The following is a 71,508-nucleotide window of genomic DNA, read 5'->3' as shown; positions in this document are numbered from 1 at the left end:
ATTATGAGCAAACAATCTTTCTTCGAAATATCTTCGAAAGGCTTCTATGCTCCAAGTCTTGGAATCAACTCAACTACTGCACATGTAACATGGTTAATGCACAATAAAGAGTATGTGACTGCTTTACCACGTAGCAACCATGGAAACATTACATACTGGTTCCCTACCAGTACATAACACTTTTATCATATAACTGTTCCCTGTATAAAGACAAGTTAGTTCAATAAGAAAACTCATGTAAGTAATAACTTGTCTGGGGAAACAGTGTTCTATGTTAGCTGGTTCCCCCAACTGTATCGAACACTTTCAAGGACCTGTTTCCCTTAGCTGTTTGTCATCATTCAAAACTATCAATCAAAACCTAAGGGACTCAACATTCGCCCATAAATAAAAATTAACGAAATGTTTACCATGATCCCTAATACCTTCCGGGAGTCCAATTGGGTGGGTGGAACCATTTAATTTGCCTTTAAACGGTCAATTTACCGGTTTACAAATTGCACCGGTTTCATTAACTCAAGCCTACCACGAAAATTTATGAAAATATATAATGATCATATATGGTTCCAAACGACATTATATGAACCCGAGATGAATCCCCTAAAATCTCAAAGCTTTTCTACACCGGGCCCCGAAACCTCAAAATTTTCTCAAAAAGCGTGGATATTAGCCTTCAATTTTGGAATTTTTTTACTTTTTTCACTCGAAAATAAAAATTGCCGGAATGTTTACCATGGTTGCTTATAGCCTCTGGTAGTCCAATTTGGTTGGTGGAACCATGCAATTTGCATTTAAACGGCCAAATTACCGGTTTACAACTTGCACTTATTTCATTAACTCAAGCCTACCACGAACATTTATGACAACATATAATGGTCATTTATGGTTTCAAACGTCATTATATGACCTCGAGATGTATCCAATAAAATCTCATTTCATTTCGATACCTGGCCCTGAAACTTTCAAAATTTCTCAAAAAACGTGGATAATTTCAATTTAGGAATTTTTTGACTTTTTTTGCCCGAAAAAAAAGCTGCTAAAATGTTTACAATGGTCCCTAATACCCTCACAGGATTCAATTGGGTGGGTGGAACCATCCAATTTGCCTTTAAACGACCAATTTACCGGTTTACAACTTGCACCGATTTCATTAACTCAAGCCTACAACGAACATTTATGACAACAAATAATGATCACATATGGTTCCAAACAACATTATATGACCTCGAGATGTATTCCCTAGAATTTTGAGACTTTTAGGGACCAGGCCTTTAAACCTCCAAAATTTCTCTAAAAGCGTAAATATTAGCCTTCAATTTTTAGATTTTTTGACTTTTTTCGCTCATAAATAAAAAATGCCGAAATTTTAACTATAGTCCTTAATACCCTCCGCGAGTCCAATTACGTAGGTGGAACCATCCAATTTGCATTTAAACAACCTATTTACCGGTTTACAACTAGCACTGATTTCATTAATTCAAGCTTACCAAGAACGTTTATGACAACATATAATGATCATATAAGGTTCCAAATAGCATTATATGAACCCGAGATGTATTCCCTAAAATCTCAAGTATTTTCAACACCGATTCCTGAAACTTCCAAAATTTCTCAAAAAACGTGGATATTAACTTTTAATTTTGGAATTTTTAGACTTTTTTTGGCCCGTAAAAAAAATTGTCGAAATATTTACCATGGTCCCTAATACCCTCCAGGAGTTCGATTGGATTGGTGGAACCATTCAATTTGCCTTTAAACGGCCAATTTACCGGTTTACAAATTGCACCGATTTTATTAACTCAAGCCTACTAAGAAAATTTATGACAACATATAATGATCATATATGGTTCCAAACGACATTGTATGACCCCGAGACTAATCCCCTAATATGTCAAAGCTTTTATACACCGGGCCCCGAAACCTCAAAAATTTCTCAAAAAGCGTGGATATTAGCCTTCAATTTTTGAATTTTTTGACTTTTTTTCGGTCGAAAATAAAAATTGCCGAAATGTTTACCATGGTTTCTTATAGCCTCTGGTAGTCCAATTTGGTTGGTGGAACCATGCAATTTGCATTTAAACGGCCAATTTACCGGTTTACAAATTGCACTTATTTCATTAACTCAAGCCTACCACGAACATTTATGACAACATATAATGATCACTTATGGTTTAAAAAAGTATTATATGACCTCGAGATGTTTCCACTAAAATCTCAAGGCTTATCTACACCGGGCCCCGAAACCTCAAAACATTCTCAAAAAGCGTGGATATTAGCCTTCAATTTTGGATTTTTTTGATTTTTTTTTCTCTCGAAAATAAAAATTGCCGAAATGTTTACCATGATTCCTAATAGCCTATGGTAGTCCAATTTGGTTAGTGGAACAATGCAATTTGCATTTAAACGGCCAATTTACCGATTTACAACTTGCACTTATTTCATTAACTCAAGCCTACCACGAACATTTATGAAGACATATAATGGTCATTTATGGTTTCAAACTTCATTATATGACCTCGAGATATATCCAATAAAATCTCATTTCATATCGACACCTGGCCCCGAAACTTTCAAAATTTCTCAAAAAGCGTGGATAATAATAGCATTCAATTTAGGAATTTTTTGACTTTTTTTGCCCAAAAATAAAAGCTACCGAAATGTTTACTATGGTCCCTAATAACCTCAGAGGATCCAATTGGGGGGGTGGAACCATCCAATTTGCTATTAAACGACCAATTTACCGGTTTACAACTTGCACCGATTTCATTAAGTCAAGCCTACAACGAACATTTATGACAACATATAAAGATCACTTATGGTTTAAAACTTTATTATATGACCTCGAGATGTATCCACTAAAATCTCAAGACTAGTCTACACCGGTCCCCGAAACCTTAAAAGTTTCTCAAAAAGCGTGGATAATAGCCTTCAATTTTGGATTTTTTGACTTTTTTTCCCTCGAAAATAAAAATTGCCGAAATGTTTACCATAGTTCCTAATAGCCTATGGTGGTCCAATTTGGTTGGTGGAACCATGCAATTTGCATTTAAACGGCCAATTTACCGGTTTACAACTTGCACTTATTTCATTAACTCAAGCCTACCACAAACATTTATGACAACATATAATGATCACTTATGGTTTAAAACAGTATTATATGACCTCGAGATGTTTCCACTAAAATCTCAAGGCTTATCTACACCGGGCCCTGAAACCTCAAAACATTCTCAAAAAGCGTGGATATTAGCCTTTAATTTTGGATTTTTTTGACTTTTTTTTCTCTCGAAAATAAAAATTGCCGAAATGTTTACCATGATTCCTAATAGCCTATGGTAGTCCAATTTGGTTAGTGGAACCATGCAATTTGCATTTAAACGGCCAATTTACCGGTTTACAACTTGCACTTATTTCATTAACTCAAACCTACCACGAACATTTATGAAGACATATAATGGTCATTTATGGTTTCAAACTTCATTATATGACCTCGAGATATATCCAATAAAATCTCATTTCATATCGACACCTGGCTCCGAAACTTTCAAAATTTCTCAAAAAGCGTGGATAATAGCATTCAATTTAGGAATTTTTTGACTTTTTTTGCCCGAAAATAAAAGCTACCGAAATGTTTACTATGGTCCCTAATACCCTCAGAGGATCCAATTGGGGGGTGGAACCATCCAATTTGCTATTAAACGACCAATTTACCGGTTTACAACTTGCACCGATTTCATTAACTCAAGCCAACAACGAACATTTATGACAACAAATAATGATCACATACGGTTCCAAACAACATTATATGACCCCGAGATGTATTCCCTAGAATTTTGAGACTTTTAGAAACCGGGACTTTAAACCACCAAAATTTCTCTAAAAGCGTGGATATTAGCCTTCAATTTTTAGATTTTTTGACTTTTTTCGCTTGTAAATAAAAATTGCCAAAATTTTTACTATGGTCCCTAATACCCTTCGGGAGTCCAATTACGTAGGTGGAACCATCCAATTTTCATTTAAACAACCTATTTACTAGTTTACAACTTGCACCGATTTCATTAACTCAAGCTTACCAAGAACATTTATGACAACATATAATGATCATATAAGGTTCCAAACGACATTATATGATCCCGAGATGTATTCCCTAAAATCTCAAGTCTTTTCGACACCGATTCCTGAAACTTTCAAAACTTCTCAAAAAACGTGGAAATAAAAATTGACGAAATGTTTACCATGGTCCCTAATACCCTCTGGGAGTCCATTGCCGAAATGTTTACCATGGAACCAATCAATTTTCCTTTAAACGACCAATTTACCGGTTTACAAATTGCACCGATTTCATTAACTCAAGCCTACCACGAAAATTTATGATAACATATAATGATCATATATGGTTCCAAACGGCATTATATGACCCCAAGATGTATCACCTAAAATCTCAAGGATTTTTGATGTCAGACCTTGAAAGCTCCAAAATTTCTCAAAAAGCGTGGATATTAATCTTAAATACTTTAATGTTTTTTTTTTTTTTGCCTTTAAATAAAAATTTCCGAAATGTTTAGCATGGTCCCTAATACCCTCAGGGAATCCAATTGGGTTGGTGGAACCATCCAATTTGCCTTTAAATGGTGAATATATCGGTTTACAAATTTCACGGATTTCATTAACTCAAGCCTACTACGAACATTTATGACAACATATAATGATCATGTATGGTTCCAAACGGCATTATATGACCCCGAGATGTATTTTTTTAAATTTACTCCATCCGTTTCATAATGTTAGACTCATATACTATTTTGGACGTTTCAAAATGTTCTACCCATATTGAATCTATTCCTTTTTTATTTTATTTTATTTTCCAATTCGATCTTATAAGTTCTAATCCCATTAGTGAATTGATGACATGGCAGTAATTAAACATTTTGATTGATCATCAATCCCATTAATGGATTGAGGACATGGTATTTGATTGATATTCCTCACGTTAAACAAGCATTGTAATTGATACTTTCCAAAGAAAAAAAAAAATCAGAACATTTAATAAGACAAAACTAATTAAGCAGTTTTTGTACTAAAATGTAAGATTCCAAATATTATTCATTTTCTTATTTTTTTGTGATTGATTTTATATGGGACTAACAAAGTGAAACGGGGGGGTAATACTTTTCTACACCAGCCCCGTAACCGCCAAAATTTCTCAAAAAACATGGATATTAACCATCAATTTTGTAATTTTTTGATTCCTTTTCGCTCGAAAAATAAAAATTGCCGAAATTTTTACCATGGTCTAATACTATTCGGGAGTCCAATTGGGTGATTGGAACAATCCAATTTGCCTTCAAACGACCAATCTACCGGTTTATAACTTGCACCAATTTCATTAATTCAAGCGTACCACAAACATTTATAACAACAAATAATAATCATATATGATTCCAAACGGCATTATATGACCCCGAGATATATCACATAGAATTTCAAGACTTTTCGATATCGGGACTCGAAATCTCCAAAATTTATCAAAAAGAGTGGATATTAGCTTTATATTTTGGAATTTTTGACTTTTTTTGGCGCGGAATTAAAATTTGCCGAAATGTTTACCATGGTCCCTAATACCTTCCAGGAGTCCAATTTGGTGTGTGGAACCATTCAATTTGCTTTTAAACAGCCAATTTAATAGTTTACAACTTGCACCGATTTACCAGTTTACAACGACCAATTTAATTAACTTTCACCGAACCCGACTTGAAACGAAATTGTCCCAAAAGCGTTTTAACCCGTCAAACCCGACTTTTTACTAACCTGACCTGAATTCAACCCGACCAATTCCTAACCTGAACCGAATTTAACCCAAACTATTACAAAACCGACTCAAAATCAACCCGACTTGTGATTGACCTGACCCAAATTCAACCCGACTTGTTATTGACCTGACCCGAATTTTACCATACTTGTTACTTACCTAACCCAAAAATTAAACCCGATCTGTTACTCACCCAACTCAAAATTAACACGACTTGTTGTTGACTCGACCTAAATTCAACTCAAATTGTTCCTGACCCGATTTCAAATCATCTTAAATACAATTTAGACCACCTTATCATTGTTGATCAAAGCTTTTTGTCTTGGGAGACCAAGTCGGTCCAGGCAGCAAAAGAAAGGAGCATCATCCTCAAATTTAAGTGTTAAATATAGTATATATTTATTGTATGGACAAAGGAGATAATTATCTTGCTAAATTATAAACTATAGTTCCCTAGTATATTGTCATATATATTATACTCAAAGGAAATTATAAGCTTGATAAAAATGATATTTATCTATTTATAGTTAGTTGAACCCGAATATAACCTGTTTTGGAAATGACCCGACCTGATTATAACCTGCAAATTATTGACTTGAACATAACCCGACTTGAATCCGAGAATGACTCGACTTGCAAATGACCAAACCTGATTATAACCCACAAATTATTGACTTGAATCGAACTCGACTTGAACCGGAGAATGACCCGAGTTGAAAATGATTTGACCTGATTATAATCCGCAAATTATTGACTTGAACCAAACCCGACTCAAACCCGAGAATCACCCAACCGATTCTAACCCGCAAATTATTGACTTGAACCGAATCCGAGAATTACCCTAACCCGTTTTAATCCGTGAAAACCCGACCTATTGTTCACCCGACCCGAATGTAACTCGACATATTATAAACCCGACTTAAATCCGATAAGAAGTATGACCTGACGTGACCTGGCTTAAGCGTGACCCAACCCAAACCCGACTCGCATAGGTTATGGAATTAATCTGAATTGACCTGACCCGAGTTGACCTGACCAACTCTTACTCGACCCAAACCCGACCCATTTACCTGAATTGACAGCTTTACTTCTCTCTATTATGTGAGGAATAAATGCTAAAAGTAGGTATCTAATTAAGGAACGGATGGAGTAACAAATAAACCATATATTACTAAGTTACCCTATAATATAATATGAGTAAACCCTATAGCATTATTCACAGATTAATCGGATAACCTATGGAAGTTTGCCAGACACATTGTGACTTTGTGAGTTGTGACCAGGAGGGCGCACTAACAAATTTCACCACAATTTTACAATCAGGCAACAATTCAAGAATCGCTAATCAAATAATTAAACACACTAATCTGTTTACAAAATCCAAATATCCCAAGTCCCCATTGTTCTAACATGATCAAATTAGGGCATGTTCTAATAGATTGAAATCAGCTTAACTGAACTAAGCTTAAACTGAATATTTTATACGGGAAGGAAAGAGAAAATTCAAGTTTATCTCCTAGAGAAACAAACAATGTTTATCTAGTGACAATTGGGTAATTAAATTGCTTCGATATTTGTGCAAAAATAAAAATAATTAGTTCACTGCTACATTTCACGTGAGTTCTCAGCTTCTTGCTTCATCATCAATGACGAACAAAAGCTCAAAAGCAATCCCAAAATAAAAAGCTTAACTTCAATGGAGGAGGAAAGCTCACCTACCCTCTAAGGGTTAACCATACCCTATATTCCTCCCCTTATAATTAGGGTTTTCGTTTAATTCGGTGGCAAAGCTGTCGAAAATGGTGTTGTCGGTGTCAGAGAAGTCATTGACATAGCTTGAAGAAGAAGATGAAGGTGTCGATGGAAGAAACAGATGCTTGTAATGGAGGTGGGTGAAGGAGGAAGAAGAGATCCATGGATGTGCGTGAAATAACGTTGAGGAAGAAGATGAATTATAGTGCAATTTAAAAAAATGTCCATTTTATATAGAAAATTACAGATATACCCCTTGATAAACATCAACTGGTTATCTAGATGATAAACTGGGGCAAGCCCGGAAGAAAATTAGAAACTAAGCTGAACTAAAAATAAACGTATGAAAACAGGCCCTTAGATAACAAGGTGGCTTACCACTTGTTCATATACTTCATCACATACAAAATTAACCAAGCTTGTGAAATCATTCATGATATAGACCAACTAAACAGCAAGTAATCTTTTACTTGTATTATTTATTGTTGTATTTTTTTAAGCATACAATGTCAATTTACTCTGTAATCTAAATTTTTCTGCCCGTGTTTCAATTTATCAAAAACACAAACTGTTAAAGAAGCAAACCATTCAACATTTACAAGTGAACAACACATTAAGAAGCAGAAACTTATCAAATACACCAAAGCTATAATTTGATCAAACATCAAGAAAACCTCAGTGAAAAGAAGGGCAAATAACTGAAGTACCATTCTGTCATTACTTAAACTTTTCATAAGATCTAACAAGTCCATGATCCTGCAAAAATGCCAATGTAAGTGAACCCAACAAAACTTAATGTTTCTAAGTTGAACTGCATGAAACAAAAACTCATTGCCTAATAAGCCTGCTGATGGGATTTTCATTCTTCATCTGACTCTTCATCATCGTCAGCACCAGCAGCAGCATTTAGGGCATTCAATCTCTTGATTAAGCTAGCCTTCCTCTCGTCATATGTCAGCTTCTTCAAGTTGTACCTGAAGCAAAAATATTATTCAAGTTAATATTAATACATATGTAATATAAAAGTAACTAAATAAATGATCACTCCAGCAACGCTCACCTCTTGTGCTCCTTTGGTGGCTGTTTGCCAGACTTCTTGGCACTAGGATCAGCGCGGATGGCAGCATGAACCTTCTTGTACAGAGCCTCTAAATTATCAGCCTCAATCCCTCTCTTGATGTATTGACTGAAATGAGACTGGTATTTCTCAGGCTCATCCTCCATGAGAGTCTATAATATTAAACATCAGAGTTAGTGCCACAGAAGATTCGGAAGCGTGCACAATAATAATAGAACACTGAATCTCAATCCTAACCTTCATGTAAGTAGCAACGTGTCCACCATAGATGTACTTGCGGTGGACGTCAGCATCAAGTTGTTTGCCGTCTTTAGCAAAACCAGCAAACCTCTTGTCACTGTGTGGAATGTCCAAACCACCATCTAGTGCTCCCTGTAAAATAAACAGCATTGGTCAAACAAGGTTTATCAATGTTCTTCAAACACTATGCACTGATACTTGTCAAAATCAGAACTTGCGAAGCAGCAGCCACACTGTGAAGAGAATGTATCAATTTATTTGAGAAATTCAATTGGTCTACCGTACAAGTAAATAGCATTAAACCTAAACAAATTTGAACAAAAGACATCAACACACCGTCACTAAAATTTCACTGATTAGCAAATAAAGTTACTCACATGATCAAATGGACAAAACACCCTAGGTTAAGACTAATCAGGATTAGAGACATCAGAAAAGATTTACAATACAACAATGGGTATTCCAGACACCTTCCAACCACTCACATGAGAAGAGAATAAAAACTATACCTTAAGAGCACCAAAAACTCTATTTCCGGTAGTTGTCCTAATAAGACCAACATCAAGAAGAGCACGGAAAGGCCTCCTAGTTTCAGCAGGTTCAACAGAATAGTCCTCACCAGTTGCCTGACAAACAAACTCATCAGAGACTAGAAGGGTTATGCATATTCAGACTAATCACAAGATCAGATCCTTTATCTACCTCAACATTGCCTTCATATTCCTGGTCCATCTCAAGCATCTTCAAGACTCTTCTTGCAAGAAGAAGTCCAGTACAGTATGCTGAAAAGCCATTTAAAAATGACATAAATATTTGCTAACAGGGGATCAGCATAAGGCATTTAAACAAATATGGATCACAAGGCACAAAATGAAATTTACCAGCAGCGTAGTTAGTAAGACCAACTTCAAGCCCATAGCGGGGAAGCTCATGAGCATAGGCTGAAGCAAGAACAATATCACCAGCAATGCTTGCAGATATAATTTGTGCAGTTACATCTTTGTTAGTCTGCATTACATGTTAAGGCAGAACTACAAAAATGGATATCATGATATAATTGATATATGTAATCATTTCAAATTAAGTTCTCGGGTGAAAATTAGAAAAATGTATGATTGCTGAAACATACAGCAGATCATGTATATATAAAGACATAAAGTTGTAAAGAGCATTAGTTTTTCAAAGCAAGTGAAAGATGAAATCAAATCAACTAACAAATGTGATAAACTGATAATTCAGTGTAGTAGAGTTAATCTAATATAGTAGCGTAGTGAAGGATACAAATCGCACAACAAAACGGTACTTAGGAGTGTTGTACTTGTTCTTGTCCTGGTTGATCAATCGATTCCTGGCACGGTAATCGGTCTTTCCCTCTGTTTATACATAAATGAAGAAAAATCAAGGTTAAGAAAAAACAATCAATAAGACTGCTAAACTGTTCCAACATGTAAATGCAAAACTAAAACTCATAGATGACTGACCTCTTCTTCTCTTGAACTTTACTTGGTAACGCTTGAAGTAAGCCCTTGTTTTTTGAGCCTTCACAAAGGCCTGCAACACATGGAAACTATATCATCAGCAAAGCAGTACCATAAATCATATAACTATCTACCAATTAACTTAATAACAAGAAAAACAGGGGGGCAACAAGTGCCAATCGAGATAAAGCTTACTACAATCATTCCTCTCATATGCACACAAATCATTGTACTTCATAACAATAGCATTGGTATTCGAAGTAACAAAGTAATATTCCAGATTTACGAAATGCATAAAGCAGTGCAATGGTGCTACACTTACATACGGATCAAGCAATCAAACCATCACCAAATGACAAATGATTTTTACAACAATTTCAGTTGAGTTCTCTCATACATGCAACTATGAACAGCCCCATATTGAATTTAACAATCTACACTTTCATACCACATTCTATACAACCCACAAAATCTAAACTACCATAATAGTGATTTTTCAGTAAATGCTCATTGTTCAGGCTTAATACATTGCTAAACCATTTAAATGGCACCACTTTCATGATTTGCATTTCACCCAATACTCTCGATTATCAATAATACCCAGTTAAAGTTAACACATGTATGATGAAAGCTCAGCACAATTACAATTAAAATTAACCCTTTTCTCAATTACAAAACTTCATATCAGCCAATACATCCCCGACATAAATAAATTAACTTACAAATTAAAAACGCAATTAAACCCTAAATAACCTAAAACACAATACATTTCCACAGTAAATCAAATAACTTCAAAAAAGATTCAATTTTTCTAGGGAAAACAACCAATCTGAAACCAATCAATCCATTTCAACAATTAATCAAAAACCAAAAAAGGGGAAGAAATGAAACCCAAAGCAAATCAATCATTTCAATGAAAATCAAATCAAAGTTCATCAAATACACAAAAAAGTTCAAACCATAACGAACAGAACAACGAAGAGAGATGAAGATCGACAGTAACAGAGAGGAGAGAGAAAGAGAGTGAACCTCACCATTGTTGCGACAGCAGCTGAGGAGAGAGAAAGGAGGAGAGAGAAGCGCGAAGAGCAGCAGAGTGTAGACTGCGAGTTTATGAAGAATGAGGACGATAAAAACCCTAGGGTTTCATGAAGATCGTTAGATCAACGGCCTAGATTTGTTCTAGGGTTTTAAGGGCTTTTATTACTTCCTTCCACTTTTGGGTTCGGATTTTGTACCTAAATAAACTCTTGTTTTGGTTACTAAGCTTAGCTTCGGTACTAGCTTTTTTATTTACTTAATCGGAGTATTATTATAGGAGCATGTTTAGTTCACTTTATTTGCACTTATTTTAGCAAAAATAGCACTTGACTAGACCATAGAATCGAGTAATACTTGATCCTGAAGACTATAATTTTTGCTAGCAACCTATTAACGTGAACGCCTGATGGAGAATGATCTCACGAATACTTAAGATGGCAATGGGCTAGGCTAGCTGATAAAAATGGCACTGGGTATGACCCAACACCACAAAAACACAGCATCGCACTTCACGATACTATGTGTGTAGGCCGTGGGCCGAGCTTGGAGCGTTGTTATTTGCGAGAAACATGATAAGGCACGACACGATCGAGCCCAACACGGCAAAGCACACTAAAATCAACGTAATTATGCTTAAGCAAGCAAGCCCGACACGATGGCATGTGGTCCTAGGCTTTGCACGGGCCAACCTTTTGATAACTCCAGCCCGACACGGCACGACACGAACTCGTGGGCCAAGCCATGTGTTGGGCCTAACTAATCCTAAAGCACAAGGGTATGGCACGAGGCACGCCCAACACGGCCTAGAGCCATCTTTAGTAGCCAACCACCAACCCGAACGGTCGAACTAGTCCCAAAAAGCCTATGCAAGGCCATTGTTGCTCGACCAGATGTTATTCGTGTTGGACCATGAGCCATGCCTAGGTCTAGAAATTAGGAACGTAGGCAGAGCACGACCCATGGCTCATAGAAGCACGAGAAAGCTCTTGGAAGTCCACTAGGCCCAACTCGTATATAGGCCCATAGGACTGCCCGTCATTATTATACAACAAAATATTATAATCATCATATAACTAATATATAAAGTCAAACTTTTAGCTAGGTCACGAGGCAGCGACACTTGGCATTCTAACTTTTCGCCAAGTGTCGTGCCACGTTGGATAGATTTAAATACACTTCATAAAATAAAAAAGTTAGTTTAGAATTCTATTATGAATCAAATTTGGATAGAATTTTGCCACGTTGTATAGATTTAAATCGACTTCATAAACAACCCGGGCATCGCACGAGGCACAAAACTAGTACAAATATTAAAAATAATAAACTAACTGTATTAATTAAGCAAAATGAAAAAAATGACAAAGCAAAAAACAAATAGGTTGCACAAAAAAAACCTCGCACGAGGCACAAAACTAGTACAAATATTAAAAATAATAAACTAACTGTATTAATTAAGCAAAATGAAAAAAATGACAAAGCAAAAAACAAATAGGTTGCACAAAAAAAAACTAGCCTCTCTCTCCTCTCTCTAAAACCCTAGCCTCCATTGTTGAATTTTGGAGGGACTTTCATCGGTTTTTACCGGTGGAAAGCCTCAATTGTGTGTTTTTTTAATCTTGTTTTAGATTTTTAATGACTCTTCCTCTTTTAGGAGGAACATTTCTCCCTCAAAATACAGGGTTTTTCTTCTTCTTTAAGAGGAATTGGCTCATTCAAAAGACCGAGTTTTTCTTCTCTCCTTTTTTAGGGAGGATTTGCTTGTTTCATTTCATGTATTGCTATAAAGTTGTTTTATTGGTAAAATTTTGTGCAGGATTGAAAAAGAGGTTAATATTTCGATTACAATATAATGAATCAGACGGAATTTTTTTGCACGGCTACAACAAATAAACAGATCGATAGACCCCCTCGCTGAAAAAGGTTGTAAACCACAACGATATAAAGGAGGGTACGATTTGCAACAACGATTGTAGATTTGCTTACAGAATGTTTTTATTTGATTCAATTATGATGTATTTGTTAGATCTAAATTTCTTTGTAGATTTCGTGTGACTTTTATTTATGAATCAATATTATTTATTAAAAAATAATAATAAAAAAGCAAGTTATATGATCAACCATCAATGTAATAAAAACTGGATTCAACAAGGAAAACCCGTGGGCCCATGGGCTTTATCATGGGCAAGCACGTGGGCTATGCTTGGGCCATTTTTTGCAATTCCAAGCCAACTTGGCCCAACATGACCCATGGATATTGGGTTGGGCTCAAGAAGGTCTTAGGCCCGTGGCCAAGCCCATGATCTACAATCCAAAGCCATATTTACATGGCATGGCTAACCCTAACCCTAAATGGTAGGGTTATCGCCCTCCTCCATTGAAGCTATTCTGGAGCTTTGAACACTCCATGGAAGCTTCTTCCTCCTCCGTTGAAGCCGTGATATCTCTAGTGAAGTTCTACCCTTCTTCCATACTCGGACAAAATTATACTATTAACCCTAACTTATTGGTTATATTACAAATTTACCCTCTTGAGCCACAAACTTGTTAATCAATAAGAGAAACTTGTATTTAGCGCTTTTGGACAATATACCTTTGAATGCCCATGCCCTTATAACAATTCAGCACATTTATCATCAGCCTGAGAATAGCAAACCTGCAATCAACACACTCACCTGCAGAGAGTATTCCTGCAATATTTCAAGAAGCCCGAAGGCCGAAGTATTGAACATGCATAGTAAATAACCGTGTTTCACTTGTATGCAAAGAATGCATAGTAAATAAGTCTTTGCAATTAATGGACAAAATCGGATATCCAGAATGGATTCAAAGAAACAAATGGCATTTCTCATTTACAAATTGCTCTTCAGGCTCTCAGATAATTCAATCTACTAAAGCTGAGCTAATATAGAATTTCTCTTTATTCTTTGTATACATGTAGAAGCATTTAGCTACAAAATCAATATTATATACAGGTGACAGAGAAGTTGAACCAGCCTCACATCTCCCGCAGAAGGTTGCTGATATTCCGAAGCTCCTTAAGAGCAGTTATTGCAGTTACTTGCCCTTTCTCAACTAGGGCATGTTTAGAAAGGCTATCTAATGAGCCAGCTTGACCTTTTTCTTGCTGGAATGTGGACTCGACTACCTGCCACACAAATCGCATGATCATTAATCAACAGTCCAAGACGCAAAATAAATAGAAGATCATCTGTCAGACAGAGTTCTTCAGCTTCCACAAGATAAGCCCATCAATTAAAATGCTAGTATGTAATCTCCAGACATGAACAATGGATTTTCTCTAATTAGTACTCGTAGAGCATAACGCTAAGCATTTCATATTTACACACCCCCCACTGGACAATTTTACCATAGATGGCTTATCTACCGTAAAATTGCATAAACTGCCTTAGTAACAGCTGCTTTCTAGTTTCTACAATCTACATCATGGTCTTACCAAAAGGAGGATTTGGACCACCTAAAAACTTGGAACTCCCGAAGAAACCAAATTTCTACCAGTAGATGGGAAACACTAAGAGATAGCAAAAGGGGGGATTGATCGAAGAGATCAACATTGAGTTGTAGTATCACAACACCACAAACCTTTTTACTAAATCATCGAGCTAGAAAGCAAAAAAAGTAGAGAGTACAAAAATTGAAGTTGGTTTAAAATCTTTAGACCTAACAATGGACCACCTAAAGGCATGAGGTTTTTAAGCAGGGATATAAACTCAATTCTCTGCCAATGATAGAAGCTCAGACAAATTCTCTATTACATACCAAAATAGTCCACAGTGGCTGAAGACCAACAATCATAGCCACACAAGCACGCGTACATTGAGATCAAAGTCATAGCTAAACAATCAATGGCCTACATTGCATCACTTTGGTGTTGAAAGACAAAAAACCGGGGGGAGGGGGGGATTAGCTATTAGACAATCTCCAGGATTTAACCTTTTTTTTAATCTTTACTGCAAAACTACCTCAAGGAAAAGAAGGGGTGGGGAGTAGAATGCTCTAGAGTCTATCATTGATGGGGTACATGGGTTATTCGGAAGCACCCCTTTATTTTTATTCTAGTTCGCTTACAAAGGTTGCTAGACCATATAGTTGTCACTTGTCAGTAAGTCATGCTAATTTTAGAGGATTATAGATAAACAATCAATTTGCTCAACTCTGGTTTTACAATTTACAAAATAGAGCATGGTTCTCATGTAGTAATGTTTCATTTATAAAAATGCAAAAAACAATTATAGCTACTACGTATTTTATTTGAAAGCAAACACCTAAATCTGATCATTGAAGGGAGCAAAATAATAAAGTCAATAGGTTCAACTTTGAGCAATACCTGAATATTTTCCAGCATAGATTGGCCAAGGTTCCTCAACGCACATAACATTTTCTGGTCACAGCCATCTGATTTTATATTCGCAAGGCTGTAATTTGCCTCGTCAACAGAAGATCCTGGTTTATTCACCTTAAGACTTCCTCCATCAGATGATTTTACATCCTCAACCTCAGGCCTTTTATCAGAAGTTCCCTCACCAAAGGATTGGCGCCCAAACTTCCAGAACCACTGAAACTTCCCAGATAAACCTTTTCGTTCCTTTGAAGCTGTTGTTGGTATTTCTTTTGAGCTACTATCAGAACCAAACACTCCATCAGCATTTGCATCCGGAGCATCAGAAATTGGTAGCAGTGACTCTTCTGCAGTGGATTGAAACGAAGAAGAGTCATGGGTTTCGCCATCAATTGAATCATGGGATATATGTGAACCAATACTGCTCTTCTCAGAGTCATTTTCAGCAGGACTCAGTGGCTCTGAAAAGGCGGGAGAATGCTCTTCACTGGCAACACTTAGGCCAGAACATCTCTCGCCAGAGTAAGCATCGTTTTCATGCTCAGCATCTTGAACGTATACATCAGACTCAATATAAGGGGGGTCCTCAAGACAAGAAAATTTATCATGATCTGTTTCTTCAGAATCTTCCCCAAAGTTCAGCTGCTGGGACAAATCTTCAAGCAGACTTCTTCTGACAGCTGGTCTTTTATCCTTCTGTCTACTTTCTTTTTTTGATGGAGATGGGTCAGATTCCGTTCTAGATAATTTTGATTTGATCTTCTCTGTCCAACCTTTCTTCTGAGATGATACCTGTTTGGCAGAAGTTTCCTTCTTAGTTTCTTCAACCTCCTGTGCAACTCTCCATTTCTCTTCCCAATATGTCTCAGGTACAAGACTCACAGGTGTTCCTGGACCACGTGAATCAAATGAAAGGCTATGTGCATGACATTTCACTGCCATTTGCTTGCTCTGGGGGCCAAGGGGGCCAAGCCCAATCACTGGAGTAGAATGTGAAGGAACATTAGCAGCTAGAGCAAGTGCCACCAAAGATTTTGCTTTTCCTATCAATTTCTCCAGGTCTACGTTTTTTGGGAAATTGAGTAATCTTTGAAGGCACGAAGTGACATATTCAGTGGCAAGCAGAGAAGATCTCACATTGAGCATCATGGCAACAGCCATGGCAGAGATAAACGCTCCCCTGGGGGAGTTCAAGACCCCAGGATCATTTGCTGGAGCTGTACCAGATGCACTGTTATCATATGAAAACATCTCATCCCAGATAACCAGCAGGTTCTCAAGAGAAAACTCACGGCCAAATAGAACACGTAACCAACGAAGAGCAAAGTATTGAGGTTCAACACCTAGTTCAGCAAGGTGATTGTACAGTGAGGAATCAACAATGGAAAGCAAGTGGTAAAGTGCCAACGAAGCTTCAATGACTGGGGGTAAGCCAGTTTGGGTGGCATTTGCTGGTGGATGGGAGAAAAACTCAGCCATGGCTACAGCACCACCTGCTCCGCTCATCAAAGCATCAAACATACAGTATGCATCATGTTCCATAAACTTTTCAGATAACAAAATGCCAAGCTCACCCTCTGCCCCGTAAGGATCACTTAGCTGAACAATGATTTGTACACTGGCATCAAGTTCAGAAAAACTTGTATGTTTCCTGGGTCTTTCTTGAGGGCTAGCATCATCTTCTAGACTATTCACAGATATCTTGAAATTGAAATCATGAGTTTCATGCAACAAAACCTCGTCAAATTTGTCTACAAAGTGCTCTTCATAAATTTGTCGAACTTCATTAAGATGCTGAATATCAGCATGAAGTACATATAATAAAGGAGCCAATAGTTCATGCATCCCTACAATTGGAGCACAGCCAAAAAAAAAGAATTAGAAGCAAGAGGAGAATTATTGATTCCTATGTGATCATAGTTAACATCCACTAAATCAAGAAATTCATGGGTTATGACTCCATGAGTTCTGATTCCTGGATGCAAAAAATTATATTATCAAGGAAATAAAAAGACGACTCATTATCACAGTACGTTAACTTTTACAACATGCAAGTCTCGCCATCCAAAACAACCTTAGTACTAATCAAAGCAGCACTCTACCTTGTCTATAACCACATTCTGGATGTCGAAGGCACCACAACAATAAAATCCGCCTCAACAAGCCTTGACATCCTGGTGTCTGGAAATAACTACCATGCTCAGGGTACAAGCGAGATAAATCTTTGTCAACCATTTGTTCCAACTCTGCATTTCGAAAAAAGCGACCCCATGTGCTATCTGCACAAATAAACAGCAAAATTACAACTCAAAAATTCCGCTATCATTGATTTTCCCCTTTCTATGAGTACTTGAGCATACACAGCAAACTTTTTCTATAATTTTTCTCCTTTCTTATTATCACTTTTCTCTACAAATTATCCAATTAATGATAAGTGAGGTGTCTAGATGAAAATGGAAATGTTAGGTATGGATTTCACACTATTGGAATGTAGAGTGTCTGATACGGATACATGACAATATGAAGAATTAACGAGATATAGAGGATTCGAAGCAACAATCCCAAGGTACAGTATATATTATATAAATCTGATTAAAATGCATAAAATAAAGCTCACCAGGATTTTGGGACAGTGGGTTATCTACAACTAGATCTGAAGAATTGTCACTAAATTTGGTTACATGTGGATCAACAAGGAGGCGCCTCCTTAAGGCAGCATACCTGTGGAAAAAACATTAATTCTCTTCAGAACAAGAAACAAATCTAGGTTATTTCAAGAAGGCAATCACAGGTTTGTAAATAAAAAAATTTGAAAAAATGATTTGTCAAGTTTTTACTAGATGAATTACAGTGCGTTACCAAAGCAAATCAAGCAGGGTATCAAATTGAATATTGAGTTAATGAATTTGGTATACTTAAACTCTTAAAGTGGCGCCTTATCTAAGTCAACTTATCTCTGTACTTTTAGTATGCATTTTTTACTTGGGTGGTTGGAAAGTCTCTACACCATACAAATTCATCTCTGAATATTTTAAGCCTTTCGAATAAACTCAAAGAGCTTACTCAATTATATTCTATAATTGCTCCATTGGGGATACTTCAGCTAAAATTCATACTTAAGTACATGAAATGTCAGGTTTTTACTACAAGGTCAATGAAACAGCATTATATGCCATTATGCCGTGAAAACGATTCAACTTTAGCAATTAAGAGTAAATCCACAAGATATCAACGAACAAATTACACATTATAACATGTATCCTTCAGTTACAAGTAATAAGAATGTACCGTATCCAACATCAGCTAAATCATCGAAAAACACAAGCGAAATCAATGTTGAATGTCCTTACAAACAATTAAAATACACCCGAGAGTAAAACACTAAAAATGACCAAATACCACAAATTCACCCTCTTCCCCCACCCCCCCAAAAAAAACTACATGATTTTTCTTTCAAACTGTAAACTATGGAGAACATAAAGGTATGTTGTGAATCTTATGATTAATACAACAATACATTTCTCCTTATAAAATTACAAAAAAAGGAATTCAGGTAAGCTCAATTATGTAACTAACAATAAGGCCAATATTTTAATTAATTCATGAAATTCCAACTAATTTCATTAATAAAATACAATCAAGCAAATAAGCAAACAGAACTTAAAACCCAGAAACCAAATCATCTAAAAACCAAAACCCAATTCATAAAACCGATGACAACAACATGAACCCTAAATTAATCTTTCCCAGATTAGAATTAATTAACAAGTAAGCAAGCTAATTAGACAGAGGAAATTACCGACGGCGTGAATCAGCGGAGACACGGCGAAGATCATCAATGGAGGAGGAAGAAGAAGAGGGAAGAACCCCAAGATTTATACGCCATCGAACACTTCTAAGATCAGGAAACCGCGACTCCATTGAAGAAGAACACGGCAACGATTCCGCCATTTCCATCAAATTTACCGCCGGAGGCATGATTTTCCGGCGAAATCACTCCGACACAATTGCACAATAGCTCACATCAATCAATCAAAACAGTAAATATTGAATTTTTCTGAGAGATGATGAAATGGGTAGGAAGAAATTAATAAAATAAATCAAAAAATGTTTAAAAGGGGGGAAATTTTAATAAGATTATGAAGAAGAAATTAGGGAAAGACTTGGTTATAGAAAGAGAAAAGAGTTGGGGTTAGAGTTGAGAGGATCAGAAAGATATAGAGAGAGATCTTGTCAATGATTTATTTTCCGGTTTCTGCTATTATTTGGCGCAATTGAGGAGAGAGAATGAAAGAGAGAGACAAAATCATCAAGCTTTGAGACGCCACTAGAATTATTGTCGTTGTAAACGCTCTCTCAATTTTTCCCTTTTTTTAATCTCGACGTAAAATCTTGTATGAGACTGTTTAATGATAGCTTATATCTAGCCGAGTATAAGGCTAGTTTGAGTTGATCTTGAATTGAAATGAGTTTGAACTTAAGCTCAAGTTTGAGATTGTGAGTTTAAGTCAAATTTCGATTTTTTAAAAAGATTGTTAGTTTTCGAGTTGAGCTTGAGGTTGAATTGCATTGAATTATTAACAGTTTAACACTTTTAGTCATACCATTTGATACAAATTTACTCGATGTCATTTCAAACTCAAGTTTGAGATTGTGAGTTTCAGTCGAATTTCGATTTTTTAAAAAGATTGTTAGTTTTCGAGTTGAGCTTGAGGTTGAATTGCATTGAATTATTAACAGTTTAACACTTTTAGTCATACCATTTGATACAAATTTACTCGATGTCTTTCTATTTAACCTAATACTTGCATATGTTTAGGTATTTTACTTCTTCCATTATTACAAGATGCTCTATCTATTTTTTTCGTAACTTTTAATAACACGTGATTGAAAATGTGCATTGAAAACTATGAAAATGTAAACATATGTACGAATGTAGAGAGTATTTCTTTGGTTTTAAGTATGGACACTTGTTCTTGTTTAAGTGAAGTGAAATAAACTTCATCATGTATGTTGTATTAGTTGATGTGAGTATAGTACTTTACTACTACCAAAATGGATGTACACTAACTACCAACCATAATAATGATGCTTATAAGGTGTTAAGTCAATTAAACGCCTAATTAAGTAGCAAAGAATCTTAAATAGTGGTGTAACTTGTTGAGATTAAGAGCACTATTAAGAGCACTATCATCCACATGGATTCTTATATTGCTAATTTTACGATTTAACATGTCTATAATTGATCTAATATTGCATCTCATGTATAACTAGTCTTGTACTTTTCTACATTTGTCTTCTTGCCATTAATATAGGCACTTAATTGATACTTGTAACTTACTTGATTAAACTTCCAAACGCTGAAATGATATATGATTCAACCATGTATGAAGTTATTTACTATTTTAAGGAAGGAGTGTTGTTTATATCATGACTCGTGTTCAACCCATGATTTATAAAGATAGTAATAGTTAGTGTGTTTACGAAGTATATACTAAGGGGCTGTTCTCATACGTTTATTTTCAGTTCAGCTCAATTCAGTTCAGCTCAGCACAGTTCAGTTCAGCTCCTAATTTCCTTATCTTATAAAATATTCAGTTCAGTTCAGTTCAGTTCAGCTCAGTTCAGTTCAGCTCAGTTTAGTTCAGTTCAACTGAGTTCAGTCAATGAGAACAGACCCTAAGGTGTGAAATGATAAGACCAACAAAGATGTGATATTGTTTTAAACAGAACAATATAACCTACAAAGTAAACTAAAGTACCATACTTTAAAAAATATTAAAGCTCAAATTTGTGAAATTGTAAGAACCTTGTAACACACTCCATTTTTTGTAAAGCTTGTCATTATCTATCACCCATAGAATAAGAAATTCACAACATACATACATATCACTTTTCCATTTCTATTTGAACTCGTGCAAACAATTTATAGGTAATTGACAACAACGAAATTAAAGGTGTTAAAACCCTTTCCGTCTCAAATTTTAGGACCATGAAAATAAACTAAACAATGAAATATAAATCTTATAATAATAGGTCATGATCACAATTAACCTTAAAAATAAAGTGCAATAATTATTAAAATCGTCACTAAAATGACTACCTTCTAAAATGCACCGGCCATTGGTTAAGTTGGATAAATCTTGAAAATTATATTCCAAGATACCATTATTTGATACTAACCCATGTCCACTAGCTCAACTACAAATCCACAATTCCACAAATTATTTTGTTTTGTCCTTTTTCATTTTAATTGTCTTACCCTAATAAAAAAATAACAGATCAGCCATACCACTAAAAAATTAAAGTTATTTTCTAAACAAAAATTCTGATTGGTCACCAAGCCATTTAGCCAGTTGTAAAATTTTGTTTTTGTTTAATAGCTGTACTTTATCTTCCTAGAATAAAACTTAGTTTTCATGATATATTGATATTGACATTTTTATATTCTCACAAATTGTTCATGGTTGGAGTTAAACCCTTTTTTCTTTTTCTTCTTCTTTTTTTTTTTTTTTTTTTTTTTTTTTTTTTTTAAATGAAGGGTTTTACTTGAGGAGAATTTTACAAAGTATTAGTCAAACTACGTGGCTGACAAGTAAGCTAATGTATCATGGCTATAATTTGTTGAGGATATCATCTTTGGTCTTATCCTCCTATGTTGTGTTATTGTGTACTCGTATTTGTGTAGTTGTCTTTTTTTTTTTTTGGTCTTTGAAGTATGGAAATAGTGGATACTTATGTGGACAGATAACTAGATAAGGATTGTGTGTGGCAAAAGTTTTTGGGTTTGACTATAGGTTAAACACCGTATTACAGATCGAATTAACATCGTTTTAGGTTAAACATCGTACTTACGTCTCTAGACTTTTTACAAAGTAGTATAATAAGCGTAATTCTTTTAATTTTTCACAAATATATTGTGTCTTACTGACAACTGAACGCGTTGTGTTATTGTGTAAGGGAGGTATGAGTTGAGACTCGAATTTCCAACCACTATATAAATGAGGTTAAGGCTTTAACTCTTTATTAAGGGCATTTCTCTAACCGTGTAGCACTTAATTAGCAACCACACACATTCATACCGAATTTTAATATGAAGTACACCAATCAACAAAGTAGTGGTGAGCAATAGTTTAAAATTTAATTGACATATTTCATGCACATCAATATATAATGCACAAATTAACCATTTATAACAATACATTTATATTATAGCATGAATTATTTTAAAAAAAAATTGATACAATATTGTGAAAATATGTGTAGTGACTAATCTATAGAATAAAAGCATTTTACACCTATCAATATTAATTTATATAAATAGTGCAAAAGTCAAAATGTGATACACTTAATGACTGAAAGGCCAGAGAAAGTTATGTTTTCTAAAAACATCCAAAATTTATAGTTGACGGGTACAACGTAAAATTTCGCAAATTAGTTTATTCAAAAGTATAATCAGTAGTATTCAAATTCAATTTTGATGGCTCATAGGCATTGATTTTTTCACATACAACACTCACTTTCATTACAAACCCTCCTCCTCAAATTGACAACACCAAGGCCTTTACCAAAGTACGTAGTGGAATGCATGTGTAAGTGTGTGACATTATTCCAAACACCATACATCTTCTTTATTTGGGATTTCATTTTCAATAAGACAATACATAAACATGATTTGAGGATCAAACATTCGGACGTAAGAGCAAGGAAATGATCCAATAATTGACATGCATGCATGCATGTACACATACTACATACATAGCTTGTTAAATTATGTCTCAAAATTTTTTTATATTTCTCTATACTATATCTCTCTCACCTTACACGAAATCTCTTGTTTAAGATTTTCTGATTTCATTCTATCCTTTTATACGAACTCTCGTGTCTTCCCAGCATCTCTTTAGGCTCTTGATCTTATGTTAAGTTATATCTCAATACCTTTTCATATTTCTCTAACTAACATATATAGTTACATACCATACTTAGTAGAAGAGAGACATATATCAAATTGACTTTGTATATGATCCAATTCAGCATGCAAAGCGTCTACCAGATATATAATTGCATATTGTATGTATAACATGGCCTATTGTATGTATAACATGGCATATTTGAAAATATTGTGAAATTTGAAGTCCCATTAATCAATCAATTAGTATAAATGGTACAATAAATGCCTATAATGATGCTCTAAATTGTTACGAGTAAAATGATATTCACGCGATCATTATTCATGTCTCTTCTCCTATCCTTTTCCATCAACCAGTGGGTTTCTCTCTTCCTTTATTATTTTTTTTTATTACGATTTTATTTTATGGAAACACCCAACTTTTTTTTTGTTTTGTCCAAATCCACCATACAAACTTGTGACCTATCATACAAACCTTAGTTTTAATCACTATGTCAAAATTGCATTGGTAAGTTAAAACTCAATCTTAATGAACTATTAATTAAGGGTTTGTTTGACATCGTTTTTTTTGTTTTCAATTTTTGTTTTTCTTAAAATAGAAAACCAAAAACAAAAATCAGGAAAAAATATTTTTTTTATTGTCATTTTAAAAAAATACAATGAATTTAATAAGTTTGATTAATTCTTTATTCATTATATGACATACTTCGTATATTATAGTGATGCCAAAACAATTGTATATGGTTATCATCTATTTGAAAACATTAATTGATGTATAATTACACAAATTTTTATTTACATCCTTTTTTCAGCTAGAAGAATATCTTTGGGCATCTTTCCTTGAGCTAGCGCTTCTAAAGCCCATTCATAGGCTCCCTCAATGATTTGCCCAAAGGTATAATTTAGAATAAGATCCTTGCCTCATTATATGCAGTAGGGGTGAGCAAAAATTCAGGGTACCCTGATATGGAACCGGAACCTGTTTGGAACTGCAGGTTCCAAACCCGGAACCTGATCAGGTTCCAGGTAATAAAATTAGGAATCTGCTGCAACAGGTTCCGGTTCCGGGTAATAAAATTTTGGATCTAGAACCTGTAGGGTACCCTGTTAGTACAGGTTCCCTATAGGGTACATGAAACCGGTACCTATATGGTATTAAAAATTCTAGACAATTAGTGTTGGTTTGTTATATTTGAAGTACTATACTAAAGTTGTAAGCTTTTATTGTGATCATCTATTTTTTAAAAAAAAAAAATTGCCACAATTTATCAAGTAACTATTAAACTTACTTTGACAGACAGGGTACCCTGTTTAGGAACCTGTTGCAACAGGTTCCGGTTCCGATTCTCAATTCTTAGGAACCTGTTGCAACAGGTTCCGGTTCCGGGTCCTGATATTTTTACAGGGTACCCTGCTACGCTCACCCCTAATATGTAGTGTTACTTTCTCCTTGACCCGCTTTGACTTTTACTCTATTAATCATTTTTATTTGACCGTTTTTTGTGAATTATATAAGGAAACCATATTCATTTGAGATAAAATGAAATTATTGAGTGAGAGAGGGAAAAACGTATTGCTGTTTTAACCGTTTATACTTTATATATCTTAAGATAAAATGAAATTATTGAGTGAGAGAAAGAATCTTTATAGCAAAGTTAAGATAAATGTCAACATCTTGTTGAGAGGGTATGTGACATTTTATTCTTGTAGATAAAATTTGTTTTGAAGAACACAAATACAAATAGACAATACATGATGTAGGGTAGAGGAAGAATACCATGGATCAATATTTCTTTAGTTCATGCACACCGACACTAGCTACTATGAAAGAGAAATTGATCGAAAGACATTGTATGTGATCTAGTACGTGAACCAACCATCAATATCGCCAACATAACTTATAACTTTATAAGCATGACAGACTTAACCATAACTTAAAAATCTAGTTTTGGGAAATAGGTTTATTTTTGTAAAATTTATAGGTGAATTACAATGATATTTTCTTTCTTTATCAAAACGTTATTATAAGTATAGCTTATGGTTGTACTTGTTTAAATTTTAACCCTGATCGGATTTACAAGTGAAAGACGGAATAATTTGCTAAACCAAGCTAATGTAGAATCCTTCTAATATTCATCAGATTGATCGATAAAATAAATATACAAGTTGTTAATATGGTGATGTCTTGCGTAATTTGGTACGTACTTCAAAATTAAAGTCAAAACTGAATTGTGAAATGTCTTTAAAGGGGATGGCGTCAATAATGAGATCATATATTATGGTTAACTTCAACTTGTACTATACAGGTTTAATTATAATAGTATTAGTAACTGATTATTAGTAAGTAATATTCTAGGCATATACTTAACTTGCTAATTGCTATGTTGCATATTGTTTGGTGTTGTGGACCACATCAGAATGGTCATGCTGCACTTTTTGTATCCTTCAAATTGCAACAAAATAACCATTCTACTTGCCAATATACTTTTGTTTAACTTTAATACGGAGTAATTAAGAATTTTACTTTAAATTAGTAAAGCTTATAAATTTTTTATTTTTTTGACAAAGATTTCATATAACGGAACAAAAGTATAACAAGAGAGTCAATACATGAAGTATAACTTTAATTTAAGTTAGTTAAAATCATAAAAAAAAAGTTGATATATTAAATAAATGCAGATAGCCTTTTAATTACTAACATGCAATTTCATAATATTAGTATAATAAACATGTACTCCATAGTAAAATTATCTTAAATTAGTTGAATCGATCTCAAACCATAGGTTTAAATAATTGTACAAATTCAGCTTAAATATCTTTAAAACATGAGTCACCATTCATGAGGGTTAACATTATGATTATACTCTTGATAAATGCAATCGCACAACTTACTACAAATTTAAATTTAGGTCTATGAAAATGATGAAATATTTGATAAACAGTCATAAATTGTGGGAATCATACTCAATTTATACAAATTTTGCAAGGAAATTTCAAGGTCTTTACAATGGAAATAAAACCCTATCTTTTTAAGTATTCAAATTTTCAGTACCACACAATACCATCTCTAAAGTCTAAACTATGTAATGGTAATTTGGGAAGAATGTAAGGTATCTGGGGAGGAATTAACAGTCTAGCAATAATGTATTCTTTCAATTAGAATGAGAGCTCATCAAGCTAAACTAACCAAGATTTTATATGTCGGCCCAATTATATATTTATTGGGCTTTGGGCTTGTAGTTCAAGCCCAAAAAGCATTTCATGCTAATTCATCTTAAGGCCCATACGCTTCACCAATTTTTTATTTTTGTGTATGAACATAATTTTTTGGCCCTTACTAAATCTGATCTCATACACTAGACTGTAATAATAATCTATCAACTGATTGACAAAAAAGAAAAGGGGAAAAAAATCACAGGCAATTATATTTTAAACAATGTATCTTTCCTGTTTAAATAAAAGTCTATTACGTCCTTATTTATCTTTTATTCTCTTTTTATCAACCAAATTCCATTATCTCCTTTCTTTAATCAGTTATACTCAGCAAAACTCCACTATCTTTATTAACATACTAACCTTTAATTGATCAAATTTCAAATTTCACTATTTTATGGTTTCTATTTACCTTTCTAAAACTTGTACTTAAACAAAGACAAATGAGACTCTATTGGTAACGGAAGGAGTAGGATGATTGCTTTATTGAAAACGAGCCTAAGCTAATATCCATAAATCCAAACCCAATTGGTTTAACATCACATAATTTAATTGGTGAAAGTTTGATTACTAAGAATAGCATCTGTAATTCTGCTCAAAATATGCTCCTCGTACATAATATATGACCTAAAAACGAAGAAATGCACGGACTGAACATGAGTTTGAGGTGGTGTATAAGTTACATAAAAGTCATGTTTGTAAGAGTGTAATTCTCACGTTTTACCAGAAATAAATGGGATTCATTTGATGGAAATTTGGATGCATGTATATTGTATAGTGCTATCACATGTTATTGTCAAGCATAAGGACGAGTTAAGTGGGAGCACCACTCACATGCAATGCCTTTTCACTCTTGAATGTGACACCTTAAATTTAATTTGTCCAATCTGACCTTAATTACTATAACTATTAGTAAATTGTTGGTTTATTTATGTGAATACACAATTACACACATATGATTTAGATGATAAGGACTAGCTAGGGAGGAAATTTTATATGGATTATGTGATTGATCATATAATGTACATACGTAGGTTGATCATTTAGTTAGATTTGTCATGCAATTCGGAAAAATTAGTTGTTGTAATGGCTACTAATAATTAAATGTTGAAGTTGATAATCAATAAGGAGTATTGATTAATTTGTAGTTGATAAAAATGATAATTAAATTGTATCTTTATATCATACGGAGTAGTTACATTATTTAAAAAAATAAAAATAAATTTCTATGTTAAGCATTAATTATTCTAATTAATTGGATCGACCTACTCATATTTAGTCTTGAATGACTATGTAATTTAAGCCATACCATAGTCTGTGAAGTATTTAGACTAAAGTTAGTTTTTTAATTTTATTTTTAATTTTTGGTGTTTAGAGAGTCAGATTGATGAGAATCTATCTCAAGATCTCTTTAAACCAGAATGGGAGTTCTAACCATTTCCACTTGAGCTATCCTTACTAAAGTTAATTACTCAAAATAAATCATAAAGTTCACCCTTATATAATATAAGTTGCATACTATAATCGTCTCACATAATTATATTACTCACATTGTTGTATTTGTATCTATTCTAGGTAGACTTGTGTTGCGCCCTCAAGAGAATTTTTTTTTAAAAAAATGGTAATAGAATTTGTTTAATAATTTAGAGGGGCCAATCCAAAGAAAAATAGGGTCAAATTCCAAATATAAATGAACATATATCATTATATCAACATTCAACCGTCGTATTGTCCTTTTTAATTTATTTATGCAACTTCACGTGACCTTCTACATCATACGAATATCATGGTCTGTGAACTTTGATTCTAATGGTGTTATTTTTTTTTTAGAATATTATCATTTTAGGCGGTTATAATTATTGTATTTATTAGGAAAAAATAGATCCTCCTGACCCCATTTGATTTGGAGGTATATATAAGTTAAAAATTATTTGAGCCAATCAAGCAAGTATTGAGTCGTATAGTTTATCCAAACCTCTATTAATATGGGCCTCCTACATATTATTAACCGAATCCAAAGCTCCCTAATTTTACCCAAAAAAATTGAAAACAGTCTTATTTCGTAGTCATTAGTGAAATGGTGGTGTACGAGATGTCTTACTAGCATGATAATCAATCACGCTTTAACCATGAGTTCATGACCGTACTATGACTATGGGCATATTACATGCTGCCTCCGTTCCTTATTGACCCATATTCTTAGATATGTGGATAATTTTTCGTCTCTCACTTTTTCATTTTCTCTAGAGTCATATAATGACTAGTTCATTAACGATCCACTATTAGCCTTAACTTGCTTAACCCTAATTCATTATGACCCCTAAAATATCAGCCTTCTTACAACCCGACCTGTTCCACACAATAACTATATATAATCAGATACCGCATAAAGCTATCCTTCAATTAGCGAATACATCCTATCCTCCCTCAATTTTTCTAAATTCTCCCCTTGCTTATTGTCATCAACCAAAACAACACACCACATAAATATACTATATATAGAATTATATATTATGGTCATATATAGTATGCTCCACAAATTAAAAAGTTAATGTCAAACACTATGTAAGTGTAACAATGGCCATGTGCTAACTTTCAAAAGAAACAACTATTAACACCAAAAGATTGTGAATTTATGATGCATGCGTCCAAATTTCATGCAAAAATTCAATCACAATCTTTACTTCTTTTTGACTTTAACCCAACATTAGTGATTTTAACGCGTTTCTTCTTCACTTTTTGGCAAACATTCTCATGAAAGTTCAGCTGTGAATATATATAATTGATTATTATATCAATTACCTTACCAAAATTTTAATTATAATGTTTCTTAATTATACTTAGGACTATAAAAAGGATGGGGGCCATTGTTTGAATTGCTTTTTATTCCTTTTTCTTAGCTACCTATAATTATTGATTTTTAACTGAAAAGCTGGTGAATTCTTTTAGCTTTTCATAGATTATCTTGATTAGTGTTAGCCCGATCCTAGAAAATACTATGAGTAGAAGCTGTAGAACTAATCATGAGTTGTTTTGTGTTGGACTGTTGGAGTACGATTTTTCTTAACGTGTAAGTATGTAGTTATGTATTCTTTATAAATGATCAACTAATTTAATTGGTTAAAGTATTGAGGGCGATCGAGTATGAACATATACCTTTTTTTTTAATGGAGTATGAACATATACCTAAACATCAAACAACCATTAGTTTAAGTTTTTTGTTGAGTTGATCCTTTAATATGGCTTTAAAGGCCACGGATTCGGATCTCATCCACTCCTCTCTTTCAAGTGGAAAATTAAGCGTTGGGTATGAGGAGAGCTCGTGCTGCATACACATTTCAAACCCAACATGTGAAGTGGTGTAATAAATTAAAGTATAAACATGTTTTGAGTGATCTCAACCATCAACTTAATCTTTTGGTTGAGTTGAACCTCTAACATATTAAATCTACATTATTTGTGGGGTCTAATGGTCCATGCTACATTCACACTTAACAATTTTATGTGAGACGTGATTGAGTGAGATAAAACCAATCACAGGCTTAAGTTATTATCTTAAACTTTTAGATGAGTTGATTCTTTGATCTGATATAAAACACAGGCACAAGCTAGCTAAGTTGTTCTAATCTAACTTAATCTTTATTGTTTTGATTTGATTTAATGTGATATTGCATAGTTCATCAATTAAGGTAAAAAGAAAAATTCAATCACTTACATTTTTGGTCATCAATAAATCATTGCATAAAATTGATAAAAAGTACTTGTATAGTTTGTTTCTATATATGATCATGGTGATAGCTGTCAAAGCTGGAAAAATGGTCCAATTTCATCATTTTTTCTCCTCTCGCCCGATTTGCTCATATTATAGCTACATAATTTTCATACATACAACTAGTAAAATTTGATTGCCTAGATTATACCAACATTGCCCCACCACAGCATCTACATGGTTTATTGAGGAGTGAGTTGGATTCATCATGTATGATTAAATTTTGTTCCAATCCCTGTAATCCTCTAGTAGTTCAAATAAAAGTTTAAAACCACGTCATTTTTACAAAAATTATACAAACAATGGGAAAATTTGCCAATTGCAACAGTTGATGCTTAAATTATACAAATTGCATTCATTTGAAGAAAATTATAAATTACAGCCCAAAAGTACTAATAAATTGTTTGTGTCAAAAAATGTTTTATCAAGGTTTTAGGGGTCACATTAGTTTTTAACTTTTAAGGATTCAAATTAAGCTCGGAATATGTAGACAAAAATAATAATGTAAGTGCCTCGTTTTATGGCAAAAAAATAGTTACACACAAATCAATATATTTTTTATATGCAAAAACGAGACACTTACGTTATTTTTTGTCAATTCTAAGCACAATTCGGTTCCTTAAGCCCTTAAATGACCCCATATAATCTTTATGAAACATTTTTCAACATGCAAATGTAGGAAAAAATTGATTTGGGTGATAATTAACAAGTTATTAATACTTTTGGTCTGTAATTTGCAATTTTTTTTTTTAAAAATGACTGCAATTTACAAAATACATACTCTAAATGGTTATAATTGACAAATTTTCCCAAATAATTCAAAGAAAGTTTACTTATCCATCTTGTCAGTAACACAAAATGATGATAGGATTTGATAAACAATGAAATGTCAAAGGACTATAATGTTATGTTGGTAATGCAATTTAACATTTAAATTTGTTAACTTTAGGTCCAAAGAAATTAACTAAGGTGACTTGTAAATAATTTGATGAATGGAATAAAGTAACAACATGTTATGAGTAGTAATGTATATACAACAAGAATTGAAGCAAATACTATACAAAGGACGATGCCTGACAACATGAACGGATGTGTGCATATCATGCGCAAACGAGTGAATACACAGACAACACAATATGCACTTCTCTCACATTCACATATTGTCTACACATAGATGGGAGGCATCATCCTTAATACTTTGTGATACAATGAATAATTTGCTGCAAAAACAATGGCTAAATTTATGATTTAGAAAACATGAGCAAAAACTCTATCATACCTATTTGCAAGATTTTATATTAAATTACTCACATTATACTAGAGCATGTATATATGACATAATGTGTTAATAGTTTAATACTTAATTACTGCGTATTAGTCATCGGTCAATTGATACTAATAAATTTTTTTTTTCCTACCAAAGCGAAGTTCATTACGTAAATAAAAGTAATTCAAAAATTAATATTTGACTAATGACTAATTTTCATCTACACTCGGGTGTCGATTACGAGTAATGACTCTAACAATCGCAACAACAAAAATAAACACAAAAAGGAGACCCCTCCATGTTCGATTTTTCTGTCTGGCGCGTTTTTTTAATTACTCCTATCTTTAAAGTCTATAATTAAAAACCCTAACTACCATCTTTCTCTCCCTCTCTCTTACTTCATTCACTCTCACTCACTCTTACTTCCACTCACCTCCACTGAATCATTCTGCCTTCTTTCAACCAATAGTATCACCAAATTTCTGGGTTTTTATCTACCAACATAAATAACAACTGGGTACATTTAGTTTTTATCTAATTATTCCATTTTTTGCAATTTCTGGGTCTGATTCCTTTCTTTGGATTAATGTGAGTAAAAAGATCTTATCTTTTTCTATCTCCTGTACTTGTTTTATCTACATTTTTGTGGGGTTTGCTTGTGGTTTTAGTGGAGTACTGTTGATTGTGAATGTATAATTTTTCTAGAGTCGTAAAAGGACAATGATGTACACGGGATTTAATCCTCAACCCGAATGTGAATGTGGATGTGAAGGGTGTTTTGGATTCCTTTCTTGAATGTGTGTGTTACATTGGGCTGCATTTTATAAACTTACAAAGAAAAGAAAGCAGGCAACTTTCCCTTTTTGTAATACCCACTTTTTTTTTAATTTTAATTTGTTTAATTCTTTGAGTGTAAATTTTGTAGACTTAATTATCTAGATCTTGTGTAAAATCTGATTGTCAGAATCTGTGTAAGTGTATGATTGATGTAATTATATCTTACTAATTTTTTAGTTGATAAATGAATAATTTTATCTTGCCATTAAATTTGTTTATGTTTATGTAAGGTATAAGTTTCAAGTTGAGTGTTACTTTAATACTCTTTCAGTGTTGTGTACTAAGATTTGAGTGATTTCTTGAATAGATAAAGGGGATGTGCTGCTGATCAACTTTGATGGCTACTGTGAAAATGAAGGGCATTTCAATTGGATTTTTAGTGGTAGTGTTGATTGCCCATTTTGCTTTCCTAAAGGCAGAGATTTACATAGTGACACTTGAGGAAGATCCTGTAGTGAGTTACCGAGGAGGCGTGAACGGTTTCGAAGCCACTGCTTCTGAGACTGATGAGAAGATTGATGTTACTAGGTAAATTTGCTCATTTGATTCTGGTGAATTTGTCAATTGCTATGATGTAGCCTGTAGGTTTAAGGTTTATGAAAATGTATGTTATGTTATCTTGACCTATGGTGAAGGCATAAAGCTAGGGTGTTTGTCCATTGTATGATTGTATTTGCCTGTTTGTTAGAGAATTTTCTCTTGTACTATTGGCTGAAATGTGCCAAATCTCCTAAAATGTCATCTAGTACACTTCAGATTAAATGAAGCTTTTAGTGAATACACATGATGGATTGGTGGTGATTATATTAGTATTGTAATTAGACCAATTATACTGCTTTGGTATTTTGAAGTAATAAGTATATTAGAGTACAACGAAGGACATGTTCCTCGGTGAGGCCCAACGATCCAATGTTGAAGGATTTCTAATAATTACTAGGTCACCTCGAAAATGAGTTTTTTTGGGGAATTTGAGTGAGATTTAGGAAGCCATTTAAAGATGGATTCTTTTAGTGAAGAATTAAACTAAACAAAACCAAAAGAAGACACATAAACCTTGGACAAATATCTCTCTCCAAGCATCTAGGCTTGAGCTTCATTCACTCACCATCTATCTTCTATAGTTCTATTACAAGCTTAGATATTGACTACTGAGGCTAATTTAAGAGAGGAAGTACACATTATAATCTTAAGGTTTAGGTTGATTGTAACCAGGTGCAGTACATGTGTGATACCCGGGGGGGTGGGGGGGTGGGGTGGGGTGGGGTGGGATGTTAAACTTAATAGCAACAGGTTTTTACTGACATGCTGGAGGGACGTGTTAGGTCAACATAGGCAATCATGTTGAGTTTCTGGCAGCATACCAAGTGCTTTTGGTTGGCAAAAAGACTCAGGTCATGGAGATCATGGAGATAATGAAGTGATGAATACATATTTTTGCTCAGTCAATTGACACTTATCCACTTATGGGATTAAGGCTTTGATTGATTGAATTGACACTTATGAAAAAATGTTCTCAGTAATGTTAAATGACTTTCTTGCTGTCAATCATGAACGTTGATTATGCCATTATATTCTTAGTTTAATAATTTTATACACTATATAGGTCACAACATTGAAGGTTTACTTGCATTTTTTGTTTCTTGGGTTTATTTCAGTGAGGCTGTCATATCATATGCTCGCCACTTAGAAAAAAGACATGATATGCTTCTTGGGTTGCTGTTCAAAGGTGGTACTTACACCAAATTATACAGCTATCGGCACCTTATTAATGGTTTTGCAGTTCATACATCACCTGAGCAGGTGAAACTTTATGTTTTGTTTAATATGGAGGATTTTGATGCTAGTTCATGTTTGTTTCTTCTTACTTATGCAACCACAACTTTTAGTAGGTAGAAATCCTTAGAAGAGCCCCTGGTGTGAAATCAGTAGAAAGAGATTGGAAGGTGAAGAGGCTTACAACACATACACCAGAGTTTCTGGGACTCCCAACTGAGGTATGGCCAACTGGAGGTGGCCACGACAAGGCAGGAGAAGACATTGTAATCGGATTTGTGGACTCAGGAATATTTCCTTCACATCCAAGCTTTGCAGCACATGATTCAGAACGGTATGGACCTGTTCCTAAGTATACAGGGAAATGTGAAGTTGATCCTGCTACAAAGAAGAGTTTCTGTAATGGCAAGATTATTGGTGCTCAGCATTTTGCAAAAGCTGCAATAGCAGCTGGAGCATTCAATCCTTCTGTTGATCATGCTTCTCCTCTTGATGGTGATGGACATGGAAGGTCAGAACCATATACTTAATTGGGCTCCTTATTGCTAGCTTATTTTGATTCAAAGTAATCGGATGGGAAATAAAGATAAGGAAAACACATGAAATGTATACCTTTGCAGAGTTTAGTTATATTGTTTATACATGAATTGGTATTAAAGGGAAGGAGGTGACAAGAAATTCATCTGTAATTTTTTTTTACTTTTCTTTCCTTCCAAAACAGCAGATTTTGGTTGAAGCTTGAAAAGAATGTGAAAATCTTAATCTTCTCTCCATTTTCTGTAAAGACCTTCATCAGTTAATAGTAAACCGAACTAAGCAATTGTTTCTATTTCTACCATTCAAATCAAACAATCCTCCCTCATTCCTTCATTTCTATTTTAAGCACCTTTAAAAATCAAACAAGATGTTAGTCATCAGAACATTTAAAATTATTGAAAGTTGCTGTATATCAGAGTTGTTTACATATTTTCTTATATATTAATTCTGCAGATTTAAGGAGATTGCATCTTTTGTTTAATTGCCTTTCTATTGTCCATTAAATTCAATTTGGAAATTGGTTTTGATAGAATTTATGTCTGTGAACTCTATATTCATGCAGCCACACAGCTTCTATTGCTGCTGGAAACAATGGTGTTCCTGTCAGAATGCATAGATATGAATTTGGAAAAGCAAGTGGCATGGCTCCTCGTGCCAGGTAAGAATCAGACCTTTCTGCTTATGGCTGGCTGTTACATTCTACTGGAATTGAGGAACATAACATTTTCTATATTGCTGCAGAATTGCTGTTTACAAGGCGCTTTACCCACTTTTTGGAGGATTTGTTGCAGATGTGATGGCTGCAATCGACCATGTAAATAACATTATTTTTGAACATTTTGCTGATATAGAATTGGTTTTGCACATACACAGTCAATATTGTGGGTATGCCAGAGTCTTTCAGTTTGAGTGTTTATAATTCCTCCCTGGGTTTTGGATGAAGTTCGATGAGACTTCTGCAGTATCAAATGAGGGGCATGTGCTTGTGTGTTTGTTAAAATTAGATAGTATAAATGTACTGTCCAGGACACCAAGGCTCTGTTCTCCTTTATTTGTCAAAATAAGTTTCAACAAAAATAAGTAAAGCAATGAGTCTGGGTAGAGCAAAAGTTCAGCAAAAATAAGCCAAGTTCGCCGTTTTTTTTTTTTTTTTTAAAATAACAAGGAGAATGGAACCTTAATACATAGTACTTCATCCATTCTTTAAAAAATGCAACATGTCCCTTTTAAAAGTTTCATAACTATTGCCATGATTCTTTATTTACTCATGATTTCTCACTATCTCATCCTCATCACAAATGTCCTCCAGTCCCTCTAGTTATTTATCTCAATCCCTCTTCTCATCACATGGGTTCCTAAAATATTTTGTCCCTTACATTTTGCAATTATAAAATAATAGAGGAAGTATAGATTTTTTTACATGTTTAGGGGGTGCTCCTTTTATGTGTTGTTGATAGAGGAAGAATAGGAGCAAATATTAGTTACTGGTGATCTGTTCTTTTCACACACACAAAAAAAAAATGTCTGGAGGTTGAATTGATTCTGTTGGCTGCTTCAAGATGTCTTTAAACTCATTACTTAAAGCTATGTAATAGATTTTGTTTTTAATTATTATTCTTGAACTCACATTTGATATCTCACAGGCTGTTCAAGATGGTGTTGATATCATAAATCTTTCAGTTGGGCCAAATAGTCCGCCAGCAGCAACAAAAACAACCTTTCTAAATCCTTTTGATGCTGCTCTTCTTTCAGCTGTTAAGGCAGGCATCTTTGTTGCTCAGGCAGCTGGAAATGGGGGTCCTTTTCCTAAGACTGTTTTGTCTTACAGTCCATGGATAACATCTGTTGCAGCTGCAATTGATGATCGAAGATATAAAAATCACTTTTTCTTGGGAAATGGAAAAGTTCTGGCTGGAATAGGACTTTCACGTAAGTTTTATGCCTACCCTTCCTTTTATATACTACTTCCGTTTCATATTATGTGCAACAAAGGCCTTGACACGGACACCTAGACAAAATTTATTTGTGAGTGTAAAATGGAGAGAGTAAGATATAGATGCATGTGATGATGCAAAATGGATTTTATTAAGATGTATAAATTCTCTATATACCATGTTTTTTTTTCCTTCTCCTTGATCTGAAGTCTGTACTCATGTCAATCTGATGCAAGTATTTTTCTCCCCTTGCAGCTGCCACTCATTTCAACAGATCTTACACCCTTGTTTCGGCAAATGATGCATTGCTAGATACATCTGTTACAAGATTCAGTCCTTCAGATTGTCAGAGGCCTGAAGTTCTGAACAGAAAATTGGTGGAGGGAAAAATTCTACTTTGTGGCTATTCTTTCAATTTTGTTGTTGGTAGTGCATCAATCAAGAGAGTTTCTGAGACAGCCAAGAGCCTTGGTGCTGCTGGTTTTGTACTTGCTGTGGAAAGCGTTACTCCTGGGACAAAGTTTGATCCTGTCCCTAGCAGTATACCTGGCATTGTTGTGACTGACGTCAGCAAGTCTCTGGTAACCTTCCTGAGATTTTTTTCCATCCATTATGTGAACGAGTCTTTAGTAGAAATGGCATTTAGTCGATTTAGACAATTATACTAATTTCATTTGGCTATTGGATGGTGGATATTTTTACAAAAATCCTAGTAAACTTTTTGGGTATAAATTGTTTTCTTTTGTTTTAATAACAATATAAAGGCAAGAATATTCTTCTTCTTTTTTTTTTTTTTACTAGAAAACTTGTTGACACTTTCTAGTTGAATTCTTGTGCTAGATGTGGCAATTATTCCCTAATGACATTATCATCTAATACTTGTACAATTATGCATTACAAATTACAATAGTCTTTCGTTTCTGCAAGCTGTGGTATTTTGACTTCCAAAGTCTACAAGATGTTAATGCAATGCATTCTAATTTCTGAACCTCTGTTGTTCAGGATCTCATAGATTATTATAATGTCTCTACTCCACGGGATTGGACCGGACGAGTAAAGAGCTTTGAAGCAAAAGGTCATATTGGAAATGGGTTAAAGGCTACTCTTCACAAATCGGCCCCACAGGTGGCATTATTTTCTGCAAGGGGTCCCAACATAAAAGACTACAGCTTCCGAGATGCAGATCTTTTGAAGCCTGACATTTTGGCTCCTGGAGCTCTCATATGGGGAGCTTGGTCTCCAAGCGGTACTGACGAACCCAACTATGCAGGTATGACTGTCAATTTTATGACAAGTTCAGTTAAGGGTTAATTTTCTCATCTGATGGAAGTTGGAAGCATCCAAGGTTCCGAATTTCTTGATTCTAATCTGAAGTATAGAACCAACTTAATATACAGTACTAAGTATAATGCTACTGTTGTTCAACCTCCCCCTCCCCAGAATGTAAGGCACAAAACCACTACAAATATGTACATACAAGTAAGCAATGAAGGCGCATTAAATATTGAACCCGATACCTAAAAATTTCTCAACACAAAGACCTCTTCTGTTGCTGCATGTGTCATTATGAGGCAAAAACTATTAAGGAATATTGGTTGGTAGAGAATTGTTTACACGCTAATTTTACTCTCGTAACAGGGGAAGCATTTGCAATGATTTCTGGAACAAGTATGGCTGCTCCTCATATTGCTGGCATTGCTGCTCTCATAAAGCAAAAGCACCCTACCTGGAGCCCGGCAGCTATTAAGTCAGCTTTGATGACTACAACAACAACAATCAATAGAGCTGGGGTACCACTTCAAGCTCAGCAGTACACTGGATCGTCTGAGGAGATGACCTTGGTACCTGCAACACCATTCGATTATGGAAGTGGGCATGTAGATCCCCGAGCAGCTCTAGATCCAGGACTAATTTTTGATGCAGGTTTGTGCTTATGTTATCTTTCTAAAGCATGCCTTTTGTCATTGTTCATGTGAATTCTTTCTAAAGTTGTACATTTGGTTTGTGGTTTCGGTTTCTCTTGCCCCTCAGTGGCTTTCTCATTCTGCTTAATACTTTGCATACTAATTTCTTGATATTAATACTCTTCGCTTTATTGATCACTTGTCAATCTTCATGTCAATTCACAGGTTATTCAGATTACTTGGGGTTCTTATGTACCACACCAGGAATCAACCCTCATGAAATAAGGAACTTCACAAAATCACCTTGTAATTTTACCATGGGCCATCCATCGAATCTCAACTCACCGTCAATAGCAATCTCACACCTTGTCAGGACCCGAACTGTCACAAGAACTGTGACTAACGTTGCTGAGGAAGAAACATACAAAATCTCAGCTAGGATGGGACCATCTATTGCCATTGAGGTAAACCCTCCTGCCATGACTTTACTTCCAGGGGCATCTCGGAAATTTTCAGTGTCTTTGACTGTACGTTCAGTGACTGGATCCTACACCTTTGGCCAAGTTGTCTTAAAAGGAAGCCGAGGGCACAAGGTTAGTATTCCAGTAGTAGCTATGGGTTTCAAGCGATAGGTTAGGGATGCTTGTCATTATAGCGTGAACTTATAACTTACGGTATTCTTTATGACTTGGTAATAAGCGAGAAGACAAGGTGTTTTGAGAATGCTATATATGAATATCGGAGAGGTTTTATAGGTGGGAAACTCACTCGTTTTCTTCCTAGGTGAAGTATTTTTTTTACTTCTTTTTGGTGGCTAATTTTTGTTGTAATATGCTGTTGTGTTAGTCTTTAGGTTAATCATAGTATAGATTCAGCTTGACCTCTTCTTCTGGTCGTTTTCGGTGTAAAGAAGCTAGTGAAGCAGTGGAAATGGGGGGAAAGAGAAGGCAAGTGGGTAAAAAAAAGTATTGTAAGTTACATGATCAGTTGTAATATTATGAATATTTTGAGTATTTAAAACACAATTTAAAGCTTCCATAATAAACAGGGCTTTAATTTTATGTATACATGCATGTTAATACTACCCCCTTATAACAGTTTTATAGTTGTTTCATTCATTAGCTTTTCTTTGGTTTGTTTACTTTGTAGTTTAGTAATACTGTAGTAATTAAACTGAGAGTGAGACAAATTTAACAAGTTCAAAATGACCGTGTTTATATTTATGTATAGTGTACATAACCAAAATTGGTCAAAGTTGATCATATGAAAAGAATCATAAATCAATGTGGAACAACTAAAAAGAACGGAAAAGTTTCGAATTGCTTCGGAATAAATTTGTTAAACAGACGCGATTGATTCTATTTGATCTCTTTCTCTCTGATTTGTTTCACATTATGCTATGCTCTTAATATAACAAGTAAATGAGAAAAGTAGGGACATTGGAAGCTCACAAGTCACAGGTAAGGATTCCACCCATGGTTGCTTCCTGGATAGGCAAGAAAGTGAATAAATACTTCGTATAACTTATGTTTTCTCACCAAATTCATAATTATAAAACTCTTCATTAATGTAACATATTGATTAGCTAGTTATTTCTAGTCACGGCGTTAATTTTTATTTTTTTACCAATGCGTGTGTTACTAACAAGTTTTCAAATTGAATATTTCGAAGTAATATGTGATTACTTTGAGAAAAAATAAAAATAAAACTCTGTAATGAGATCATTTTGTCGTAAAAGTCCTATTCTATTATTAATTTAGACACAAAAACTTGATCAATCGAATATTCGATATTCAGCTTCAGCAGAGGATCTTGACACTAATAGGTTGCTTCTTAGAGAGCCAAGAGATTGATTTTTTCTCAAGAAAAGTGCATAAACTATGGTGGTTGGTTGACTATCAAAGTAACTAGTAAGCAATTACGATAGCACATTAGCACGCTACAAGTACTTGGTAAAATTAAAGAATTGGCCATGATTTAGTGCCCCTACAAATACCTCAATATTCTTTTTACAGTATGATGGTCCAGTGAGTAGTATGGGGAGCATACACAGATTCCGACATCATTTTAATTGATTAAAACTTATTTTAATTGAAATACATAGATACATAGTACGTAGTATATCATTCTAAACCATCTATATGTTTTGTAATTTTAAAGAAATCAACGTTAAATTACTCAACTTATATTCAATTTCATTATAAGCATATGAAGTTGAGGGTTGATATAATAGTGACACCGCTCTCTACCTCATATCCCAGGTCTAGTATTTAAATCTTATCATGGGACTTGTTTGAGAGATTTTCTTTATCTTCTCTTCTTACCATAGAAAAAGCATTCAATTTCATTTTTAAAATCAATTTTATTTTATTTTATTTTCTTTTCAAAAAGCATCTAATTAGCAAAATTCACCCAAAAAAGAAAGATACAGCAATTATCATTCACAATCAATAAAAAATGGAAATAAAATCAAATAAAGTATCCATTTATACTACATTAGCACGAAATATCAAATAATATTGCAATATGAACATCCATAAAAATCTTTACACATAATTTCTAAAGAAACTTTATAACTTTTCAAAAAGTGTGATGTGAACATATCTATTTATTTATTTTAAAAATACATATTTCCTTAAAGAACGGCTTAGACACAATAATATAAATAAGATCCACATGAAATAATCCTTTTTTTTTTTTTTTTTTTTTTTGAGGAAATGAAATAATCCTACTTATTACTCCTAATCTCCTCTCTCTTTCTCTCTCTATTATATATACACAACAATTCGTGCAACAACTCCACCTCCAATAATTTTCACTACCAAAAAAAGCCAACAAAATTACATTAAAATATTAATCTTGCTTATTAATATTAATAATAATCCACCCTCCTTAATTAATTAACGCCTCAAAACTCTTGATTTCTCCAGTTTTTCCTCGTTCATCTTTCCTCATGGTACGTCTCTCTCTAACTTCTTGCTTTAATTATTATTTGCGCATATATTTGTATGTATTAATGTATAATATCATATGATATAAGTCTACAAGTTTTTATGTTTTGTTTCCTTTGATTTTTATGGTAATGATCTTGGTTGTTGTTCAATTTTTTTTTTTTGATCGTGCAATAAGTTATTCCTATCGCCTTTAAAGTCATTGTATTTCATTCCAAATGATGTTCATTCACATTATTGTTCGTCTAATTTTCTTTTTTTATAAATCGAATATAATAAAATAGAATAGGACAGTGTTCTTGATACGTAAAAATAAAAAATTATTTTTTAAGGGTTGGCTAACTGAATTTTTGAGGGAGGTCAAAAGAAACTTTGTTAAGAAAGCTTCAACCAATCATATTGATTTGATTAATTTGAAAGAATAATTTAGATCAAATTGATTTTAGGAGAAACGCGGTTTGTACTTTTCGAACTCAATTTTTTAATTTGTAATGTCTTAATAATAGACACTTATAATAATATGAATACATTATATTAGAAGCTATTATAGAAATACTAATCATTCAACCGTCCATTATCATGAAATTCATGGTACATTAAAATTTTGAAAGTAGGTAATGTAATAGCGTGATACTTCTTACATATCATTTGTTTTATTGAGATTTTATTGAATTTGTTTGAGAGATTATAGACTTTAAAATTAGGCAGATTTTTTTCGACTATAATCTAAATTTTTTAAAAACAAAAAAGATTGGTTTGTACTAAATTTTTATAGGGGCATTGGCATAACTATTTTGGAATTGTTAGAATTATAATCTTATAAACTAATTAAGTTATTAGTGATAGTCCTGTATTATCGATGATTTATGATTGGCTTAGGTTGAAATTGCAAGGTATATATATCTTCAAAGGAAAAACAATGAATATTAAATTCAAATCATAACTGAAATAAAATACGGAGTATTACGGAGTATATTATTGATGATAACTAATTGGATGAATGCGATAAATTTTTTTCATATGCAAATAAGTAATTAATTACCTTTTAGTGCGTTTCTGGTGCGGCTGGCCGCACCATGCGACAAGGTGCCAAATCAGCAAATGACAAAGTAACCCCAAGACAAAAGTAACCCCTGACTGACTTAGTAACCTTTCACCAAGTAATTCCTGACTAACCTAGTAACCCCTGACTGATCTAGTAACCCCTGACCTAGTAACCCCAAGTAACCCCTAACCGACCTAGTAACCCCCAACCTAGTAACCCCTAATAACCCCTAACCGACCTAGTAACCCCTAACCGACCTAGTAACCCCTGAACTAGTAACCTCAGCTCTAACCGACCTAGTAACCCCAGAACTAGTAACCCCTAACCGACCTAGTAACCCCTAATCGACCTAGTAACCCCTATTACGTAACCCCTGACCTAGTAAACCCTAACCGACCTAGTAACCCCTAACCGATCTAGTAACCCCTTGTAACCCCTGACCGCCGACCTAGTAACCCCTGACCAGATCTAGTAACCCCTTACCCACAACCAACAAAAAACTACCACCAACAACCACCACCAACGAACCACTACCAACCTAAATCACCAACGAAACTAGATCTAGAACCTTGAACCACGAAACCACCACTACCCACCCACAAAACCACCGCTATCCACGAAAACAATTTGTTCATCGTTCTTCAATTCAACAAAAAATTAAGTAATAAAATTGAACAACTTACAAGTTATATAATCAAAATCTTAAGCAAATAAGCTTGAATTCAACATTAATTTCGTAAAACATAAATCTCCAATAGAAAACCATTAATGAAGTTTGAAGAAATGGGCTAAGAAGATAACACCATTAATGAAGTTTGAAGAAAAAAGAGGAGAGAGAAATAAAATTGGGGGAAAAAGGAGATGTTGCAACGAAGAGGTCGAGTGTCACCGGAAAGTATGAACGTCGACAAGGTATTGCTGTAGAAAATGGTGATGGAAGAAGAAAAGAGGAGAGAGAAGAAGTTTTTTTTTTTTAAAAAAAATATATAGCTGGCCGCACCGTACGTATATGAAACTTTGTGATTATCTTTATTTGATTATTTCTAAATAATGCAAATTACATTCCTTTTTAGTTCGTTTGAGTATAATAATGTCACATTTTTAATTTATTTTGGTAATCTTTTATTGTGTTCACACAACTTTGTTAAGTGCATTCATGCATTCAACTACTTTAAATCACTCTCTTATAAAAAAAAAAAAAAAAAACTACTTTAAATCACTCATCAACATAAACGTGTCATTATTTAGTTGCAACTGCAAATGTACGCAATGAATCACCCCACCGAGTGTTCCAAACTCACTCTAGTGATGAATTGATGATGCTCAACTTCTAGCCAAAACGAGCCCACTTTCTTTGTAAAAAAAATTAGAGGGGTCGGGATTTAAATCTTCCATCTCTTGCTTAAAACTAATTAGTTATAATAATTTACCGGGGTTTGGGCTTTAAATGGCCCCGATAAAAGGACCACCTTTGCATTAGCGAATGAGTAGTTGTAGATGTCAACTAATTTAATTAGTAAAATACGAAATGGTGGTACCCTAAAGTTTAATTCTGAAGTAAAATCTACTCTTGTCTACATCACAACTTTGTGGTTCTATACGACTATATGCCAAACACAATTACTATAATGAAGTTTCATGAATATGATGCCTAATGTAACTATACGACTGAAATTATTTTTGCTGAACTTAAATTAATTTTATTGCAATGAAATTATGTAGAGTATGAAAGTGCATTTATTAAACTTAATTGTATATCTTAATACTTCGTATGTTATATGCATGTTAGTCAAAGATCAAACTTATTATGTAGACATAAAGTTTGGCATCAAGGTTATAACTACATGTTGAATTATGTATGTAAAGGTCCAAGAAGTGAAGAATGAGAACAAGAGGGAGGTCACTTTGACATATCCACTCTCCCTAGATGGAAATTCCAAGAATGATTACAAGCCTCCCAATGTTCTTCAAATGGTTTTTAGTCTACTCAATAATGTTAGACCTGGAGCTGATCTTACTCGTTTTCAGGTACGTCCGTAACATGTACATATAACATGAGAAGTTCTATTGATTGAATTTTAATTAGAGATATAATAATGTTCAAAGTTTAGAACATATTTTCATTGAATTAAAATTCAGTGTCCCAATACCAAAATTTAAAACGAAAACAATATAATTATAGTATAATGTGTGTGTGTGTGTGTTTTGCAGCTACCTCCATTGTTTAACTTACCAAAATCACACCTACAATGCTATGGAGAATCAGTGTATTGTGTGAACAAGGACATGCTAAGCAAATGTGCCAACGGAGAGACCACCGTTGATCGGATGATCTCCGTCGTTGCGTGGAGCATCTCAACCATTCGTCCGTTGATGTTCGGGGTTGCCCCTTACAACCCCATTCTTGGTGAGACTCATCATGCGTCTAGAGGCACACTAAACGTCCTACTTGAACAAGTATGATTCATATCTATTTAAACTTTTTTGTTATACTACGTATTAATATTAGAGTGTTGGAAGTTGTTTAATGACATAATATAAAGCAAAACTACTACTACAGTCGATCAATGTTATTTTAACCCCACACTATTTTTTTCTGAATCCGTCAATGCTTAGTCAATGTACAATTTTTGAAACTTCAATAATAACAAATGAATTTATAAGACATGAAAATGATGAAATTATATAAAATTTGGATCTCCATTTCAAAAGAATAAAATAATTAAATTTATACTTGGTATTTATTTATTTATTTATATTTATTTGTAGGTTTCTCACCACCCACCAGTATCAGCATTGCATGCAACTGATGAGACGAACGGTGTAGAACTCATTTGGTGCCAACATGCTGTTCCCAAGTTTCAGGGTATTGATTTTATATCCTAAATTTCCATTTAAAAATTATGATAAAAATTGTTTGCTTCATAATATATTACTACGAATTAACCTTTAAACACTATTTAACTAACTAATATCCCATGCTAAAAAATATAAGATGAAGAGAACACAACCTCAACTGTACCCCTTAGCAAATATATCCCCTATGCATCCCCAAATATTTTAATGAGCTTTCTCGGACACATACCCTATAGGATTATAAAACTGAACACATAGAAATCATGAACATAAAATTTTGACAATATGGAGTAGCATTTAAGCACATACTTAATTGGTTTTTTGATTGAATACTCGATATTTGAATGTTTTTGAACTTAAAGGCTTATCTATGATCAGGATGCATATCATGATCTCGAGTCCATAATATAATTGCTTGAGGTATTGATAGTATGATACTATGATGGATAACAAATGAATAATGATAGGCCCAAAATAATGGTTTACATAACCACTGATGTTGGGCTATTTAAGTAATGGGCCACTGATTGGTTAAAGTTCTTATCATAAAATTAGCTACTCGTAATAAATAACATAATTAGGTTTTTTTTTTTTTTTTTTTTTTTTTTTTTTTTTTTTTAATATTTATTTTTTGTTTTCAGTCTGATTTTTAAATTTTTTTTTTTTGTTGAAGGAACTACCATAGAAACAGTGGTGCATGGGAGAAGGAAGCTAAATCTTGTAAATAGGGGAGAATGTTATGTGATGAATGCTCCAAAATTGTTGATAAGATTATTGCCAAAGCTTGGAGTTGATTGGGTAGGAAATGTTAGAATCAAGTGCCAAGAAACTAGTCTTGAAGCTGAATTATCCTTCAAAAGTGGTACATTTTTAGGTTTTGGAGGCAGCAGATCTGTTAAAGGAAAGATCATCGATTCATCTACTTTCAAGACATTATATGAAATTCATGGCCAATGGGACAGGTAATTGCGTTATTTTCAAGAATTCCTTGTTCAAATTTACATCAAATAATTTTGTTATAATATGGGATTAGGTACATATTGACCGGGTGTGACCTTTTATGAAGTTATTGGTAGGCCGAGTGACCTAGTCAGATATCTAGCATGTGTCATGGAATTCTAATTTCAATATTTATACATTTTCAGGATTGTAAATATAACGGATACCATAGATGGAAAAACTAAAGTCCTATACGATGCCAGAGAAGTTCTTTCTGCACTTCCCGCCTTAACCCTAAAGGATCCAAAGGTACTCATATTCCAACGAATTTCTTAATGTTGTATTAGCTCTAAACTCTTTTCTCATTTTGTTTTCTTAATTTTAATTTAAGATATTAATGATTTAGCATATAAATTTTCAGGGAGTGTGGCAAAGTGAATCAGGGGTAATATGGGGAGAAGTGAGTAAAGGAATTCTAAGCAAAGAGTGGGACAAAGCAAGAGAAGCAAAGAGAACAGTTGAGGAGAGAGAAAGAGAACTCTTAAAACAAAGGAAGTCAGTGGGTGAAGATTGGTTTCCAAAGCATTTTGATTTATCTTATTCCCCTGAATTTGGTTGGGAATGCACTCCTAAAGAAAAGACCATTCCACCTGCTCCTATTATTTTCCCAATTTAATTTAACTTTTTTTTTAATTTTTTTTTGGATAATGTTAATGATTAAATGTAATGGTAATTTAGTTTAATTACTCAAGTACTGTATAAATATGTTAGAGCTAGTGTAAGTTTAAAAGACAAATTGAATATTTTTTTTTTTTTTTTTGACAAAACAAATTGAATAAAATTAGAGTTGAAGTGGATGCATGTATCCATTAGCCCTTTTTCTATGACATATATTAGACTTATATATGGGAAACTAGTTTTATCCCCGTGCAAATGCACGGATTTATAATAATAAGACTTGAAAATTAAAATAAATAAATTAATTAACAAAATTCAATTAAAATGGAGTTAGTTTAAATGAAATGGCTTATATGCAACATTTTTTATTTTTGAATTTGAATTCATATCATGTCTATCCTTAAAATTCTCATGTTAGATACATTATTTAAAATATTTTATAAATTATTGTAAGTTTTTTTTTCATTAAATTTTTTTTATCATGTTATTTTTTAAGGGAAAAAAAGAAATTTAAAAAAAATAAGCTAAAAAATATTTGGGCGGGAAAATTTTTGTTGTGAATGTGACATGTGTACTTAAGGAATAACTCTGGTGATTACTTTAGTATATAGTATAGATACTCTAGGTTTTATTGGGAGATCAATTAGATCACACTCTAAAACCATTCGGTATTTAAGACTACTTATATTATTTTCTTTGTAAGAGAAGCTCTTGAATCCTCCATCTTTAAATGTACTCTTATTTGATCAAACCACGTAAATCCTTGTATTTATTTATTTATTTACCTTATAATGAATTACTTTCTCTTATTTTCATTTGATGTATTCTAAGGATTCACTAGGAGATCTGTCCCAACCACTATATAAAGATTTATTTACTAGGAGATCGAGGCACTGATAAATGATAGTACTTTGATATACAAAGTAGTTAATGATAGAAAAAATAAATCGATCCCGAGCTACAACGTAGTTTATATATTACAAAAATCCTCGATGATTGGTCTCCTCTAACCAATACAAACTTCTGAACAAGAATTGAATGAACGAAATGAGCAATGTGTCATGTGTGAATCACATTAGTTTCTTCTATGATTGATGGAGTTATTGCTAGTACAACCATGAACTACTTTGCATTTCTCAAAACCATTAAATTAAGGCAACATAAACATTCAAGCATTGCTTATTTGATGAGTAGCTAGTTTTGTACTTCTTTCTATCTCACCTCATCATATCGATCGATCATAATGGTATGTAACTGTTGATAAGTATATTAGGTGACTCGTACTTCGTAGCTTTGTCCGCCCGATCGGGCGGACATTGCCCGGTCTGACCGGGCGGAAGAAGAAGAGGTGCCTGGCAAATTCGTTGAAGAAGCTGCTCTCGCGCCCGACCGGGCGAGCCTTCGCCCGACCGGGCGAGCCTTCGCCCGATCGGGCAGACCTTGCCCGGTCTGACCGGGCGGTGGGGGTTGGATACGTTGAAGCATTCGTATGGAGTTTTCTTCTCGCGCCCGATCGGGCAGACCTTGCCCGGTCTGACCGGGCGGAGAAGGAAAAATGCGGAGACGCGGATTTTACGATTTAAAGTTATCTTTTATGTTATCTTTTTGCCCAAGTATCTTTTATTTTAGGGATTAATATAAAACCTCCCTAATATCAGTATTAGGGTTAAAAGAGAGACAGAGTGAGAGCCGTTCTTGAGAAATACAAGAATCATCTTTGTAATCTTTGCAGTTTATAGTGAAATCATTCGATCTCGGTGCCCGTGGACGTAGCTATCACATCGATAGTGAACCACGTAAATTCTTGGTGTTGTTCTTATTGTTTGCATTGAATTTCTTTATTGTTTTCTTGTTTGTTTACGACCTTTGCTTCCGCTGTCGCACAACAATTGGTATCAAGAGCTCAGGTTCAATCCTTGGAGAGTTTCTTGAAGATAACAATGGCAGGAGATTCAACAATAAGAATTGAGAAGTTTACCGGGAAAAATAGTTTCGGGCTATGGCAAATTAAGATGAAGGCTCTGTTAAAACAACAGCAGATATGGCGTCCGTTGGCTCCAAAGAGTACTACTTCGGAGTCAGGAGACGGACCGACTGACTCGCAGTTAGAAGTTATGGAAGAGAAGGCACACTCTACCATATTACTTAGTCTTGATGATCAAATCATCACGGAGGTTGCTGATCAGGAAACGGCGGCTGGATTGTGGCTGAAGCTGGAGTCATTGTATATGACTAAGTCGTTGACCAACAAATTATTACTGAAACAGCGGTTGTTTAGCCTCCGGATGCAGTCAGGTACTTCCTTACGGGAACATCTAGAAAAACTTAACTCTATTTTGCTTGATTTACGTAATTTAGATGTTAAAATTGATGATGAGGATGCTGCGTTGATTTTACTTGTATCTCTACCGTCTAGCTTTGAGAATTTTGTAGAGTCTTTTGTTGTTGGTAAGGATTCTATAACCTTAGAAGAAGTGAAGGCAGCACTTCATACTAGGGAACTCAGAATGAAAGCTACGAGTGATAATGGGGATAATGGTAGTGGGTTATTTGTTAAGTCCGGAAAGTCTAAAAAGAATAAGGGGTTTAACAAGGGGAACAATGCTGGGTCGGGTGCTGGAAACGGCAAGGATGGATCTAGTAAAACTACTACTAAAACATGTTATTACTGTAAAGAACCGGGTCACTTTAGGAATAATTGTCCGGTGAGGAAAAACAAGTCCCAGGCTGCTGTAGTTGAAGAGAAACCGAATGAGAGCTATAATTCAGAGGAAGATTTAGCATTAGTCAGTTCTGCTAGGTCTGATGATTTATCTGATAACTGGGTTCTAGATTCGGGGTGTTCGTTCCATATGTGTCCACGTCGAGATTGGTTTGATACATATGAACCTCGCAATGGGGGTATGGTTATAGTCGGTAACAATGCTCCATGTAAGGTCACAGGTATTGGTTCCATGAGGTTGAGGACTGTTGATGGGCGGAGGTTAACTTTGACTAATGTACGGCATGTTCCTGCTTTAGGAAAGAATCTGATTTCATTGGGTACCCTGGATGAATTGGGGTACAATGGTGTGTTTTCAGATGGGGAGTTGTGTATTTTCAGAGGTTCTGAGTTGGTACTTAAGGGTATCAAAAGGAACACCCTCTATGTTTTTGAGGGTGTTACACTGCCTAGTTCTGCGGTTTGCGCATCTGTATCTCACCAGGAGATGACTAAGATTTGGCACATGAGGCTTGGTCATATGGGGGAGAAGGGGATGCAGCTATTGTCCAAGAGGGGTCTTCTATCCGGGGTCAAGGTTGCCAACCTTGAATTTTGTGAGCATTGTGTGTTTGGTAAGAAACACAGGTCAAAGTTCAGCAAGGGTGCTCACATTACTGATGCAGTGCTCGATTACATCCATTCAGATTGCTGGGGTCCATCTAGAGTTGAAGGTATGGGAGGTTACCACTATTTTGTGTCATTTGTTGATGACAAGTCCCGATACACATGGCTTAGGTTGCTTAAGTCAAAGGATGAGGCCTTCAAAGTTTTCAAGCAATGGAAAGCTTTGGTGGAAAATCGACAAGGAAGGAAGATCAAGAAGCTACGAACGGACAATGGGCTAGAGTTTTGCAAAGACGAGTTTAATCAGTTCTGTGCAGATGAGGGTATAGGTCGGCATCATACTGTCAGGAAGACACCACAGCAGAACGGTGTAGCAGAACGGGTTAATCAGACACTGCTAGAGAGAGTTCGATGCATGCTCTCTAATGCAGGGCTTGGGAGGAGGTACTGGAGTGAAGCTGTGTTAACAGCTTGTTATGTCATTAATAGGGGTCCTCATTCTGGAATTGATTCCAAGATTCCGTTTGAGATCTGGAGTGGTAAGTTGCCTAATTTTTCGAATTTGAAGATTTTTGGTTGTGTTGCTTATTATCATGTTATTGAGGGTAAGCTGGATCCACGAGCCAAGAAGGGGTGTTTTGTTGGGTACGGGGATGGTGTGAAGGGGTTTAGAATTTTTTCACCTTCGGAGGGTCGGGTCATTCTTAGTAGGGATGTTACTTTCGATGAAAACACCATGTATTCAATTAAAAATGCAGAGATTTCAGATTTGAGAAGGGAAGGAGACAATTTATTACAGACAGATGGGGTACTTGAGGTACATCAGTCTACCATTGCTGATTTACCTCGGGTACAATATATTGATGATGATGCTGATGTTCCAGTGCCGGGTACTCCTGAACCTGAGATTACTCCTACTCATTCTAACTCTGGGGATGAGGTGGAGCAATCTAATCAGGGGTCATCTAGTCAACCTGACACCATTCTTGAGATGCCTAAACGAGTTATCAAGAAGCCTGTTAGATTGATTGAAGAGATGGAGGGAAGAAATTGCTGTGTTGATGCGATGACAGGTTATGCATTGAGTGTAGCTGATGATGTAGAGTCATTTGAACCTGCCACATATAAACAAGCAATTAGTTGTAGTGAGTCTGCGCAATGGCTTGCCGCAATGGGTGAAGAGATGCAGTCTCTTTACAAGAACAGAGTGTGGGAACTGGTAAAGGTACCGGAAGGGAGGAAGCTTGTGGGTTGTAAATGGATTTACAAGAAGAAAGAAGGGTTGTCGGAAACTGAGCAAATACGTTTTAAGGCTAGGCTAGTTGCTAAGGGGTTCAGTCAGGTAGAAGGGGTTGATTTTGTTGAGATATTCTCACCTGTGGTTCGACATACTTCTATCCGTGTGTTATTGTCAATTGTAGCACATTTTGATCTTGAGCTGGAGCAGTTGGATGTTAAAACGGCCTTCCTTCATGGCGATTTGGAGGAGGAGATTCTGATGAAGCAGCCCGAAGGATTCGAAGTTCCTGGAAAGGAACACTATGCCTGCAGATTGCTAAAGTCATTGTATGGACTTAAGCAATCCCCCCGACAGTGGTACAAAAGGTTTGATTCTTTTATGGTTTCACAAGGTTTTGACAGGAATTCATATGATTGCTGTGTGTATCATAGTAAGCTGGATAATGGTTCCATGATTTATCTTTTGTTATATGTTGATGACATGTTGGTTGCCACAAAGAATAAATCTGATATTGCTAGATTAAAGGAGATGCTTAACTCGGAGTTTGACATGAAAGACTTGGGTGCAGCTAGGAAGATTTTGGGTATGGAGATCTACAGGGATCGGGCTAGAGGTAAGCTTTTCTTGACTCAGAAAAGCTACATTGAAAAGATTTTGTCTCGTTTTGGGATGGAAAAATCGAAGCCTATAAGTACGCCAACTACTGTTAGTTGTAAGTTGTCTTTGTCTATGTCACCTCAATCAGAGGAGGAGTTGTCTTATATGTCTAGAGTTCCATATGCAAACGCGGTTGGTTGTTTGATGTATGCTATGGTCTGTACTAGGCCGGATATTGCGCATGCTGTTAGTGTTGTAAGCAGGTTTATGGCTCGACCTGGGAGGGAACACTGGCAAGGGGTGAAAAGGATTTTTCGCTACCTGAGAGGGACAACTGATATTGGTCTTGTGTACGGGAATGGTAGGGAATGCTTGGTCACTGGGTACAGTGATTCTGATTATGCAGCTGATGTGGATACCAGGAGGTCTGTGACTGGTTATGTGTTCACTTTGGGTGGTTCTGTGGTTAGTTGGAAGTCTACATTGCAGTCATCAGTTACGTTGTCAACTACTGAAGCTGAGTATATGGCTTTAACTTCTGCAGCTAAGGAGTCTATTTGGCTCAAAGGCCTAGTAGGTGAACTGGGTATTGCACAGGATTTTGCTACAGTGTATTGTGATAGTCTAAGTGCGATTTGCTTAGCTAAAGATCAAGTACACCATGATCGGACGAAGCACATTGATGTCAGGTATCATTTCTTGCGTACTGACAAGAGGATTAAGGTGAAGAAGATTGGGACTGCTGACAACCCGGCTGATTTCTTCACTAAGCCTGTTCCGTTTAGCAAGTTTAAACATTGCTTAGACTTGCTAAATATTGATTACTACGTGATGTAGTAGGCCCTGAGGGGCGAAGTTGGGGAGCTCCTGGTGTAGGTGTGTTGGCATTAAGGTGGAGCTTGCCCGGGGCTTGTGATGCAGGTGGAGCATTATGAGTTGTTATACTTGGAGACGAGTATGTGATGGGTCTTGGTTGAAGACTTATCGGGATGTATGGCTTATGCATGAGTCCTGCATCGGGTTTGGCTTGAGATGTTTTTTCACTATGTCTTGATGGGGTCGTTTGCTGACTACGAGTTCTCGTCAAGGTGGAGATTGTTGATAAGTATATTAGGTGACTCGTACTTCGTAGCTTTGTCCGCCCGATCGGGCGGACATTGCCCGGTCTGACCGGGCGGAAGAAGAAGAGGTGCCTGGCAAATTCGTTGAAGAAGCTGCTCTCGCGCCCGACCGGGCGAGCCTTCGCCCGACCGGGCGAGCCTTCGCCCGATCGGGCAGACCTTGCCCGGTCTGACCGGGCGGTGGGGGTTGGATACGTTGAAGCATTCGTATGGAGTTTTCTTCTCGCGCCCGATCGGGCAGACCTTGCCCGGTCTGACCGGGCGGAGAAGGAAAAATGCGGAGACGCGGATTTTACGATTTAAAGTTATCTTTTATGTTATCTTTTTGCCCAAGTATCTTTTATTTTAGGGATTAATATAAAACCTCCCTAATATCAGTATTAGGGTTAAAAGAGAGACAGAGTGAGAGCCGTTCTTGAGAAATACAAGAATCATCTTTGTAATCTTTGCAGTTTATAGTGAAATCATTCGATCTCGGTGCCCGTGGACGTAGCTATCACATCGATAGTGAACCACGTAAATTCTTGGTGTTGTTCTTATTGTTTGCATTGAATTTCTTTATTGTTTTCTTGTTTGTTTACGACCTTTGCTTCCGCTGTCGCACAACAGTAACTCTCTCACACTATTGGGTCATTGGCTACACTTATTAGGAGCACGTTGCACAGACAGTCATTTGATTGACCAAATTAATTATCAACATTCAATGTTCAACTATATTTGCTTTACAAAGTAGCTTCACTTAGCATTTGCGCATCTAACATCTCCACTTAAGGTCAAACAATTTTACCTCACTGTGCAACGTTTCATTTATTTGTTTACTCATTTTTTCAAGAACGACATCAACAACTACTCCTTAAGTTTCAATATGTTTTTTGTTTTTCATTTTCAATAAGTTTTAATTTGTTGATGTATTTAATTTTGCATGTAGAACCATTATTTAAATTATGGAGTTAAAAATTATTGTTCATTTGATTTTCATTTATCTGAATTTATTGTTCTTATTTGAATCGAGTAGAACTTATATTATGAAACTTAATAAGTCGTGTCCTATTCATCCGATTTTCACTCAACGGACCTTATATACGCAGTAACTTAGTTGATGATGATATGTATGTATATATAGGATCATGATTTGCAGACTGAGAACAATAAGGATGTCATATTAACATCTCCACTCTCTCTAGAAGGGATTTCATTGGATATTGATTACAAGGCTTCCAATATTCTTCAATTGATTTTCAGTCTCTTTAAGAATATTAGACCTGGAGCTGATCTTACTCATTTCAATGTAAGGTTTTATCTACTTTGATTAATTTTATGCCACGTACAAAATTGGTCATTTTAAGGGAACAAATGAGTAAATAAAAACTAAAAATGTCATAATTGTGTACACTACTATAATCTTACACTTACTAAATTTCAAAAGCAATCTATCATTTTAAAACTAGTATTTGGGCCCGGATGCCCTGGGCCATTATATGGGTTGATCATCAATATACGTTTTAATTTATGACTTAAATGTCATGCAATGTAATCAAATTTGTTATTCACACAGTCATTGCTATATATTACGAGTAATATTTTGTATTCCAGCAACAACATAAAAATATCACATAGATTGGCTTGACGGTAAGACATTTAATTCTAGAACTAGCCTTATGGCCCGTGCAATGCACGGGTTATTCATATAAAATTGTATTGAGAGATAAGTGAGGAAATATCAGTAAGTCATATAATATGTAATCGGAAACATGATTAACGAAATTAAAATTTTGGAACTTTGATCGAAAAAGAGGCTTAAATAAAAGGTGGAAGGGCTAAAATTAAAAAGAGAATAGGAAAAGGTTGAATTAAAGGGGAGAGATGAAGATGAAGAGATGGAGTGTGTACGAAAGATGAAGTATAAGTTTAATGAAAGAATTAAAAAAAATGTTATAATAAAAATTTAATAGTGTAAGATGACATGTGGCACTATGGTTAGAAAAGTGTAATAGAATGGATGGGGACATGTGTCTTTCTTAGTTTTTTTGGTTATAATTTTTAAATACTAAGTATAGATATAGATAGATATAGATATAGATTAGAGTTTGCATGTTCAAATTAAATCTTGTAGGGAACTTTTTTATTATATTATAAGGGCATAACATGTAATAATGAGATGATGAATGAGAAGCCAAATAGATGACGTGACGTAGAGGTGATAGATACGTGAAGTAATGAGAAGTTGAGTGGATGACGTGACGTAATAAAGGGGCCGGGTTTACGTGGCACAGAGGGGAGTAATATATTTAATGAATGGGAGTCAAATCCAAAATTTTGAATTAAATTATGTTTTTACTCTAGTTTATTACGTAATAACAATAAAATGTGTACATTTTCAGCTACCTCCCTTGTTTAATTTTCCAAAATCACAACTACAATGCTATGGAGAATTAGTCTATTGTGTAAACATGGACATGCTTAGAAAATGTGCCACCGGAGATAATGCCGTCGACCGGATGATCTCGGTTGTTGCTTGGAACCTCTCCGCTCTTCGTAGGCCGGTGTTCGGGGTTGCCCCATTCAACCCTATTCTTGGTGAAACTCATCATGCATCTAGAGGCACCCTCAACGTCCTAGTTGAACAAGTACATACTAATTTAATTTAATATTTAGTACTCCGTATTACCGTATAAGATTGTACTAGTTGAACAAGTACGTATTTATGTGATCTACTAATTTAATTTAATTTAATATTTTGTACTCCGTATTACCGTATATATATATACATACATACGTATTTGTAACATCTTTTGCTGCCCCTTGTTTAATTTGTACTTTGTAGGTTTCTCATCATCCGCCAGTAACAGCGTTGCATGGAACTGACGAGGCTAACAATATTGAACTCATTTGGTGCCAACATAATGTTCCTAAGTTCTATGGTATTGTCATTACTCCTTTAAAATGCTTATGTACATTTTATATTCCTTAATAATCACTCAACCTTTTTTTTTTATTGAAATACCTTAATAATCACTCAACTATTAAAGCATATGTTCGGAATTAAATTATTATTATTATGGCTAAGAGAATTATATAATTTATTTGTATTCCGTATTAATTAATTATTCATTGTTTAGTTTGCATAATAATTACATGTTTGCTTTTAGGGCCTGTTCTCATTGACTGAACTCAGCTGAACTGAACTGAACTGAATTGAGCTGAACTGAACTGAAATAAATATTTTATAAGAGAATGAAATTAGGAGCTGAACTGAACTGAGCTGAACTGAACTGAACTGAACTGAATTATTGAACCGAGCTGAACTGAACTGAACTGAATTTCAACGTAAGAGAACAAGCCCTTTGTTTAAAAAAAAAATTAATCCTCCACCCCTCTAAACACCCACCCCTTCCTTCGGGCATGTTCTCTTCACCTTAAAACAATACAATTCACAGTATTTAGTAAAACAAATCACTAAAAAATCAACAAGTGATATTTTAACCGGTTTGTCTATTAATAATAAGTTAGGAATTGTTTTTAAGAAGTATCCCAAAATGAAGTTGGGATTGCCATAAGTTGAAAAAAAGTTGAGGCTTTTCAAATAAGAATGTCCAAAGACCAAGTTAGGACTAGTAGTATCAATTCTTTTTAATTTCTAGTTTTTAATATGGTACAATTAAAGTAATTATGTATCGAGTAATGAATTTTTAACAAATACTCGTACTTTAATTAGTCAAACTAGCTAATATAACTAACCAATAAGCAAGTTGAATAACTAATTTATTTTCTTCAATGTTGTTCTCTAATAATCTAATGTCTTAGGAACTGTCATAGATGTAGTGACCCAAGGAAAGAGGAGGCTAAATCTATTAGATAAGGGAGAGAGTTATGTGATGAATTCTCCAACTCTACAATTTAGATTGTTACCAAAACCAGGTGCTTCTTGGGTAGGTTGTTTCTGCACTTCCCACCCCAATTCCAAGGGACCCTAATGAGGTACATATACCACATTTGTTGTTATACATCTTGTGACCTTAGCTTGTAACAATTGATAACTCTAAACATGATAAATGAATATATACATTGTGAATATGTGATTACTTTAGTAAAATATTTTACCAACTAAACTAGCTTTGTTGTAACGGCGTGATTATTCAATTTTATGTTAAAGGGGGTGTGGCAAAGTGAATCGACAACAGTATGGGCAGAAGTGAGCAAAGCTATTCTAAGCAAAGAGTGGGATAAAGCAAGAGAGGCAAAGAGAACAGTTGAAGAGAAGGAAAGAGAACTCATGAAGCAAAGAAAATCAAGGGGAGAAGATTGGATTCCTAAACACTTTGATTTGTCTTACACCCCTGATTTTGGTTGGGATTGCTCGCCTAAACAAAAGATTGTGTCACCGGCTCCGATCATCTTCCCTATTTAATTTTCTACACTATTTCATTCAGTTCGAATTAAATAGTCACATTCATCTACTTGTTCAAAATTACTATATAAAGGTGAAACCGTGACAATTAATTATATATTTAAGGATTATATGGTATCATGTTGACAAATTATCAATCAAATTTGTAAAAAAATATTGCTTGATTATTGTGTCAAAGGCATAGGTAGTAGGAGTGTAAGTTTTTATGTGAAAGTTCATTCTTTCTCCTCCGTAACTTAATTAATTTATACGTAGTACTATATATGTAAGCTTTTACCGGCTCCGTTCATCTTTCCTATTTAATTAACTTTCTTCATTTTATATCAGTAAGTTCGATTTAATAGTTACATACGTTACTAATTTAAATTATTACAAACTAAAGGTGACAATTTGACACCGTGACTATTAAATTAATCGAGAACAAAAGATTATATTTATATTGCATGTCGACAAATAATTAATGAAATTCAAAAATTAGTTAGATTTAATTGATGCAATGCATCTGAATTCTTATCCCTGCATCACACTATAGAAGGTTTCACTAGAAGAGGCATCGATTGATGCTACTATGATAAATATAGCATGTTTTGGTAGAGTACGACAAATTTTATAAATGAAGATAATAAATTAAAAAGGGTAAGTTTTCACTTTATATAACAGCAATAACTCAATTAATCAGAGAAGAAAGTCAAGAAACTAATATGATCCACACATACATTGGTCGTTTCCCTTCGTTCAAATCAAGCTTACAAGTTTGTACCGGTTAAGAGGAGACCAATCAGTGAGGATTTTTGTCATTTATACTTAGCATTAATGAATCACGAATTACTCCCTTCGTTTCTAAAGTTTGTTAAATGATGATTATCTCACATAAAAGTCAAAATAACAACAAATTAAAAAGGATTTTTTTGTTAGAAAGTACTTAATAATAACCAAATTTTATGAGAAACTACCTAATAAAAAAAAATTGTAAGAAACTACTTGATTAAAGATAAAATGTTGTAAAATGCTACATTTGATCGCATTTTCAACGTTAACCTAGTTTTCCGATGTTGACCACCTTAAAAACCCCTTAAACCACCGTTTTCATCCCCAAAACCAACACAACCCACTTGACACTTCCTCCACCACACCGAAACCACCCTCCAACCCCAAAGAACAACAACTTACACCAAAAAGCACCATCTCGTAGCCCACAATACCCCTTAACTACCCCAAAAATAGCCTTACCACCTTATAAACCAACCTTCGTGGTGGTTCAGAAGTGTTTTGAGGTGGGTCAATGCCGAAAAATTATGTCAACGAGGAAAATTCAGGCAGATGTAATATTTTACAATATTTTGTTTTTTATAAGGTAGTTTCTTACAACATCTTATCTTTTATTAGGTAGTTTCTTACAATAATTTTTTTATCAGGTGGAGTAGTTTCTTACAATAATTTAAATTTTCCGAATATGTACGCATTCAATAATTGCAAGTACACAAAATGAGATAGTACACTATGCGTGAAATATACTACCAAGTAAGGCTCTGTTTGATTCACCTTAAAAAAATAATATTAAGTAAAAATAATTTCAATTCAGTAAAAATAAGTTCAGTTCAGTAAAATTAATTTCAGTTCAGTAAAAATAATTTCAGTTCAGTAAAAATAAGTTCAGTTCAGTAAAATTCAGTTTTCTTAAAGAAGAATTATAATAGAAAATCAGTAAAAATAATTTCAGTTCAGTAAAAATAATTTCAGTTCAGTAAAATTAAGTTCAGTTCAGTAAAAATAATTTCAGTTCAGTAAAAATAATTTCAGTTCAGCAAAATTAAGGTGAATCAAACAGGGCCTAATATTAATTGCACGCAATTAAAATTTAACGCCATAGTACATTAATAGGAAATTATCCAGGGTCTTTGCAATTAATTATTCTATCTAATTTTGTACTTCCTCTTTACTACAGTACTAAGCAATTCTGTTAGTAACTAGTCAATTGTAGGTTCTCGTTATTCTTTTCTTAATCGACGTAGTATATTTTTTTTTTTTTTAAAAAAGTAAGATACAAGTAGGAGTTTAGGTACGTCTTCTTGCAAGACCGTGACCTAAACTATCAAGAAGTAAGAAATAAGAAAATTTGCTATCTAAAAAAGGGTTGATATCTTGATGGGTCGGAGTGGAGTAGCCTAGAGAAGCGACATAGTCTGCCTGATTTCCTTCCCGATAAATGTGAAGCGCCTGGAAACTGGAGAAAGAATCTAAAATGGCCTTGACAATCGACGTAGTATATATGATATCCAGATGTGACACATTTTTACAAACAAAAAAAAAAAAATCAAATTCTTGTGTGGACTAGAACATTTTATCTAAAAATAGAAATGTAACATAAATACAATTTCTTTGAAGAATAAAAACCCACTTAAATACTTAATAATACATACGTATACTAAATTTTATATGAGTATTTTATTGTTGATTTGCTGATGATTCATATTGAGATGGACGTAAACAAAAGTATTGCGATTTAAATTAGGTTAAGGATTAGTCAAATCAGAACACTTTGCTTGAATCGACGCGAAGAGAAGACAGATGAGTTGGATGGACTAAAGAGCATGCAAGTTCATGAAATATCTAACAACCAATTAATATGAATTCTACGTAGTTGAAGTACAACCATTGCATATATTAACTACCTCGCATTCTCAAAACCATAAAGGCAGCATAAACATTTAAAACACTTCCAACACTTGTTTATTTATTTGTCTCCTCACTTAACACTTCAACACTTAATAATTTTTCACTCCTAATATAAAATATCCTCCTCTTTTCTTCTCTTTTCTTCATCACCTCATCATATCATAATGGTACGCAACTCTCTCTCTCTCTTTTTAATTTTGTTTATTGAGCTTATTGTTGCAAAAAAAAAATTTAATCTCTTTCTAGATTTGTGTTTTTTTCTTAATATAAGTGATAATTCGAGTAAGTGCAATAATACAGTATAATCTAGAGATAAAGTATCCATGAGTACATACGAGGAGATTATCATCGCTACTTGTCTACTACAATAGTCAATAATAGATTACTATTAATTTGTTATAGTCTATAGGCAATAAGGCTATAAGAATATCATTTTAATTTGTTGTATTAATATTAAGCAGACAATTTATGTTGTGAATAAGTAAAAATATTGATGAACTTTGGTTATTTGTTATTCTTTGTTTGAACCACTTAAATTAAAGGATTTTTTGCATTATGCTAATTGTACATCGTATACATTTGTAGACATTATGGTTTAGCTCAAAATTTCTTTTACTTTTACATACAAGTATATATTTTGTTTCTCCATTTTATCCATGGAGCTTACTACGGAGTATATATACTATCTCCTTAATTGTTATGTGCAACTTTAGGGTTTTATTTGTAAGATATAAAATATTCCAAAGTTACACATAATATTCTAAGGTTTCATTCTTTTAATTGCATATGAAACTGCATTTGAAACTTGGTCGAGGGAAGATATACTATAATGTCTATTTGTATTGCATTGTTGTACTAATATTAATCTCACAAATTTTGACTAAAATTAGACATTTAGTTCAAATAAATTAATACTCGTATTAAATAAGAGGATGACTTTCTTTTATACATGGTTTTTTTAGCCGAGTTGATTGGAATTAACATTAACTTTTTAATTAACGTGTTTAAGAAATGTAATATCTTAATATGAGTGTTATATAGATGTGTTTTCTAAATGCTTTTACATTTTATTAACTCAATACATAAATCCGAAGATTAACAATTCGTACACTTTTTTGAGTTTTTTTTCCTTCATTGTGTTACTTCGTTTAGTTTCAATTCATTGACAAGGTTATCTACATCAGTAACGTTGGCATTAAACTTTGACAAATAACAAAAAAAATGGTAATAAATTAAAATTTACGTGTACGTTTTTTGTTAAGTTGCCATGCATATGAAGCTGACTGTTTAAGAATAGCCTCTCAACTTCTCAAGTCTCAACCACAAACCTTAAGTTTCAACAATGACAATGCCTTTTTAATTTTAAAAAACAAACTATTAACAACTTTTTCTTTTCGTGTTTGGAGAGCGACAAGGACGACTAATGAGAATTAATTTCAGGATATCCTGGAACTGAGAGTGAAGCTCTAACAACTTGAGCTTATCCTTCGCTCTCACAAACTATTTATGACTATGTTTTCATTAACATAATTAGTTTTTAGGCCGAGCGATTCTCTAAGTTATTGTATTATTTCTTTGATAAAAATCTTATTGAATGTCATATAATATGATAATAGCTTATTGATGAACTACACTTTATACTTTAAACTTACGAAAAATATATATTGAACTTACATAATTGTTTGGTGATGGATGTTTAGGTTCACGATTTGAAGATAGAGAACAAGAAGGATATCATATTAACATCTCCACTCTCTCTAGAAGGGACATCAGATACCGATTACAAGGCTCCTAATATTCTTCAATTGATTTTCAGTCTATTCAAGAACATTAGACCTGGAGCTGATCTTACTCGTTTCAATGTAAGATTATTGCCACATACAAAATTGGTCATTTTAAGGGAACAAATTAGTAAAAATAATGTCATAACTGTCTTCTAAACCTATAAGATCTTCCCCACACCGAAATTAAATAGTCTTTCTTAAGAATGACTCGTACATTGTTAGTTAGTTGCTAATCAAAAACAAAAATTTGAATTAAATTATGTTTTTGCAATAATTCATTAATAAAATTAGGATATTTCAATGTGTATAATTTTAGCTACCTCCCTTATTTAATCTTCCAAAATCACAACTACAATGCTATGGAGAATTAGTCTATTGTGTAAACACGGACATGCTTAGAAAATGCACGACCGGAGAGAACGCTGTTGATCGGATGATCTCCGTTGTTGCTTGGAATCTCTCGACTGTTCGTATGCCGGTGTTTGGAGTCGCCCCGTTCAACCCCATTCTTGGCGAAACTCACCATGCGTCTAGAGGCACCTTCAACATCCTAGCTGAACAAGTACGTATGCTCGTAATGTACAAGTAATTTAATTAAATCTTTTGTAGTACATATATAGATTAAAAACTAAATTTGAAGTTAGTGGTGAACCGTGCCTTATGACTTAGAGGTCACAAGTTCGAGCCCCACTAATTACAAAATACTTGGGAGTAGGGGGATTCCATTACCTCCCCCTCTACTCTCAAGCGTTGACCTGCGGACCTGAACAGGCTAAATTTGTGACAGGTGCCGGTTTAATATAATTCTAAACACCAATATGATTTTTTTGGCTCTTTATTTGTAGATTTCTCATCACCCGCCAGTATCCGCAATGCATGGAACAGACGAGGCTAACAATATTGAGCTCATTTGGTGCCAACATGCTGTTCCTAAATTCTATGGTATTCCAATTACTTCTTTAATTTGCTAGGTTGCATTTTAAATTCCTTAATTAAGAATAATCACTCAACTAATCTAAGAGATTTATATAATTACTTCCTATTGATTAGTTGTTGATTGTTTATTTTGAACCAAAACTAAACTGTTAGATCGAGCATGTTCCATATCTTATCCAATTTCAAGTTTTTAGTTTGATAAAACTGAAATTGATTTACATTTTGGAATTTAGATTATTTCTAATAATTATTAATTGTGCAAATTCGAGTACAAAATTATTGTAGTAGTACAAGTGGTTTCCAAGTTTTTTTGAGTATGGAAATGCATCGATATATCATCCCTCACTATACAAACGTGTGAATGCTAACTAAAAGTTTTTTGAGTATGGAAATGCATCGATATATCATCCCTCACTATACAGACGTGTAGATGCTAACTAAAAGTTTTTTGAGTATGGGAAATGCATCGATATATCATCCCTCACTATACAGACGTGTGGATGCTAACTAGCTTAGTTAGTTAAAGTTTTGAGGGTGGTATCCAAGACCTGATGAGTTTGTTCTCTATTTAATTATGTTTAGTTTTAATGATTTTCTCCCTCTTTTAATACATAGGAACCGTCATAGAAGGAGTGATACATGGAAAAAGGACGCTAAATCTACTAGAAAAGGGAGAAAGTTATGTGATGAACTCTCCAATACTACAATATAGGTTATTACCAAAACCAGGTGCTTCTTGGGTAGGAAATGTCAAGATTAAGTGCCAAGAAACAGGACTTGAAGCTGAGCTACACTTTAAAAGTGGTTCTTTTTTAGGCTTTGGAGGGGACAATGGGGCTATCAAAGGCAAGATCTTTGATTCGTCCAAGAAGTTATTTGAAATCTATGGCCATTGGGACAGGTACCCGTAACCTATTTGTTCAATTTAGGTTATAAAAACTCTATTCGATATTACGAATGATATATATTCTTGCTTAACAAAAATATATACATCATTTTTTTTTTGCTCCAGGTGTGTTTATATAAAAGATATTACGGATGGAAAAACCAAAGTCCTATACGGTCCAAAAGGGGTTATTTCTGCACTTCCTACCCCGATTCTAAGGGACCATAATGAGGTAGTTTTTTTTTCTTAGTTTACCTTCAATTTTTGTTGAGAAGGGGATAATTCGACGGGTGTCATGCCTCTCCCCCCCCCCCCTTAATATATCCTTTGTTTTTTAAGTTGTATCACTTTTATTTTCACGAACAATTTTTGGAGTACCAAATGGTAGAAAGAAAAATAAATGGGTTCTATGTGGTATGAGAGAGATAAAGAGAATTTATTAGTTAAAAAGGAAAGTAATGTAACTAATTTAAAACTTCTTTTTATGAAAGTGATGCAACTAAAAAAACGGAGGAAGTAGTTGATTCTTTTTAAGCCATGTATTTTCGCTTTTGCTTATTAGTATAACACTATAAGGTAAAGAGAACAAGACATTGATAGATTTTGGTCATGTGCAAAGAAATGCTCTTAATATATGTATGTAATTCCTTATTACAATTGATATATAATCCTAATTAATCATAAAAAAAGACATTTTTAGGGGGGGGGACATTTCAGAGGATTTAGGGGTATTATGTTGACTTTATTTTCAGTTATTTTAGGTTTAAGGGCAGCTAAGTTAAGATAAGCTAAGTTCAGAAAAAATTTATTAAGTTATGTTGTGATGATAATCTAAAGGTACCCAAGTTTAAAATACAACTAAAATAGATTTTGATAAGGCCTAATAAGATCATGTTAGTTCATTCAAATAAAATAGAATAAGTTCATATAAGTAAAAATCAGATAAATGCATTGCACATTCATTATACGTGAACATGTTAAACTTTTGATATTGTGATAATAGTTTTAAAATATATTTTAACAACTAAACTAGCTCTGGTGTAATGGACTGGTGTACTTATTCTAATGTATACATCGTTTTAAGGGAGTGTGGCAAAGTGAATCGGCAGGAGTGTGGGCAGAAGTGAGCAAAGCTATTCTAAGAAAAGACTGGGACAAAGCAAGAGAGGCAAAGAGAGCAGTGGAAGAAAAGGAAAGAGAACTCTTGAAACAAAGGAAATCAAGGGGAGAAGATTGGATTCCTAAGCATTTTGATTTGTCTTACACCCCTGATTCTGGTTGGGATTGCTCCCCTAAGGAAAAGATAGTTCCACCGGCTCCGATTGTCTTCCCTATTTAAATTTCTAGGTTCTATTTCATTCGGTTTGAATTTAATAATCACATTATAATTTTAAAAATTACTGTATAAAGGTGACACCGTGAGTCCAAGACAGTACAATTAATTTTTTAAGGATTACATGGTATCATATATGTTGACAAATTATCAATCAAATTTCCAAAAATATTGCTTGATTGTATCAAAGCATAGGTAGGAGTGTAAGCTAAGTTTTTACTTGAAAGTTCATTCTTAGCTTGCTCCTCTTTAACTTTTTTTTTGAAAGAACAAGAGCAAGAGCATACTATGTAAGCTTTTACTGGCTCCGTTCATCTTTCCTATATAACTTTCATCATTTTATTTCATTAGGTTTGAATTTAATAGATACCGTGACGGTTACTAGTTTAATTATAAAGGTGACACAGTGACGGTTAATTAACTGAGAACAAAGGATTATATGTATCCGTTTTAAAAAAAAAGGAATTATATGTATCTGTTACAAAAAAAAAAAAGCTTATATGTATCACGTTGACAATAATTAAAGATGTATGTCAAAATAATTGTAACTGCAGCGCCTCTTCAGTGCAGCTGGCCACACCGTGTGGCCAGCGTCCAGCTCAGCAAAATAACGGAGCTTCCACGCGCGCGTCATCAAATTGCCAAAAATAACGGAATCCAAAAAAACACGCTGATCTCCACGCGCGTGTCATTTCTTCTTAAAAGCGCAGACATTCACACAAATCCCTAGAGCCGCAACCTTAACTTCTCGATTTCACCAAATTCTTCTCATAATCGCGAAAAAAAAATTACCAGCTACAATGATTGACGAATTACAAAACTTAGCAGAATCACAAGAATCAATGGAAATCGAAGAAATAGGTGATTCATTTTTGAATCTGGAGATTGAAGAGATAAAAAAAAAATCCAAAAAATGATGAAATACAATGTGTGCAAGGTAATAAATAAATAAAACTTACTCAAATTTTATTAATGGTTATCCCTAAAATGTTATACTGGTAATCCTTATTATACAGTAAGTAACCAATATTACGCAATAAGTAACACTATTACTGTATATAATAAGTAACCTGCTATATAATAAGTAACCCTATCACAGTAGAAAAGTAATCACTATTACGGAATAAGTAAATCCTGTTAAACAATTAATAATCCCTATTGCGCAATAAGTAATCCCTATTACACTTTAAGGGTAACCCCTATAATGAAATAAGTAAATCTTGTTAAACATTTAGTAATCCCTATTGCGCAATAAGTAATTCCTAATACACAATAAGTAACCCGGTTTCACTTCAAGGGTAACCACTATAATGCAATAAGTAACCCTATTACAGTGTAAAGCCCCTAAAAAACAATAAGTAACCCTTTTAAAGTAGAGAGGTATTACAATGTGAAGGTAACCCCTATAATGCAATAGGTAAACCCTATAATGCAATAAGTAACCTTATTACAGTATGAAAGTAAACCCTATAATGCAACAAGTAACTCATATCACTCAATAAGTAACCCTTATAAATTAGAAATTTAATCACTATAATGCAAAAAATAATCCATGCTATATAATAAGTAACCCTATCACAGTGGAAAAGTAATCACTATAATGCAATAAGTAAACCCTGTTAAACAATTAGTAATTCCTATTGCGCAATAAGTAATTCCTATTGCACAATAAGTAACCCTGTTACACTTTAAGGGTAACCCCTATAATGCAATAAGTAACCCTATTACAGTGTGAGGCCCCTAAAAAACAATAAGTAACTCATATCACAAAATAAGTAAACCTTCTAAATTAGAAAAGTAATCACTATCCCTGTTATATAATTAGTAACCCTATTATAGTGTAAACCCTAAAAAAACAATAAGTAACCCCTATCACACAATAAGTAACCCTTTTAAAGTAGAGAGGTATTACAATGTGAAGGTAAACCCCTATAATGCAGATGTAAACCCTATAATGCAATAAGTAGCCTTATTACAGTATGAAAGTAAACCCTATAATGCAACAAGTAACTCATATCACTTAATAAGTAACCCTTCTAAATTAGAAATTTAATCACTATAATGCAAAAAATAATCCATGCTATATAATAAGTAACCCTATCACAGTGGAAAAGTAATCACTATAATGCAATAAGTAAACACTGTTAAACAATTAGTTTTCCCTATTGCGCATTAAGTAATTCCTATTGCACAATAAGTAACCCTGTTACACTTTAAGGGTAACCTCTATAATGCAATAAGTAACCCTATTACAGTGTGAAGCCCCTAAAAAACAATAAGTAACTCATATCACAAAATAAGTAACCCTTCTAAATTAGAAAAGTAATCACTATAATGCAAAAAAATAATCCCTGTTATATAATAAGTAACCCAATCACAGTGGAAAAGTAATCACTATAATGCAATAACTAGTTCCTGTTAAACAATTAGTAATCCCTATTGCGCAATAAATAATTTATATTGCATAATAAGTAACACAGTTACACTTTAAGGGTAACCCGTATAATACAATAATTAATTTGTTTTTACAGATTTAAGTGGAAGCACCTTAACAGATGATGCCAGATATGCAGAACAACATGAAATAGATGATACAGGGAGCCTTGTTGGATTTACTGCTGCAACTTTAGAAGAAATTTTTGAAGAATATAAAAAACATGCTTTTGTGTTTGGATTTGGTGTAAGACAATCAACAACAAGATACACACAAACAGAACCTAAAAAAGTAAGAGGAAAAGATTTTGTTTGTTCAAAAAAAGGTTTCAGAGTAAAACCAAAGAACCATAAAACTCCTACTCCTATTCCTGGACAAAAACAGAAGAAGAAAAGGCAAGTTCCAATCACCAGAACTGGTTGCAAAGCATTCATCAGAGCAAAAAAGAATAAAGAAGGTATGTTTGAAGTAGAAGAACATGTCATGCAACACAATCATGAACTGACAAGAAGAGAATGGCAGCATTTACAAAGATCAGAGAGAAAAATAACATAAGATAAGGAAAAAGTTATAGATATAATGGCTGAAAGTGGACTAAGACCAGCAGAATCTTATCGTTTAATGGCTTATGAAGCTGGTGGTGAAAATGTATTAGCACACACAATGAAAGATCATTTTAATTACATAACAAGAAAGAAAATGATGGAGATCGAAGGAGGTGATGCACAAACTGTCATAGACATATTAAATCAAAGACAATCAGAGGAACCAGATTTCTTTTTCAGATTCAAGATAGGAGAAAAAACAAATAGACTTACTGCAATTTTCTGGAGGGACTCAGAAATGAAAGAAGATTTTGATATTTATGGAGATGTTACTATTTTCGACACCACATATAGGACGAACAAATATAATCTTATTTGTGCGCCAATTGTGGGTGTCAACAGTCATTGGCAAAATGTAATGTTTGGTTGTGCATTTATTGCTGATGAGAAAATAGAAACATTTGAGTGGGTATTATCTACTTTTAAGAAATCAGTTGGTGGAAGTGAGCCAGCCTCAATTTTTACCGACCAAGACTTGGCCAAGTCAGTTGCAATTCAAAAGGTAAATTTACATTTTCCCTGTTTTTTTATATAAAGTAACACTTTTCATATTATTCAGTAAATGCTATTAGGCATTAAGTAATTGCTATTATAATACTATTAATTAAAACCTGTTATACTATTAAGTAATTAGTTATATACTATTAAGTAATCCATATAATACTATTAAGTAAACCCCCTCAAAATATTAATTAGTTGTTAATATATATATTTTGCAAATAAGTAACTACATTAAAATACAAAAGTAACCCCTATTATACAACTTAAGTAACACATATGTCAGAATATATAAGTAACGCCATAGTATTCAGTGTAAAATCTTATTAAATTTAATAAATAACCTTATAGAGCAATAAGTAACTTTATTACAATAAAAAAGTAATCAGTATAATGCAATAAGTAACCTTTCTAGTTCAAGAAGTAATCCTTTATAGGGCAATAAGTAATCCTTATTATGCAATAAGTAACTCTATTAAACTGTTAAGTTAACTTTATAATGGAATGAGTAACACTATTAAAAACAATAAGTAACACTCAAAATAACAGACTTTGCATAAGGAATATAAATTTTTTAAAAAAAATAACAATATATTCAATGCAGGTTTTCCCACACTCAAGACACAGACTTTGCATATGGCATCTAATTAAGAATGCAGTGTCAAGATTTGGAGCACTAAAAAGAGACACAACTTTTAAAGATGCTTTTAATAAGTGTCTAACAGGTTGTGTAACAGAAGAAGAGTTTGAGCATTGTTGGACAAACATGATAACTACTTACAAGCTAGAAAATAACAGATGGTTCAAAATATTATACAGCTTGAAAGAAAAATGGTGCACTGCTCTCAGTAAAGACTTTTTTTCAGCAGGAATACTCTCTTCTCAAAGAAGTGAAAGTGCAAATAATGTTGTAGGTTTCAAGGCAAACAAGAACACAAGCTTGACTGATTTTTTCAAGATATTTAAACAAACAGTGACTAGGTGGAGGAACAATGAATCTGATGCAGATTTCAAATGTTCCAATTCTAAACCAACTTCAAATTTACCGTTCTATGGAATGATAAAGCATGCAGCAGAGGTCTACACACAAACCATATTCAGATATTTTGAAACAGAATTTGAATTTTCAATTGGATGCGTAACAAATCTTCATTATCAAACTCAAGGTTACTTCTTTTATGAAGTGAAATTAGAGAATAATGAAGCTTCAAAGCAAAAAGTTACATTCAACATGGCAGACAACGATATAGCTTGTTCATGCAAAATTTTTGAAGAAGTTGGGTGGTTATGCTATCACTGTATCCGGGTGTTACAACAGCATTCAGTCACCAAAATATCAGACAGATATATCATAATGAGGTGGACAAAATATGCAAAGGCACATGTATGGAGAAGAAGGGATGAAGAATCAGCAAATGAAAGAATTCCCATAAAATACATTCCATGGAGACAAATTATGGCAAGAAAAGGCTACAATCTGATTTTGAAATGCCAACAACACTCAGAGACCAAAATTTGATAGAGTCAGAGTTTAAAAAACTTGATATACTAGCAGATGAAATAAGAAACAGATTGGAAAAGGTAAACAAGTACTATTAATTAAACATACCAATGCACCAAAAATAATCATTGTTTTATTGCAGGAAGAACAAGATGCAGCAAGTCAAGAAGCAGAATCAATGCAGCAAAACAACACTACTGCAACAGCAGAAACAGAAGAACAAATTCCTACTGTTATGGATCCAGAAAGAGCAAACACCAAGGGAAGAAGCAAGAGAATAAAAGGACATTTTGAGAAAGGAAAGCAAGGAAACAAGAAAAAAACAAAAGCAATGACAGCAAAGGGAGATACAAGAGAATTTGGAACAATCACTCCAATACAAAATCCAAAGTTATTTTAAATTCTTTATGATAAGATATTTATGTTTCTATATTTAAATTTCAGACCTTATTATAAACTATGTTTCTATATTTAAATATCATACCTTACTTTATTATGATATAATATTAAGTAATCCATATTATTAAGTATACACTCAAATTCTTTTAAGAACCATACGAAAATATAAAGTAATGCTTCTAATGCTAAAAAGTAACCTCATTATAATATTAAGTAATTGCTATATTAACATAAAGTTAACCTTTAAACTCTTTAAGTAATTCCTGTAAGTAAACCCTTTACACTTTATAAGTAAATCCTATAACTCTTAACACATAAAAAATAGGATAAGTAACAAATAGGCTTACATGAATAATCACTATAATCTGAATAAGTAATCCATAAAGTAACTGGTATTA

The 71,508-nt window shown here is 34.0% G+C and overlaps 7 protein-coding genes across 10 annotated transcripts; 5 read left to right on the top strand and 2 right to left on the bottom strand.

The window, feature by feature from the left end:
- Positions 1-8,132: 8,132 nt before the first annotated feature.
- Positions 8,133-11,518, bottom strand: LOC110690882 (60S ribosomal protein L5-like). The gene is made up of 9 exons (XM_021867781.1): positions 11,389-11,518; positions 10,358-10,427; positions 10,158-10,249; positions 9,758-9,884; positions 9,579-9,658; positions 9,386-9,502; positions 8,874-9,008; positions 8,619-8,788; positions 8,133-8,532 (listed from the first exon to the last, which is right to left on the bottom strand). Exons 1-9 carry the CDS (start codon positions 11,389-11,391, stop codon positions 8,418-8,420), a joined length of 909 nt encoding a protein of 302 aa, XP_021723473.1. The 5' UTR covers positions 11,392-11,518; the 3' UTR covers positions 8,133-8,417.
- A 2,668-nt stretch (positions 11,519-14,186) lies between these two features.
- LOC110690880 lies at positions 14,187-20,153 on the bottom strand. Its single transcript, XM_021867780.1, has 5 exons — positions 19,552-20,153; positions 18,370-18,473; positions 17,855-18,031; positions 15,741-17,599; positions 14,187-14,540 (listed from the first exon to the last, which is right to left on the bottom strand). The coding sequence occupies exons 1-5, from the start codon at positions 19,728-19,730 to the stop codon at positions 14,391-14,393; spliced, it is 2,469 nt and encodes an 822-aa protein (XP_021723472.1). The 5' UTR covers positions 19,731-20,153; the 3' UTR covers positions 14,187-14,390.
- Positions 20,154-32,181: 12,028 nt separating this feature from the next.
- LOC110690879 (subtilisin-like protease SBT2.5) lies at positions 32,182-39,998 on the top strand. Of its 4 annotated transcripts, none has more exons than XM_021867778.1 (11): positions 32,182-32,427; positions 33,055-33,275; positions 34,403-34,547; positions 34,637-35,031; positions 35,620-35,715; positions 35,799-35,871; positions 36,701-36,986; positions 37,247-37,572; positions 37,994-38,261; positions 38,630-38,914; positions 39,121-39,998. In XM_021867778.1, the coding sequence occupies exons 2-11, from the start codon at positions 33,085-33,087 to the stop codon at positions 39,525-39,527; spliced, it is 2,472 nt and encodes an 823-aa protein (XP_021723470.1). In that variant the 5' UTR covers positions 32,182-32,427; positions 33,055-33,084; the 3' UTR covers positions 39,528-39,998. The 4 variants fall into 4 exon arrangements, with proteins under 4 accessions (XP_021723470.1, XP_021723468.1, XP_021723471.1 ...); XM_021867776.1 differs by having other exon boundaries at positions 32,183-32,498; XM_021867779.1 differs by lacking the exon at positions 32,182-32,427 and adding an exon at positions 32,607-32,775.
- Positions 39,999-41,596: 1,598 nt separating this feature from the next.
- Positions 41,597-47,551, top strand: LOC110690878 (oxysterol-binding protein-related protein 4C-like). Its single transcript, XM_021867775.1, has 7 exons — positions 41,597-41,851; positions 44,758-44,919; positions 45,103-45,348; positions 45,661-45,757; positions 46,421-46,709; positions 46,893-46,995; positions 47,108-47,551. The coding sequence occupies exons 1-7, from the start codon at positions 41,849-41,851 to the stop codon at positions 47,360-47,362; spliced, it is 1,155 nt and encodes a 384-aa protein (XP_021723467.1). The 5' UTR covers positions 41,597-41,848; the 3' UTR covers positions 47,363-47,551.
- Positions 47,552-54,594: 7,043 nt separating this feature from the next.
- On the top strand, positions 54,595-58,058 carry LOC110691071 (oxysterol-binding protein-related protein 4B-like). Its single transcript, XM_021868007.1, has 6 exons — positions 54,595-54,612; positions 54,774-54,938; positions 56,032-56,277; positions 56,475-56,571; positions 57,455-57,579; positions 57,804-58,058. Exons 1-6 carry the CDS (start codon positions 54,595-54,597, stop codon positions 58,056-58,058), a joined length of 906 nt encoding a protein of 301 aa, XP_021723699.1.
- Positions 58,059-60,300: 2,242 nt separating this feature from the next.
- LOC110691070 (oxysterol-binding protein-related protein 4B-like) lies at positions 60,301-65,778 on the top strand. The gene is made up of 7 exons (XM_021868006.1): positions 60,301-60,321; positions 62,435-62,596; positions 62,835-63,080; positions 63,364-63,460; positions 64,070-64,355; positions 64,467-64,572; positions 65,425-65,778. The coding sequence occupies exons 1-7, from the start codon at positions 60,301-60,303 to the stop codon at positions 65,677-65,679; spliced, it is 1,173 nt and encodes a 390-aa protein (XP_021723698.1). The 3' UTR covers positions 65,680-65,778.
- Positions 65,779-68,686: 2,908 nt separating this feature from the next.
- Positions 68,687-71,111, top strand: LOC110691069 (protein FAR1-RELATED SEQUENCE 5-like). Its single transcript, XM_021868005.1, has 3 exons — positions 68,687-69,214; positions 69,815-70,594; positions 70,854-71,111. Exons 1-3 carry the CDS (start codon positions 68,687-68,689, stop codon positions 71,109-71,111), a joined length of 1,566 nt encoding a protein of 521 aa, XP_021723697.1.
- Positions 71,112-71,508: the final 397 nt, after the last annotated feature.

The sequence above is a fragment of the Chenopodium quinoa genome, unplaced genomic scaffold (genome assembly GCF_001683475.1).
Source record: "Chenopodium quinoa cultivar QQ74 unplaced genomic scaffold, ASM168347v1, whole genome shotgun sequence".
Lineage (NCBI taxonomy): Eukaryota > Viridiplantae > Streptophyta > Magnoliopsida > Caryophyllales > Amaranthaceae > Chenopodium > Chenopodium quinoa.
This window is presented reverse-complemented; position numbering and strand designations above follow the sequence as displayed.

Bases quoted from the DNA above. Each gene is read 5' to 3' on its own strand.
- LOC110691071 (XM_021868007.1), top strand. The intron at 56,278-56,474 runs GTACATACTAAT...TGTACTTTGTAG, and splicing joins TCAACGTCCTAGTTGAACAA to GTTTCTCATCATCCGCCAGT. The intron at 57,580-57,803 runs GTAGGTTGTTTC...TTTATGTTAAAG, and splicing joins CAAAACCAGGTGCTTCTTGG to GGGGTGTGGCAAAGTGAATC.
- LOC110690880 (XM_021867780.1), bottom strand. From the start codon at position 19,730: ATGCCTCCGGCGGTAAATTTGATGGAAATGGCGGAATCGTTGCCGTGT. The intron at 18,474-19,551 runs GTAATTTCCTCT...TTTTTTCCACAG, and splicing joins TCCGCTGATTCACGCCGTCG to GTATGCTGCCTTAAGGAGGC. The intron at 17,600-17,854 runs GTAGAGTGCTGC...CTCCAATTGTAG, and splicing joins AGAATGTGGTTATAGACAAG to GGATGCATGAACTATTGGCT.
- LOC110690879 (XM_021867778.1), top strand. From the start codon at position 33,085: ATGGCTACTGTGAAAATGAAGGGCATTTCAATTGGATTTTTAGTGGTA. The intron at 33,276-34,402 runs GTAAATTTGCTC...GGTTTATTTCAG, and splicing joins GAGAAGATTGATGTTACTAG to TGAGGCTGTCATATCATATG. The intron at 35,872-36,700 runs GTAAATAACATT...GATATCTCACAG, and splicing joins TGATGGCTGCAATCGACCAT to GCTGTTCAAGATGGTGTTGA.
- LOC110690882 (XM_021867781.1), bottom strand. The intron at 9,885-10,157 runs GTATCCTTCACT...CATGTAATGCAG, and splicing joins ACCGTTTTGTTGTGCGATTT to ACTAACAAAGATGTAACTGC. The intron at 8,533-8,618 runs GTGAGCGTTGCT...TTTTTGCTTCAG, and splicing joins CCACCAAAGGAGCACAAGAG to GTACAACTTGAAGAAGCTGA.
- LOC110691069 (XM_021868005.1), top strand. From the start codon at position 68,687: ATGGCTGAAAGTGGACTAAGACCAGCAGAATCTTATCGTTTAATGGCT. The intron at 69,215-69,814 runs GTAAATTTACAT...TATTCAATGCAG, and splicing joins AGTCAGTTGCAATTCAAAAG to GTTTTCCCACACTCAAGACA. The intron at 70,595-70,853 runs GTATGGAGAAGA...GTTTTATTGCAG, and splicing joins CAAAATATGCAAAGGCACAT to GAAGAACAAGATGCAGCAAG.
- LOC110691070 (XM_021868006.1), top strand. From the start codon at position 60,301: ATGGCCTTGACAATCGACGTA. The intron at 62,597-62,834 runs GTAAGATTATTG...GTATAATTTTAG, and splicing joins CTGATCTTACTCGTTTCAAT to CTACCTCCCTTATTTAATCT. The intron at 63,461-64,069 runs GTATTCCAATTA...TTTAATACATAG, and splicing joins TGCTGTTCCTAAATTCTATG to GAACCGTCATAGAAGGAGTG.
- LOC110690878 (XM_021867775.1), top strand. The intron at 46,710-46,892 runs GTAATTGCGTTA...ATACATTTTCAG, and splicing joins ATTCATGGCCAATGGGACAG to GATTGTAAATATAACGGATA. The intron at 46,996-47,107 runs GTACTCATATTC...ATAAATTTTCAG, and splicing joins TAACCCTAAAGGATCCAAAG to GGAGTGTGGCAAAGTGAATC.